The sequence below is a fragment of the Pagrus major genome, chromosome 20, assembly GCF_040436345.1.
Source record: "Pagrus major chromosome 20, Pma_NU_1.0".
Classification (NCBI taxonomy): Eukaryota; Metazoa; Chordata; class Actinopteri; order Spariformes; family Sparidae; genus Pagrus; species Pagrus major.
Window position 1 is genome coordinate 14,686,281 of NC_133234.1, and position 72,089 is coordinate 14,758,369.

General features: G+C 40.3%; 2 protein-coding genes and 1 long non-coding RNA gene across 4 annotated transcripts in view; 2 read left to right on the plus strand and 1 right to left on the minus strand.

Annotated features, from left to right (window-relative positions):
- Positions 1-9,315: 9,315 nt before the first annotated feature.
- Positions 9,316-16,993, minus strand: znf281b (zinc finger protein 281b). The gene is made up of 7 exons (XM_073488933.1): positions 16,801-16,993; positions 14,042-14,566; positions 13,721-13,834; positions 13,428-13,551; positions 12,450-12,533; positions 12,234-12,352; positions 9,316-11,768 (listed from the first exon to the last, which is right to left on the minus strand). Exons 2-7 carry the CDS (start codon positions 14,492-14,494, stop codon positions 10,155-10,157), a joined length of 2,508 nt encoding a protein of 835 aa, XP_073345034.1. The 5' UTR covers positions 14,495-14,566; positions 16,801-16,993; the 3' UTR covers positions 9,316-10,154.
- A 5,098-nt stretch (positions 16,994-22,091) lies between these two features.
- Positions 22,092-35,433, plus strand: LOC141015075 (G protein-activated inward rectifier potassium channel 1-like). Its single transcript, XM_073488984.1, has 3 exons — positions 22,092-23,246; positions 34,049-34,265; positions 34,667-35,433. The coding sequence occupies exons 1-3, from the start codon at positions 22,578-22,580 to the stop codon at positions 35,338-35,340; spliced, it is 1,560 nt and encodes a 519-aa protein (XP_073345085.1). The 5' UTR covers positions 22,092-22,577; the 3' UTR covers positions 35,341-35,433.
- Positions 35,434-45,402: 9,969 nt separating this feature from the next.
- LOC141015271 (uncharacterized) overlaps positions 45,403-72,089 on the plus strand; it is a 131,822-nt gene continuing 105,135 nt past the window's right edge. The window contains exons 1-2 of one of the 2 annotated variants that reach the window (XR_012180550.1): positions 45,403-45,483; positions 50,283-50,452. This is a non-coding gene — a long non-coding RNA (uncharacterized lncRNA). The remainder of the gene's footprint in view (positions 45,484-50,282; positions 50,453-72,089) is intronic. The other variant, XR_012180551.1, reaches the window with a different exon arrangement.

Here is a 72,089-nt window from a genome sequence, read left to right on the forward strand (position 1 = left end):
GAGGTGAGAGGTCATCAAATATCAACCAAACCAAAGCACTGGTATTGGATGAGACTTAACAAACAGCTTTCTTACAAATTGCTCCTTTAAAACTAAACAAGAGCATGAAACACTGATAAAATAACACATCATTGCTGTCAAAGGAACCTAACAAAGTGCACCTGTGATGTTCTTTTGGAGGCAACCTGAAAGTTAAACCTGACATGGTTCATTAACTGGGTCAACCACTCAAGAGAGGTTTTGGGTTGATGACGAAAGTACGCTTTGTGTTAAGACACAAGACATGTTTTCAATATGTTGTGCTACATGAGCTAATGCCAACAAATCAATAGTGTTACATTAAATGTAATAATTAAAATGTGTTAAAGGTAATACTAAACACTAATACTGGGCTAATTGTGAAAAAAACGAACTAAAGTAGAGGTCAGGTCACATTTATCCAACGTCACTACCACTCAAAGCTTCCCATGCGGTACATTAGATCATTTAAAAACTTGCAAACAAAAATCTGCAATTGAAATATAATTTAGTCACCTCTATAGTTGTTTACTACACAGATCAATACATACAGTACATTTCTATTTTTTTTTCTTTGATTGTGTTTTTTGTGTATGTAAATGCCAACAAAATGCCTGGTTTCAAATTCTGATTCTGAATTCTACCTGAGCTGGGCAAACATTAGATCTTTTCCTCGAGTACGGATCAAATTTCACATTGTTTTCAGTTCTCTTCAGTTCCCACCTTACTTACTTAAAATGAATGCTCAAAAACCATATGTTCTCAAGATCTAAACTAATTGCTCCTTCCCAAGTGTAGGACCAACAGACTTAAGAACTCCTTTGTCCCTCATGCCATCAGGCTGTACAACTCCTCACTTGGGGGGAGGAGGAAATAGATAGCCGGCAATACTGCAATACTGTGTCACTGTGCAATAACTTATTTATCTATTTACCTATTTATTCACATACATACCTGGACACTCTTACTTTCGTGCAATAATTTCTGTACAATAACACATATACAGTCCTCTACATTTATATTTATTTTATTTTATTTTATTTTATTTTTATTGTATTCTATTGTATTTTGTTCTATTCCTATCTTTATTTTCTATTTTTAGCTAAGAGTTTATTGTGAACTGTATGCTGCTGGAAATTCAATTTCCCTGAGGGAGTCATCCCAACGGGATCAATAAAGTGAAGTCTAAGTCTAAGTCTAATTATTTATATGAACACATTTACTGTCAAATTTAATAACCCCAAACTTCTTATGGACACTGATGGAGACCTAAGATGGTTGATTCTTGTTTAGGGGTGGGACAAAATATTGTAACAGGAATATATTGTATTGCCACTGTCGCCAAATATTGATATCTTAATTAAAACATGCATGACTCCTAGTGGTGTAAACTCAATTTACATAGATTAAATTTATACAGCTTCCTTAAAACATTTTACCTCCAGAAATGTTCTACTTTCTGGCAGTTTTGTCAGTTTATTGTTATTTTCCTTTGGAATAATGTCAATCATGGATGTGGACAAGTTGCAGTCAGTGTGTGTGTGTGTGTGTACGTGTTAAACAGGCGCTAAACCCAGTAAACAAGTGTTGCTGATGTATTGTAGATGATTGTCCTGCATTGTTTCAAGTGTCATAGTTAGAATGGAAAATGTATTGTGATAGTATCGCATTGCGCCTTACTCTGTGATTACAACCCCTATTTCTGTTTAGACTTCCTGCTCTTTACACCAACTGAGTAGCAGCTTTGTAGAAAAAAAGACTAAAACTATATTTTAGGAGGAATGCAAAAACAAGGCAATAATCTCTGACAGTAAGGAGGTCATGACAAGCCTGAGTCAAATCACACCAAGAGCAAATGTCATCTCAAGTCAAGACTAAAATATGAAATATACCACTTCTTTAAATAATGCGGAAGCTCTAAATCTGGGGAGTTTACTGGCAAAGGTTATTATCATAGTGTACTATCACACACAGTACTCTGGCACCAAGTGATGTCACGTACATGTTTCCTGTCTGAACTTTTCTCCATAGCTGTAAACGTATGAAACAGAACAGTGGGATTTTTATGACAGGAACGAAAAACAGAAATACAGCCACAGTACAATGACTATGTATGACTTTCTTTAACATGCATGCAACACTACTGGTTGTCAATAATGACAATGTTCAGCTTCTTTCTAAAGTAAAAAGAACAATTTCTTCTGTCCATCTCAGCCTCAGACTTCATAAGTTACTTATAAAGGTTGCAATGAAAATAAAGTGCAAAGATTACATTCTTTGCATGTCATTTTATGATTTTATGGCAGTTCACCCAGTCTTCAGTAAACCACGAGGCAAATTCTATAAACCTGATTTCTTCACAGGTCCCATTAAAACATGAGAGTCTCCACAACAGCACCACAGAAGAAGCTGTCTCCGTGAAGCCAAATTCAGTTACTAATAAAAGTTTAAAAACATTGTTCCAGATAGCAATTCAACTGACCCAGAATGTTGTTATCAGAAACTAGGTGGCCAATAAGAGGGGGTGGGACGAAGTATAATATGACCTTTGCTTCAAAGACGTCACAAGATGTAAGATAATAGGATCTTTTTTGTTAACATCCAGCTCAGAAAAGAGACAGACATGACCCGTAAAATCAAAGTTGGAACATTTGGAATATCAACATGTGTTTTAAACCCTTGCTTAGGTGTTAAAATCCTTTAGTTTAATGAGAACTGAGCTATCATGTAATCATCACCCATTAAATTATATTATCAAAGTGACTTTGATCCCAGTTTCATATCTGAATAAACACAACTAAACTTTTACACCACTTCAGCGTCATCATGGACGTCAGTGGAAAAATTTCTGAAATGGCCTACAGATAAAAACAGCACTGGTTTCCATGGATGTTGGTTAAAACCAAAATAACAAATGGGTTAAATAGATCAGTAGAAACAGTCTGTTTATTCAGATTAGGGCTTCAACAAAATAACAATCCATGGAGGGGGGCCTCCATGGATTTGACTTGTTCCGGCATATCCCACAGATGCTCAGTCAGATTGGGATCTGGGGAATTTGGAGGCCAGGTCAACAGCTCAGTGTTTTTGTTGTGTTCCTCAAGTCATTTCTGAGCAGTTTTTGTGGTGTGGCAGGGCTCACTGTCCTGCTAGGGGGTCCACTGCTGTTGCCATGAGGGGGTGAACTTGGTCCACAATGGTGTCTGGGTGTGTGGTGTGTGTCAAGTGGACAGGAGTTTCCCAGCAGTACATTGCATCGCAACGAGATAATCTTTAATGGTTTTAATGTTGTGGTTGCTCAGTGTGCTTATATATTGAACTCGTCAAAAGTACTTCATAAAACTGCTAGAGGAGCCCTCAGTAATGATATTGTGACAATACTATATGGATGACTATTTGCACTTTCACAAAATAATAAACACAATAAGATAATTTTTTTTTATAAATAATCACCAGTAATATGATTTACTGTAATGCAGCCTTTTAAACCCGGAAACGACAACACATACTATACTCTGATATTAAGACATCCAAAATCAAAAACAATATATACTCTCACATAATGATAGCAATATAATATTGATATTTCTTTAGAAATATTTAAATTGTACTTAACATTTATGGAACATTAGACTATGCCCAATAATCTCTCAAAATTCACCAAAATTGATAAAATCCTTTGTTTGCATAACTAATGAATACCATTTATGAATATATATTTAATGTACTGTAATGTTTAATGTATTTGAAACAAGTTTAACTCGTGGTAAGCCAGCCCAAATCCTGTCCACCTGCCCAAGCTAATTTTACCTTGCACAATACAACCCCAAACTGCCCAATCTGGCAACACTGACAGTCTGCTATGCAAAAGGCCTGTTGCTCAAGAAGACTCAACAGAAATGTTACTAACAATATATGTGAATAAAAATGAAAATTACACATACTGCACACTAACAAGCCGCTGACTGCTCACTCAGCACCTCAGCAACCAATCAACAAAAAATGTCTTTTTCTCTCTAAAAGTGAATTTTTATAAGTGAAGTTTATTATGACATTTTTTTCCATTATGTTGTCACCTCTACGTTTACCTTGAAGCAGCTAAACGCTTCCTTTTCTGCAAATGAGAAAACCTTCAGTGTTCCCCAGCTACACTTTCTCACTAACAGGTTTTATGAACATGCTGCCGTGAGGAGTGGGAGTGTCAACATAGATCACAGTGCAATAACTGCCTATTTGTCCTCTTGCTGACTGTAAGTCCAAAGTCGCTTACTGTTATGGCCATCCTTAACCCCACCCAACCTGCTGTTCCTGGCAATGACGATTGTGATTAAAGTTTGTGAGGGTCAGGCAGGAAGATTGATACCAGCTCAGCATAAGGTGGCAGGGCCAATCATTCCCTTGTAGACCCTTGACTCTCAAGACACCAAGCAAGCAGGCAAGGAGAGAAGGAATGGAAGTACAACACTCATTAGGCAGAAAAGTCTAATTTAGAATAATGTATATTATATTATTGGATTATACCTATTTATGCTTTAATGTGTATGGATGCCACTTTAAAGGCATTATTGATAACATTCAGCCATTAAATGTGGTTTTCCATCTCCCCCTTCCACTGCATTCACATCACAACACCGCTGTTGTTCGAACCATCTGCCCCTTCAAGTTGTTGCCAGTTTGAGCAAATTAGGAAACCTTTCATGATTACTTGGTTAGGGAAATATCATGGTTATGGCAAATAAACTACAGTTAAGGTCAGGAAACTAAGACAGGTAAGTTTATGGAAGGTTTGTAGTCATGGGTTGTTACTGGCTCATCTGTATGGTGATGTTCACTAGTATACACTAGGGATATTAATGATTAATGATTAATGGATTTATTGCCGTTAAGAATTTAACTGATTAAAAATGCCTTAATCGACAATAAGAGATGGGCACAAAGAGCATCTTACACTAACAGATTACAGATACTTGTTTTTTCAAATATATCCAAATAAAACACAAAATACTGGTCTGAGAAAATGTACTTAAGTAAAATACAGAAATACATTTTACACAAACTTATATCACATTTGAGCCATTTAGTCGCTTCAGTATTGGTTGGATTTTGTTGCCAGTCGTTGAACAGTGACAGACGGGAGCCATTATTTTTTGTTATTTTGTTTCAAATTCAATTACTTCATGTTTACTTTATCTGTTCTTTTAGCTCCTAATGTAGCCAACTCTGATTTTACATCAAACATAGATCATGTCAGCGGTTAAAACAGTTTTCTAAAGGAAAAATGTTCAACATATTTCACATGTTATTAATGATTAATCGATGATGGATGGTTACACTGAGACATAAAGTGTGAAGTGAAGAGAGAGAACAGTCTGCTCCCTGTGATTTAAGGCTCGTGAAACTTGTTTTCAAACACTGCAAAATGGTTGAAGCCGCTGGTGTATTCCATACAAAGGATAAAGAGCTAACAACCGTAATAACAGTACAACACTGTAGTATCTCTTCAGCATCTAGGAAACAGGTTTTTCACAACCATCAAGGGTCAACAGTGTGAAAACAACAAAATCTTGTTCACACTACTTTCAACTTTGACAGAACAGCACCTGTTGTGGAGGCCACTTCTACAACATGCAAAACATTTCAAGGAACTGGTCTCATAATGTCACTGTAACAGCTCCATCTTCTGGCAGCCGGGCATCATGTCTAAATGTTAAGATAATTCACTGTCATATTAAAAAACATATTTCAGGTTGTTTAAAAGTGTACTAATACAGTACAACAGGATGACACAGTTGATATTATACTGTCAAAGTATCGTTACATTTACTCAACCGCCGACTTTTGAGGTGAACACACAGTGTGTAGTTTCTGCTGCTTGTCTCTCAATTAAAACAACCCCCCAAAAAAGACGTAAGCAGCTTGAGATCATGGGATTTGTTGTCTTCATTGTTAGACTCCCACCACTGGTGATGAAAATCTATCTATGTGACTCTGGCAGAAACTTTCACAGGCGAGGTAATGTGTTATTTAAAGTGTTATTCAAGTTATGTTTACTCACACTCGCTGACCTCCTTCCTCACTCTCTGACTCTCTTCCAGAAGTTATAGCGACAGCCGCCTAATGAAACCCCTTGAAATACCTACAATTAAAATCACAGATTTTTCTGGGTTTGAACATTGTTGGAAACATTTGGGCTAACGTACAAAACGCAATAAAATACAGAAGAAAAGGTCAAGTTGTTTTCATGCAGAAATGTTCCTTTTAACCTGAATATCACCATTTCTACTTTATAATTCTACTCATTTCAGAGGGAAATGTAGTTTCCCTACACTACATTCACTGAATAACTAGTTGGTAGATGGACAATTCAGATTTGATGTGATGATATTGGTTAATGGCTACCACCCAGCAGTATATGAAGTAATATGGATCAATGTTGCGAAAAATAAATATATCATGTTAAAATTGTATCATCTTCTCATCCTCTTATTGTCCTTTACTGATTTTATTCTTTTATTTCTTTTTGTCCCCTCTCTCTTTCTTTTTCTGTCATTTTGCCTTTTTTGTCGTTTTTATTCCTTTTACTTGCAGTTAATCATATTGACTTTTCGTGTACTTGCATTTTCTGCTCTGCTTTCTTGTTTTCACTCACCCTAGACTAGGTTTCCTTGTGTTTGGCTCGACTGTTGAGCGTAATATTGTCTTCCTGAGTTTCCTGCTTTTGCTTGATTGTCAAAGCACTTTGAAAACTCTGTTTATGAAGGTGCTATATGAATAAAGTTTATTATTATAAAAACATTTTTTTATCAGACTTCTGCTCAAGTACTATCCGTATGGGTGACTTTCGCTTTTACCAAAGTAAATATCTGATATTAAATTTACTTATGTATCACAAGTAATTTTCTGGTAATAAATGTACATACGTATCAAAACTACAAGTAATAATAAATTGTACATATATGTACATGCATGTGCAGTATATACTGTATAGTACTATGATTCGATTGATTATCCGATCTGATATTCAGCATTTTTCTGATCAACACATAACCAGAGGAATTATATTTTTGTTACCTTAGAGGCCTGCATCCTGTGGTCTAGTCCCTGCACATGACCTTGCATGTTGACCCTGTGTTTTCTCCTGCATAATAAAACTTAAAATGTCAGTCAAATTTAACTGTTCGGTCATTTGGCGGTAACGCAAAATCAAAGCAGCAGATGCAAAAAAAAAAAAAGCATTTATTCTTACTTATTAGAATATACAGCATGTTTTGTTTTTTTTGTCATTTTATCAATCTCACATGATATTTATGTGTTTGTCTCTCTTCATATGTGCTGTTGTTATCTTAGCATGAAAACTCTAATATGATTAAGTACATTTCCAGTGTACATTACGCCATACCCAGTATCATATTTAAGTATTGAGGAATGGGAAGTGATTTTTGGTGCTGCTTTTTCCACAGAGAAATCCCACACCAAGTACTTTTTTTTTTTTTTTTGTAACAAAAAGATTTTATTGGCTTCTCTAATCCGTTCATCATCTCAATAACAGGTACAGCCTGGGAAATCATATCACATGGGGGCTAGAACAAATAAGACAAAAGGAATGGGGAGGCTTCTGCTACAAAATTTGGTATTGAGGTGACAGTCAGAAAAAAAAAAAAGCCATACAAAAATGTCTTTATCATGCATACTGGAGAAAAACTCAAAAAAAATTGAGAACACACATTTTTAGTGTTTTTGTACATTTTTGTAAACAATATCCTTCTAGAGATCATATCAAAACACATTATGGCAAGTAACAAAAATAAGGGATATAACATGAGAAAAATGAATGTTCTATGAGGCATCTAGAATGCAACACTGCTTGGCGTGGATGTTTTTTACAGAAAAAAAAAAATGAAATAATACATTTGCATTCTGACGAGTCACTTGCTCTATAATTGTAAACACAGGCAGTGTTAAATGATTATACAATATGTCGAACCTATACTACAAATATTTCCACTACATACATGAAACGCGTGTCCCTGCTATCTTACGCTTTAGTGATATGAGGTATATTTAGGTCAATCTTATTGTCTTTTTTTTTTCTCCGTCTCTCACGCACTCTTTTTCTCTCCTTTAAAAGCATAGTGTGTGTTTGGAGTGAGGTGGCTGGTCAGTCAGTCTTTGTTCCCTGTGATCTGAGCAGCTTCAAAGTCTCTTGGCTGTGGAGCTCACAGACATAGGAAAAGGAAAAGGGGGTGGGGGGGTTTCGGCTCACAGGAAATCAACTGAATTAAATATCAACCCTGGCTGCCGGGATAGAATGGCTTTAGCCACGGAAGACAAAGAAGGCCATTGTTTATTCTTGTGAGTGCAGGGCTGCATTTTGGGGAGGGGATGTGGGTATAACTTAACTTTTTCGGTTTTTTAACTGTATTATTGAAGCAGTTTCTTGCAATTACTAACAACAGTGGAGTTAAAAAAAAGAATTTAAAAAAGTAGAGGGAAGGGGGGTAGAGGTGTAGGTCCGGTGATTACTTGCCGAAAAATATCTGCTACTGAGTTATGTTGTGGCTAGTGGAGAATAAATAAAAGGGTTTGGGTATGCAGTCAACATACCCGAGGGTTTAAAGTTATAAGGGTTCCAGCATGTCAGCCCGTCTCTCAAAACACTTAAATACAAAGAGGTACTCTCAAAATATTGTATAACAAAATTATGGCAAATCATCTTTTTACAACATCACCCGACAAACCGTAAGAAAAAAAACAAAAAACAATCCCCCCTCCCCTTCTCTTCTACCCATGAGAAAAAAGCAACAAAATACATTTAGATGCCCATGGTCATGCCTAGTCAATCCCTATCAAACCTCATTTAACAATAATCCAGCCCTCCCCTTCCTCCCTCCCAATCAACCAACCGCCCACCCACCCACCCACCCATCAACCAACCAACCCTCCCTACCGCCCACCCATCCCCGTTCACAGTTTTCTCCTCTTAAAATAATATTAATAATCATTAGCATAATAATCACTTATCACATATGCAAATTGAATGGGTTGTTGTTGTTTCCAATGATGATTTGTTTAAAAAAGTGCTTGTTTGATTCCACTGACACAAAAAGAAAAACAGCAAGGAGTGGAGTAGAAAAGTGGTGACTTGTTTAAAAACAGAGATCACTTCAGCAACAGCATGATGAAAAGATCACTGATTGATGTTCATTGCATTTTGAGACAGCCGTTACAGCGATGGGTCGGTTTTAATCTAAGCTGCGTCTTTTCTACTGGGGGCACAACCAGACGAGTTACACAGGCTTCATATCACTGATAACTTTATGCCTACCAGTCAACACAGTTACGTTCAAACATCCTCTTCACTTCAGAACATGACGTGTGCGCACCGTGGGCTGAACTCCACAACAATTTATACTACCTCGTGTACACATGTGGCTCTCAAAAGAAATGTGGATGTCTTCACATTGACACAACAGTACCATAATCTCAACAAAGCTACATGCAGTAGAAACCAAACATGATCATGTATTGTAATTTGTTGTTCTGACGAGTTAAAAAAATACAACACAAAAACAAAATCAAAGCTTTGTAGTCTCAAAGTACACCTGTAAAAACTGTGCTAATTGCATCTCATAATACAAAGTCTTATTACACAATTTTGCCTATTTTCCTGAGTTAATACGTTTCTTGTAACAGACAATATATACTTTTTTGCCATTTGAATTCTGGGCCTTTCCCTGCCACAAATGTTATTATTATTGAAATTATCAACATTATTCATTATTACTTTACAATGGTATGATGATTGGTAAAACACAAGAGTTCAGAAAAAAAGAAATCAAGCAAGTTTATAGCTACCCTCTAAATGTTTTAAATTACATTTAAATCTACGGTACGTTCATATCAAAATCACTACGCTTAAACAAAAAAATTGAGCGACTAAATACATAATAAAAATGAGAATATTTAAAAAATTGCATTTGAGGCCATGTAAGACCCTCCCTGGTCATTTCTGTATTAACATTTAATGGCAGTGTTTAAAAAACAAAACTTTGCTACAAGAACAAAATTAGGATGGGTATAGGGACTGTATGGACAGCAACAGAACAGCACCCTACTGGATTCACCTCGTTTGACCCTTATCTGAAACTTTGGCTTGTCGGGGTTTTTGATCCTGTACTCACTGGCTCACTGACGTCAGCTAACAAACTGGTATACCCTGAGAATTCTGACACTGGAGTCCGTATTCGGTGGTCGACCTCTGACCCAGGATCGCTGCCATAGCCAAGAGGGGTCCGCCGCCCTGACTTGAACTGGGAGCCAAAGGCCTGGGCGAAGTTTTCGATCTGATACGTGGTTTCTTTAGGGGGGTTCAGTGGGGACAGGTCTGGGTAGGTGGAACCGTTGGTGGGTGCAGCGTTCCCTCCACCCTTGGGCTGCTGCCCCTTGGATCCCTCTGCCGAGGCAGTCAGGTCCTGGGGAGGTAGGTTGAAGGTGCCAGGGGAGTGTTGCTTCTCCAACTGCTCCGTCAGCTCCTGAGATGGAGTCAGCTGCTGGTGGCTAGAAGGTTCTAAGCTTAGGTGGTAGCCTGCCTGGGAGGGGGAGCTGACAAGCATGCCATAGTGGGACTTGGAGGATGACGAAGAGGAGGTTGATGAAGGGGCGATGATGGGCAGTGGGGAGGAGACAGCAGGAGGGTAGCCACAATCCAGTGGGGACGTGGTGTACACATGTTTGTCAGAGAACAGGGGCCCTGTAGGACTGGAGCTGCTGGACAGGAGTGGGAAAGGCCCTGTTGGGCCAAGGCTGGGGAAGGGTCCACTATGGCTGGTGCGCTCCAGGGCCTGCAAGAGGAACTTTGAGTACTCGCTCATCACTGCTGTTTTGTCACCACCATTGGGCGAGTCATCCTCCAGCTCAGGGGTAACGGGGGCTGCTGGCTGGAGGTCTACGTGGTGTGGGTGGTCTGACAGGTCGAAAGTCACATCATGGTGGTGTGTCCCCTCTGGCTTATGGCTATAATGGTCTAGCAGGCTTTGCAGTACCTCATCTGGAATGCCCGACTTGTCGTGCTTGAGTTCCAAAGGCGAGGTGTCCAGCATGGCCAGCGTGGGCTCGGGCCCCAGGGAGCCCTGGATTACACTACTGCCCTGGGATGCCATGTGCAGTGAGCCAGCTCCATAGTCATTGTTAACTGCATGGAGGTAGCGCCGCTTTTTCACAAACTGCATTGCATCATCGTAGTTGCTGCTGGTGGTAGGCCCCTGCTTGTTGCCCCCGGCACCCTGGAGTAGACCCATGTTATCAAGGCCAGAACCGTCAATGTGATCCATGGAGCCAGGCTTCTGCCCCAACCGTTTTTGACCGTCATCAACGTCGTCCAGAGAAAGGAGGCCCTTGTCCAAGCCTTTGCGGCCAGCTTTTTTAAAGACCAATTTGGGAGTGCGTCCCTGCATGCCGGGGCCAGAGCCTGAGGGGTGCTCCATGCTGTAGTCCTGCAGGCCCAGGTCACGAGCCATCCCCCCAGAGGATGAGGCTGCTGCTGCTGAGGCGTTCTTCTTCCTCTTGCCCTCACCATTTTTGCCCTTGGCCCTCTTGCGTCCGGAGGTGGTAGAGTTTCCCTGAGTGAGTGAATAGCTGCCATGGCCTAGCTCTGCTTCGCTGAGCTCCAGCATGCTTGGGTCCAGGCCCTTCTTTATGGCTTCTCCACAAGTCCGTTTGTGCTTCAGTAACCGGTCTGTTCTTGAGAAAAACTACAGGTGGAAAAGGGGACGACAGAAAGAGAAAGAAATATTAGCGTAGTTACAATGGTTGGACGGAAGTAGTTTTAAAATCCTACACATTATTTTTATTTTAACATCAGAAAATATACTGCAGAGGTACACAACTTATCCCATTAAGACAGGGCTTTATAAAAGGGATTTAAAGGTGGGAAGTTTAGAATTGACCATGTGCTAATGATGACAACACATGTTCCTAATACACAGTGACACACTGGTGCCTCGGTGTTCACCTGCATTAGGCATCATCAGTATGTGTTGTAAAAGCTACTGGATGTCTAAATTTTCCTCTGGGTCAATAAGGTATCAATCAATCTATGCAAAGGATCATTGTAAAAGCAAATTAAAGTATATACAAAGCCAACTAGCAAAATACATACACTTAAAAGCAAAAAAAAAGTGACATGCTACTGAGAAAACAGTCGACATGTAGCGTACTTGTTGGCAGGTATCGCAGCGATATGGCTTCTCGCCACTGTGCGTCCTTTTGTGTCGCTCCATATGGTACTTCTGGATAAAACGCATGTTACACTGGTCACAGCTAAAAGGCTTCTCTCCTGCAAAAGACAGAGGTGGCCATGTTAGGGCTTGTTTCAGTGAAGGCATGCATTCAAAACACTGGAGGGTACTATATATCCAAGTGCAGATACTCACCACTGTGGATCTTCTCGTGCCGCTGGAGCAGGTACTTCTGAATGAAGCTCATGTTACACTGGTTGCACCGGAAAGGCCTCTCACCTGTGCGATCAAGAGTACAACCATCCGCCCATCACATTAATTAATGCCCTGTCTGTCACATAACTGTGTTTACTATGTGGTCACAATGATGATGAATGAAATGTGGCAATTGACAAGAAGACACTGTGTACTGCATTGTTTTGTTTGAACAGCACAGAAGGCTCCTTTACAGGAAAATATTTTATACAAGAAAATCTAATTTTCCGTGTCTAAATTGTGTACTAATAACCTAGACTGCAAAAACCCCGGGTCATAAAAAAAGCTGAATTTCCCTTTAAATGATTTATGAGCTCAAGTTCAGAGAACCAAGTGAAGATTTCCCAGCAAAGAGAATGACTAAGACGTCCAGAAATTCATGAGTAATGATTGAGTCATTTCTGGCGCTCTAGCGATCGTCTGGTTTAAAAAAAAAAAGGCCCCAGGTACTTGCACTGAAGGGGAGATTAGTAAGAGTGGAAGGAAGTGAAGAATGCAGTTCATTTAATGTCTGATGAAACTTATTGTGTTTTGAGAGTGCTGTTCATTAATGCTAAATTTTGTTTTATACTACTGTCAAAACTAGGTAACAGAATTAAACCAGACTGCATGCAAGTGGATCTTGGGCTGTATATTTAATCACATTTTCTTACAGGGATCTTCAACAAAAGCATACTTTAATCACAATTTGAACTGATCCACAATTGACTTGTCAGCTACATTACAGTCCAACACAAACTTCTCTTATGTAGCAGAGAGAACAGACACTTCACTTCTGACTAAACGTGTCCTGTGCACATCTTATATTCATTAACACACCCATTCTAAGTCAGACATACTGTAAATGTATAGTTTATATGGAAAATACTGAGAGTGTAAGGAATAGATAAAGCACAACAAGCAGCGAAAGTCTCTCACCTGTGTGTATGAGCACATGTCTGCGCAAGTGGTAGGAGCTGCGGAAGGCAGCGTTACAGTGCTCACAGATATGTGGTTTCGAGCTGGGGGACATGCAGGACCCATCTGCATCCAACATCATGGCCTACGAGAAGAAAACCATGAGTACAAGCAAAATACTTTTGACTCAAACTAAATTAAAGGCTAAAAACATTGAAGGCGTTAGACCATTCTTTTCAAGTGCAGATATCTATCAGTCAAACAACACATATTTTTCTACCGTAGTCAAGGAGATGAGGAGAACAGTGATCTACCTTTGCAGCATCGCTGCGTTTCCTTCTTGCTTTGCCTCCCTGCCCGTCCCCATTGCTCCTCCGCCCTCTTCTACCTGAGGGCTCTTTTGGCTCTTTACACGGTCTTCCAGGCATCTAAGGACAAACAACAAAGTAAGTATGACATGATCTATAAACAGCAAATAGACACATAATTAGCTACTGCAGGGTGAACTAATGTCTATGAATAAAAGCCTGTACATTACAATTCCTACTTAAGCAGTTAAGAGAGAAACTGGCAAATGTTCAACCAAAAAATTAACACAATGGGGTGTATTTATAGAATATTTAGATAATTCTCACCGGTTCTCCGAGGGGACGAACGTTGCTGAGGCTGAGGTCATGCAGAAGCATGTTCTGGTGATTTTGGTGGTGGTTGCCGAAAGACATGTCCGGCATGTCAGCACCACTCTTCCCCGCGCCCCCTCCAACACAGTTCACCCCTACTCCTCCACCCCCACCATAGAGGGGCATACGGTAATCCAGCTCGCTTAGCCGCTCCTGCTTTATGCCCATGCTGTGGAGGAAGCCCCCTGTGTTCGCAGCATTGTTGCCCTGGTGTTCTGGGGGCGAGTCGCGCTCTTTCTTCAGGATCATCTCCTGGGGAAGTTCGCCCATAACGGACTGGGAGGCCAGCCGTGTAAAGCTGGTGACAGGTGGCAGGTGGCTGAACATAAGCATACCTGGTGCAAAGTTGGGGTCCATGCCACCATTGCGCAAAAACTCATTGCCTAATTTGTCCTGGATAATACTCATGGTGTTGGTTTTGCTTTGTGCAGGGAAGAAGGAGGGCAATCAATCTAAAGAGGAATGCAGGAGAGGAATATCCTGAAAGAGAGGGAAGATACACCACGATAAGTACTGATGATTTCAGGCATTCATAGGTATATAAAACAAAGCAACTGTCACATTTTGTTGCAAGTTTTTATTATAACATCTCATCTCTTGTAAGAGTTGCCCATTAAGTAAGTTTAGTCACTGCCACAGAGTCTTCACAGTATGCACTGTGTGTACTGCAATGCTCTGTGAATTTCCTCTCAGTCACCCATTAATTACTTAATTGGATTTATTGGGCTTTACCTGACGGAAACAACTGGTACAGTTACTGGAAACCTTAATGAATACTTGGCGCAAATACATTTAATTGACACTGAGAAAAAAATAGTCACTATACACTCTTAATGGAAATAAATCTTGCTTTGTCACCTTTCTAATAGTGACATAAATGAATACTGTTAACATAGTACTGTGATTTACTTATCAGAACTTGTGCAGAAGAAATAATACAGAAACACTCAGTATACTGTATACATTCAATGTATTTATGTTTCTTTACCACAGCACCAGACTTACTAAGCCACCAAAGCTTAAATGCTATTACAATCAGTATATCACAAAAACTTGAAAGGGGCAGTAATGGTTTGGGCATTACCAGTGACTAAATTCCTTATCAAACACCAAATTTAAAAACAAAGTTGGCCATCTGAGCTCTACAGTAAAAAGTCCTAGATTTGTTTTTATTAAACGTTTGATTAGAAGATAAACTGATAAAGTTGATGCCTGCTTTGGTAAAATAAAAAAAAATCTGGTTTAAAAAAGCTCAAGATGGACTCACATTAAGAATAAGCAACATTAATGATCTATGTTGTGAGAGGATTTGATGAATTGATTTCAAAGTTCTTCACTGTAAATGCTTTTCAATTCATGGAGGGAACAAAAAAATCTGGAGTTGCTTCTGAAATACTCCACATCTTGTATTGTTCTACGTGCGACATTAAACACCACATGTGACTTGGACTGTAGCCAAAATAAAATCTGTGGCTTGATAGCTTTTGGCCAGGCATCCCCATTGTTTTCGCACTTTGATGCACATTGAACACCATTTGCCATCTTTGGCTAATGACCCAACAGGAACGCAAAAGCTGGGCGCATTCGCTGCAATATTGGCGAATTAATCGGTTCACTACACTTCCCTAAAACAAACGATATTTAGGTCACATCCAGACAGACATTTCAGTCATTTAAGGCAGGCGCAGTCCGGTGACTAAGCGGTACGTGGCTCGAAACGAGCACAGAAGGGCGACTGGAGTGAGAATTTATTGTTTAGTCTAGCCCAGTCGACCATTTGGCTACGCGACACTGAATCCAACAGAAAGCGGATGAGCTTTTGTGATGCATAATAGTTAGCCAGCTAGTTAGCATAGTTAGCTAGCCGCTTAGCCGCAATGAGACACAATCAACGCATCTTTACGTCCTCAATCAAAACAATCGGCTCAGACGCCATACGAACCACAAAACCATTCAAAAGAAGTCACACCAACCCTAACAGCCACGTGAACTTAAATAACCCACGTTTGTAGTGAATAAATGCCCGATCTCATTCGTTATGATCGATGAAACGTTTAGCATGTTACCTAACGTTAGTCTCGCTATCATGCTAGCTTACGCTAAAACAGGATCCGTGATCTGATACTATTAGCGCTTATATTGACTATTTAAACGGCAAGTCTATGGGACGGGGCGCATACTCCAATACCTCGAATTAATCTGAGAAAAAATATAACACTGGAGAAGGTGAAAAGAAACAGCAAGGTTGCTTAAAAGTCAGGTTAGCAGCACAAATTGCTCATTCTCCAATTCCCAAGCTTTGATGACGCTCGTGAAATCAAATCTGTCTGGCTGCGAGCAACGCTGGCGCTCTATTTATTGTTAGCTAACTTTAGCTGTAATTACAACCGGATAACGCTTACCAGCACATTTAGCTAGCAAAACATTCCTCGCCGATGGCGGCACATGCGGTCTTCAGATCAAATGGCCGAGCTAAATAAAACTGTGCGCTTTGAGGCAGCTGTGTTTATAACAATAAAGCTGCCATGAGCTAGCTAGTTAGCTGCTAGCTGCCCCGACTGAAAACCCGCATTACGGCCCATGCAACAGAAACAATGATGCTGGGTCTCAGTGCATCTCCCGTTAGCGCCGAGCCAGACAATCCCGTCGCTTGAATCTCGACAAAGCCAAAGCACTCGCCACGAATAAAAAACCCCGTTTAGTTTCCCACTCACCTACACATGACCGCAGTTGGTTTCAAACGTGCCTATATTCTCTCCGTATTCGCCGCTTTGGGGTTTTATTGCCAAAACATTGTTCTCCGGCGGTCGCTGCTTTCTTCCATCTTGTCTTGGCGCGGGGAATTATGGGTGCAGCGGACGGGTCGTGAGAGGAGACAGGCGAAGGCTGCCGAGGTTTGAGGGAGACTCAGCGGACAGCAGCACGGTCCCAGGGCTCTATAGTAATGTAAACACGGCGGACACATTAACATGAAGAGACACTGTAATGAAGACAGACATGGCGTCATGCTACTCTTTGTCTCTGCGTGTATTTCAGGACAGAAGGAAAGACACATTTTTAATTTCTCTCTCCTTATTTACTTACAGAATACTTAGATATATTTCTTTTACTCACATGTGAAGTGTTGTATTTGTATTTGGAGCTATTTTGTTTTGTTTGTGTATTTGTTAATTTATTATTTTTGTTTTGTTTTCTGGTTTTGCACATTGTGAGTTGGTTTAAGGGTGTGTGGGAAGACTAGTTTGTGTTTTGCTTAAAGGGGCACTATGTAGTTTTGGAGAAGAAATTCAAAATCTGAATTTTGATATTTACAATACTGCTGAAGAAGTAATACAAACTCAGATATATAGATTTTTTTCCCCCCATAACTGAATAAACAAGTTGTTCTCAAAGGAAAATAAGGTCCCCAGAACACTGTTTGAAGCTAGGGAGGTGGCAGGGTCCGCCAAATATAAACAAAGTAAAACAGTGTGAAATTGTGTTGTCCTCTGAGTTGGTTTGTTTATTCAGTCATGTAAATAAAGCCAGTTTGTTTATTTAGTCTGTTCAGACAATAAAAATCAGTCAATGAAGATCTTCCCCAAAACTACATAGTGTGCCTTTAACCTCATCAGGAACCTAACGTATAAAATGAAACAATTCCCCTGCCACAAATTTTACCTTTGTCTTCAAATGTTAAGACTATGCCCAAACTTTTCCCTTCAAGGGCCAAAGCTGAAAACTTAATGAAGGGCCACCAGCCAAAATACCACGGAGCCACAACATATCCAAAAGACGTCGATTCAACGTCTTTGACAGCGTTGAAACGACTTCCACTGGAGAGTCAGAATGAAAGTTTTATTATGACGTCTTTTCAACACTCACCATTGACGTCCACGTGACATCCTCACGGGGTTCAAAGTTAAAATTTTACCATGTAATTTTAGACACCTTATTAACTTGAGTTACAGATGTCTAAAGAACTTCATGTGGTTCAAAATTAAAGTTTTAATGACGGCCAGATTTTAACTAATGCAGCAAAAACTGCTGGGGGGGTTTGAACCCTGGGCATCAACCTCACTAAGCCTGCATGAGGCCCTTTACCAGGTGACTGATTCATTAGCTTTATTAAACAGCATGTTTTCATCATCCAACTGTCTAAAAAAGATTTAAAAATAACGTTCATTCTGGCTTTCTAGTGGGAGTCTTTTAAATGTCGTCAAAGATGTTGAATTGACATCTTTTGGAGATGTTTTTGTTCAGTGGTGATCCAAAAAATGGTAGGATCCGCAGTTCCCCTCACGGACTGACTTCCTATGCGAACTGTGTAGCTTCACAGATAAACAGGGTTTCAGCTTTCACCTAAACAATTGAAGTAGACGGGGACTTGTTATATAATGTTAAACAACTTTAAAAAAGCCCGATAAAATGGCTCCATAGAGCTCACACAGCGTAATTTCAAGTCTCCAGAAGCCCAAATCCCAAATAAATTTGAAAATACATTATATACACCCTTTTTGAAGCTGAAATATTCACTGAAGCTGCTAAACTAAGCACCCCGTCTGAAGTGAGTACACAAGTTCGACCGGGCGTAGAGAGTGTAGATAACGTCTACATTTTTTGTATTTATTAATTTTATTTTGGCTGTTTTCTTACGTTTTAAAACAAGTCCCCATCTACTTCAGTTGTTTAGGAGAATGCTGCTACCGAACTTCACCTGACTTTCCATCGGGTTGAGGGTGAGCAGATAATGACTGAATTTTCATTTTTGGGTGAACTTATCCTTTAAAGTGGATCCTGCTAAATGCCCATATGCTGTGGCCCTACACTGTAGAAGGTCCCTGTATCAAAATCTAGTTTTAAGACCTTAATTATCCTTGCACTGTCCACACCCCTAAAGAAAAGGTGGTGTTGGGGCCCAGTTTTTACCCTGAAGCCTCCTAAAAGGAATGTTTTATTACCTGCTCAGACTTTATTGCAGTGAATTTGTGTTGTTCCTTAGATTGAATAGAAAGGATTGTTGGTGTGTGATGGATTCATTATGATGAGATGTGTCCTTTCCTTCGAAATGTTGAGGCACCACATTTGTGGTTTGATAGATCAGGTTATTTTGATTGTCTACATAATAAAGCTTGAAAGCTTTTCTTTTTCCTTGGTTGCATTTTCATTTGATATTTAATATCAGCAAGTATTAGGAAAAGCTGATACACTGTTTGCGATTTTCTGAAGTTCATGCAGCACACTTTGCAGGATTTCTTCTGTCGGGAGACGAGAGAAAAGACACCTCAATGTGGTTCTCATTATCAACTTGTAATTGTCAACTATAAGCTTAATGACTTACAGTCATGACTAAAAATACACACTTGAAATGTTGCTTCTGAGGAGCTCAAAGCCACAAAGAGACCATTTGATGAACAATAAATTTAGGAAATAAAAACATGACATTTGAGTTGACTCATCGGATCACTCCCCTGTTGTACATCTGTTTGGTGACTCATAGCGTATTTCTGATAAATATGAAAAGCACTTCAGTCTAATGCACCCATTACTGTATGAAGGTTAAAAACTGAGAACAGCTGAATAGCCATTCTGTCTGTCGCGGTTCAATTCCCGCCTCCAGTGTCCTCTGTTCATAGAAAAATCACCATCGTCATTATGTCCAAAATCAAAAAACTTCAGCCCGTAAAAGTGTTTTTCCATTTTTTTTTCATGGCCATTTATTTTGTATAGACACCATCTCGTTCTGTGGAACACAAGTCCAAATCACCTTTACTTTTTGTTGATTAAAAGTAAAATAGCAACGTAAAGCGGGCTGTTCTCTGAGTGTGAAATGATAAATTGACAATGATGAAGCAACTGCAGAGGAAATCACAACGTTGCAAAAATTCTTGTTGCATTCCAACTTGATATTCCTCTCGGGACTAGTTCCATTTCCTGCTTTCTGCAGAGGTACATGATACATAGTCTAGTGGAAAAATACACACAGCAGATATGGTGCTGGCTCAAGAGCACCAACAAACAGCTATATTAATTTGATTTTAAGGGCCATATTTAGGCTTTTTCTGTTGTTCTTAACTCTTATGTTCAGCGCTTGGAGCTGCATTTTATGTATGATTGTTTGATTGATCGATTGATTGACTGGTGTGAAGTAAGCCATAGACCTTTTCTGAGCAACCCCTATTATATTCCTTTTTTTATAACTTGTATTTTTTTCAGCTTTTTAACGCAGCACTAAACTCAGAAATAAAATCAAATGTCAAAGCCTCCATGTTGGTAGTGATGCCTGTTATGATCCTGTGTATACATACAGTGGAGTCGGAGGCAACATTGTGAATCTCCAATATTGTCACATAAATCTGTGAATAATCAGAAAGTTTGAGGATTCAGACGGTCAGTGAACCTGTCAAATTGTTATTCTGACCTTTTTTCAGTGTCAAATCATGGCGAGACTTCAGGTTTCTAAGACGCCATTGCATGGACTTCTAAAACGCTTTACACTAACTGGATCAGCTGCATCCAAAGCACGATCAGGCAGACCCAAAGGGGACCATCAGAAGAGCGATACATCAAGCTTAGTACCCCGAGAGTTAGAAAAGCATCTTCATCGCAGATACAGATTTTGCTGATTAAACAATCAGCAAATGTCCTGTCAAAAGATGGCCGTCTTGTTCTCAGAGGACGAGTAGCAGTTTCTAAAACATTGCTCAGGAGGTGAAACAAGGCCAAACTCTTGAGGTGGGCTAAAAAAAAGAACTAGCACAGTCTTGTTTTCTCCACTGGAAGGGCACCCTCGAGGGCACCTAATCATGTTTTATATACCAAAGGGGCATCTTAAGAGGGCGCCTTGCTGCATTTTTTTCGAATATGGCCTTGAGTCCACCAGAGTCTTGTGTGAGTTGAATCTATGATTATGGAAATATGTGTCATTTGTAAAGTTTAAGTACGTCACGTCCTACTTCGCTGTGAGGTCCATTCTCAGTGTCTGCTGAATACTGGACCAGGATAAGAGATATCCAAGTGATTTGTGATGTCACTTCAAATCAAATTTTCACTGAGCGCAGACAAAATTTCCACTTTGAACAATGAATGTGAAAACAGCCTTTGAGCGTCACACCCTGCAAATACATCATTCTACATAGTGGAGCTCAAACATTCAACTGTAGGAACAAGAAGAAGACAGTTTTGACTGGAGGTGGACTTTAAAGGAGTTTTGGGGGAGACCTTTTAATCAGAAGAGAAAGATCTTCATTTACTGATTTGTTTAATGCCTAAACAAACTCTCTTTGTTTTCAAGAATGAATAAACTGAATAAACAAACTGATTGTTTATATTTGGCGGACGCTGCCACCTTTCTAGCTTCAAACAGTGTTCTGGGGACCTTATTTTCCTCTGAGAACAGCTTGTTTATTCAGTTATGGAGAAAAAATATTATATAACCTCATTAATATGGTAAATATTGACAGTCTGAGATTGAATTTCTTCTCCAAAACTACCCTTTAATTTAAGAAGTAGACATGTCCATTACAAAACATACTGTCAAAGTAACAACAATTAACCGATCGGTTGCCAACTCTGAAATGAATCCTCATTATATTCTATTGTTGGACATTTCTTCATCATCTATCTGAAACATTAACTTTAAACAGAGATTTCTATTGTGTTAATGCGGTTCATATCTACAGTTCCTGGCATTAACTCAGGTTCACTTCCACTGTAGTAACACTAGGGGGAACCAAATATCCGCCACTCACCCCAAGCACTCAGAATAACCTATTTCATAGTGCATTGTTCTCCAGAAAAGAGGAAATTAGGCATGAGGAAACACATTTCAAAGTTAATGTGTGGAGAAATAAAAAAAGAAAGACTTAAAAAGGTTGACCACGGTCGATTTCACAGTGATATTGTTTGCGCGCTCTGATGCTTTTACCTGATTGGGTACAAGCCCCCCAAAAGAAAACACTTCCCTCTCCCTCACCCCTCCGCCCCTGTTGGAGGAGATATTTGCCACCCGTGCTGCAGCTCGTCCACACTCTTTAATCTGAAGTCACTCCTACCAGAGCGGGTTCCCTCGGGCAGGAGTGCGCACTGTAGCCTGCTACTCACAACACATCCACGGCTTTACTGAATCAAAGCACCTCAGTGGATCTACCAAGGACAAAGCCTTGGAGCTGCTTCAATACAGCAATTGTTCGAAATCTAATTTAGATTTATGATTTATGATTTTTTATTTTTATTTTTTCCCTTCATGGATGAGACCTGAGAGAAAAGTTGGCACTCGCAGGAGACTCCTTTGCGTAAAGGACCGAGTGTGAATCATGTTTTGCGCAGAATCTCTGCTCACTTACGACTAATTTACAGGAGAGAGGCACATCTCCATCTCACAGGATGCGAGTGGCGCGCTGAGTGTGAGCGTTATCGCCCCGGTTTTGGACAGGGAGGAGGAGGGGGGGAAACCAAAGTTGCGTAAAGAGCCTGATTCTGCACAAGTATCGATCGCTTGGTGATTAATACAATGTCAGCCATACGGAGGAAATTTGGCGAGGACTACCAGGTGGTCAACACCAACCGGAGCATTACTTTTTCCGCACCGGTGAAGAGGAAGAGGCAGCGCTTTGTGGAGAAGAACGGCCGCTGCAACGTCCAACACGGTAACCTTGGCGGGGAGACGAGCCGCTACATCTCCGACCTCTTCACCACGCTGGTGGATCTCAAGTGGCGCTGGAACCTGCTCATCTTCATCCTCACTTACACAGTTGCCTGGCTGGTCATGGCTTCCATGTGGTGGGTGATCGCCTACATCCGCGGCGACTTGGGCCACAGCGGCCACGACTCGTCCTACACCCCGTGCGTCGTCAACGTGTACAACTTTCCCTCCGCGTTCCTGTTTTTCATCGAGACGGAGGCGACCATCGGCTACGGCCACCGCTACATCACCGAGAAGTGTCCGGAGGGCATCATCCTCTTCCTCTTCCAGTCGCTGCTGGGCTCCATCGTGGACGCCTTCCTCATCGGCTGCATGTTTATCAAGATGTCGCAGCCGAAGAAGCGCGCCGAGACGCTCATGTTCAGCCAGGACGCGGTGATCTCGCAGCGGGACGGGAAGTTGTGCCTCATGTTCCGAGTGGGGAACCTGCGGAACAGCCACATGGTGTCGGCGCAGATCAGGTGCAAACTCATCAAGGTAGGCTACAGGTTGAGGTGCGCCATGTATCCAAAATCAGCCCCACTTTTGCGCAGTGGGCATGCGCCTTTTGCTCCATCTCCAGTGTTTTAAAATGCCATTATCAAAGCTGAGGCTAATTGACAGCCCCTTCATTTGTTTTGAAATTGCCCATTATGTTTTATGAGTGCTTTCCAAGTCATGCATTGAATTCCCATTCATCGCCAGAATTGATTGCATCCCCCTGAGGGTCTCTGTGATTTGCAGAGTCTCTGGTTTTCACACGAGGCTCCAACATAAGATGTATTTTATTGAGTGACCACTTAAATTTACCCCCCTGCAGCAAACTACCACTTCCAGTGCTGGATTTGTCCTGAGCAGAGCTGCAGAGTGTGTTTCCTGGTACAATGAGAACCCACACAGTACTGACTGTCCCCCCCCAGTCAGCAGAATGGCTGTCAGTGGGCTGTATATCTTTTGAGTTCAGCCTTTGCTTTAACTGTCCGCAGATGAGATGAATGGGCCTCCGGAGGGACAGTATTGGGAGACCAAGCTGATTGACTACAAGATCAATTGAGCCAATTCCTATACTCTTGCCTAAAGACAGAATGCCACTAATCTGCAGCACCGTGAGCTGATAGTGATATACATTCGTGTGAAGAGTGTGCAGAGGAAAGAGGCTAAAACTGCATCTTCTAAATCACACCTGGTTGTTTTGTTCACCAGGGGAACTCCAAAATATCTTTTACTCTCTGCAGAATTAACCAGGATCTCCATGTCTAAATATGTGCTCTGAGGAAGTCACATTCGTGCACCACGATCCATCACACATGATTTGATTTTTGGACAGTTGTGTGCTTGATGTACGATCTCCCGCTTTTTCCTCACTGCAACCAGGCATGTCTTATAAATGAAATCTCTCCAGTCTGAACAGATATCTAAAGGAGAACGTTGCTTGGTTGTGACAGGGAGAGTTAGTTGTGCTTTTGTCATCCCTGCGGAGTAGTGTGATGATCCCAAGTGACAGTTTACTTTAGGAACCTCGAGGGAGTCAACAGAAAGCCCCCAAGTATGTTCATCATTAGGGCGTTAATATAGTTGTGCTTGAAGGGGCACTGTGTGGCTTTTTGGAGAAGAAATTTTAGTATTTACAATATTAATGAGGTTATAATACAATCTAGAAAGGTGGCAGGGTCCGCCAAGTATGAACAAAGTAAAGCAGTATGAAACTGTGTTGTCCTTTAAGGTCAGTTTGTTTGTTCAGTCACAAAAACGAAGAGAGTTTGTTTATGTAGGCAAAAATAAGGTCCCCAGAACACTGTTTGAAGCTAGAAAGGTGGCAGGGTCTGCCAAATATAAACAAAGTTCAATCAGTCATGAAAACAAAGAGTGATTGTTTATTTAGTTTGTTTAGGCATAACAAAATCAGTCAGTGAAGATCTTTCTCCTCTGATTAAAACTACATAGTGCACCTTTAACGATTTGTGTTTTAATATCATTTAAATTAATGCTTTCTGTTCGGTCTCCGTCATTTTTTATTTGAGTATGAGATAGTAGAAAAAGATGGAAATGATATCCATTAGAGAAATGGAATTCAGTCAGTTTAACACAATAAAAAAACGCAATTTATTAAGTTATTATCGCTCGTGTTTCAGCTCTCTCTGGAATGAGTTGTATTCCATTTTATCGCCATTTACTCTTTAATTAATAGCAGAGAAAGGCAAAGAAAAATAATTGTGATTAATCAACACAGAATCACTGAGGCTTATGTGCTATATCATCAACTTTTCTCCCTCTATAAAGTCCAATCGTTCCACTGAGATGGTTTAATATTCTGTAATAGTTGTCGAAGACGCCTTCCGTCTCTTATTTCAAACAGAATGAAAGCAGGAGCACGTTCACCCACGGGCCACGCTGTCATGTTTGACCTTGGACAGATTTGTCTGCACAATGAGTGTGCCAATGTTACAGATATCTCCTTGGTAGAAGTACATCTTTTTATGGATCCACAAGAAGAATAGTTGTGATAAATTCAGACTATGGCTTTTATTTGATACCTTGAGGCGCAGTGGAAGAGTGTAACACGAGTAGTTGGAGCAGTCCTGATTCACAAAAGCGGAACAAGCAGCGACAACTGCTGCAGTACTGAAGAATCAGTACTTTGGCTACGCTCTGGTTGTTTTTTTTAAGTAAATAAACCTGCTTAGTGTGATACAATATAAACATAAACTACAGAAGGAATATTTGTTGTTTAAAGTGTCCTCCCCATCTGTTTTTTTATGATTTTGTTTAGTTAAACAGTCCTTGGCTTTCTTTCATAGATCACTTAATTGGATTTATGCGATGATCCTAATCTGGGATTTCTGCCAGTAAACGCTGATCTTATTAAATCATTAAATAGTTTTTTTAAAGCCAGAGCTATAGTTGTGTTGGTGGAAAGGTCTGACATCCAGGACTTTTCTAATTATCTGCTAAACAGCACCACTTTCATGTGGCATCAATCATGCCCAGAGGACAAACAGTATATAATTGAAGTGTGCTTTCTGAGTTCAGTTTTCATTACGTGTTATGGATTTTCTTTAACAGTGGAACATCTTGGGAATACACTTGGTGATTTATTGTTGGGTGAAGCCTCTCTCTTCTTTGAATTCTAGATAACATGTGTTGGTAATATGATACAGTGTGCAGGATACCATGGTGAGACACGGTGATGTTTTATAGCCCATAAAGCTCTGCCATTGTGGTGCCAGACTGTGAAGTGGGGAGTAAATGGACCTTAATTCACCCCGTACTACTATACCTGCACTGTGAGAGCACTGCCTAGGCTTGTGTTCAGGTAACATGCAGCAGCTCAAGGTCACTGTGAGATGGCCTGCCAACAAAGCTGACGGGAGCAATGAGACATGCTGCAGTAAATCCTAATGATGGAGGTGTGTAAACGCGCTGTGACATGGCAACTGCAGCAGACATGGGTTGTAAATTCTTATGGGACCTGGATACTCTGGTCACATTCTTGATTATTATGCAGGATAGCATCTATAACCTCTGCATTTTTTTCTTAAAATAGATGGGATAAGCATGAATACACATATTATGGTGAGGCATAGGTGCAGTATTTTAAATCTTTTCAACTTTATTAAGTTCACAATTTGACATAATGCTCCAGGAAGCAGTGATAGTAGACTCTTGTCCAAGGACTCACAGTGGCAGTATGTCTCCATGCGTCACCACTCATCACTGATTGCAGCTGTTTATGAAATATTTTGTAGGAATCAAAAGTATCGTGCACACTGTCAGCCACTTGTATCACCTTCCTGCATCAATACCTATGTGCTGCTGGTGCCCTTGGATTAGTGGAAAGGAAAATGACCATATTTCAACTCTGAAAGCATCTAGCTACCCACCTTTATGTTTGTTGTCAGGCGGTGACCTCTAGTGGCCATTGTGATTATTGCAGCTGCAAAGGAGGAAGTGAGGGGGAGGAATATGAAGGGTGAAAAGTCTGTTTACAACCACAAATGACACACTGTATATATTACACAACCTGTGATAAGAACACCATGAAGCTATTGCACAACTCCGGGAGCCTCAGGCAACATTATTTACAATGACTTTTTAAAGGGGTTGAGTTTACATTGGGGTGTTCTCTATCATCTGCCAGAGGGTAAGAGCTCACATTCAGCGTGGACAAAGTGAGAACGGTCAGACAATATTCTCTGTGCCTGCCTGAGAACGCACTGCTCTTATATTGACTGAAGGGACGAATGTTCATTCCTCTCCACAGTCTTTATAACAGTCTGTACCAGCAACCTTAGATTCTGTCTGTACAGTGAGATTGCCAGACCGTGCTGACGTCCCATTCCTGACTGGTAGAATCGAAGCATAATCCTATGAGCCACCACGTACACCCTGAGTCTGTGTAAAAAGTATAGAGAATACAAACTTTCAACATTGGCCTGTTGCTTAAGTGTTGTCCAAGTTTCATCATGTATGACCACTGGACTGGGATCTCCCGGTAAGGTAACCGCCTCCTCAGTTTTTCATCACCAGTTGTCATCACAACACTGTACCAAATGCTCTATTTCAGTGAAAGAGGCTGAAGGATGTGTGTCCTTGTGCGGTAGGCTGAGGATAACAGTGTCATGTGAGGATTTAAAAGAAGAACCGGTGAGCTGACACAACCCTGTGGAGCACCTGTGCTGAAAGATCTGGATGCTGAAAGAGTATTGCTGATCCTGACATGCTGGATAAGATTGCATTCCCATTTCAAATGTTCCTGTTTGGGTGATGAACAACCATTTAGTTTATCTTACAGCCGAAAGATTATAAATTATTTCACCTTCAGTTCTCAGTTTGTCATGGTGGACAGGTCTAAATACTACAATACCCACGAGACTAGGCCACTTAGTGATGGGAATTACAGCTGTTTGAAGGAAGCCTGATCTAATGGCTCTGCTCCTTTCCGAGAGCGGCTCATCTTTTTCTTTCTTTTTTTCTGAATTTTAGGGGGCGGGGGTTACAGGGTTTATCTGTGTAATAATCACAAGGTTAATGATTGGATCAGATTCAAACTTAGACATCCAACCATTTTGCATGTGTGGTCGAGGTTAAGCAGCACTTAATTGCCAGACCTAAAGTCAAAGTTCTGCATTGTAAACATTACATAAGGTGATGCCATATCCCTCTGCTTTGTCAGTGGATTACTACTTTATTACCCTCTGAATGAAGCGTCTCGTGTAAATAAAGTTGCCTTGAACGCAATGAATGCAACACCTATACCGCACCTCGGGTTGCATGAGGCTGCTTTTCATGGCCGATATTGATAAGATAACCAATAATTTCACATTTTTTTGTATATTCAAAAGAAGTTCATAACCCGAAGTTGATGCACCAAAATTACATAATGCACCTATAAACTCGTAGACTTTTTCCTTCCTCTCCGAACCCTTGCGGGACATGTGTTCCTCTTCTTCTTCTTCTTTGTTTATTGGCGAGCTGCAAACCAACTTTAACGGTGCATACAACCACCCTCTGTATCCGAGTGTGTACATGCTGCGCTTGTTACATCCATGAAATTACATACAATTTGGCTTCGTATTATCGTCTGTATTTATCGGAAAAAGATTCTACCAATACCTATATAGAAGTGATAATACAAATTTCCAAAGCAGGAAGCTAATTTTTCAAACCACACATGCAGTATCTCTTGTGAGGGACTGGTTCTCTCTGTTCTCATAAAAGGGAGTGGAATTAACAATTTAAAGAAGGCTCATGAACATGAACAGCTCATCGAGTTCATGTATACCAAAGAGCTGTTGAGAAAAACCAGATTGTTCGCAAACGTAACATCACTATGGCTACCACTACGGAGCAGAAGCCAGTCAGAGCTTTTCACAGCTGCTTAATCTTTAGCTTTCCCCCTGTGACGCACCAATCAGAATCTTAAGCTATGTTATTAATACTATTCATTATTCAACGTTTCTTGGAGAAATGCACTTTGGGAGTCGTAGTTAAATCCTGTTCCAGACTTTTTGTATACACAAGCTTGTGCCTTCAACTTTTTTCTTTTTTTTGTTGAAAGAACCAGATATTTTCTAATATAGTTGTAAATATTTTATGAGATCGTCATTGGGAAAAATGAAAAAGGGTTTTACCTCCAGAGCCAGGGGAGCTGTAAAAAGCTCCCCCAACTTCGCATTTCTATAAAGAGATCGACTGGATGCGGGAGTTTGTGGTTCTTCACAGCACAAATTTATAGCCCAAGAACTTTGTATTAATTTATACCTGATGGTGAACAGTTTAATTATCTATTTTCTTCTTTTAATTATTTATACTATTTTTATTGCAGTGTCAAGGGTTACTGAGTTGCAAGTGCCTACACTCCAATTTGAAGCCAAGAATTGGAAAACATTTCCTTTTGCAGGACTGCTGCATTTCTTCATCATCCATAATGCATATTAACTTAATAAAGATAACTGTCCTTGAATTCCCATTAATATTAATGCAGCTTTCATTAATAAACCAAAAGAATGCAGTGGTGCACTGACCCGTGCAGCGCAGGCAGAATATGATTTTAAAATAAAGGAACATGCTTGCATCTGGTTTGCAAGCAGCGCATGGAGGACGCATCCTGGCAAGAAAAAAAAAAGGTGCTCAGACGAGAGAGAGAAAGAAGCAGAAAACAGCAGCGACGTGGCAAACAAAAAGCTGGAAAGACAGAAAGAGAGAGGGAGTGACAGCTGGGTGGTGCTCGTCAATGTCGGCAGAAGCTCGTCTCAGTAGGTTGGTCCACAGCAGGAGATAAGTGATAAGGGCTAGTAGTAGCAGATAGACAGGCATGGATGCAAGTGTTTAGCTAGACAGACAGGCAGACATGTCAGCATGACTTCCCCACATCTGCCGCTGTCTAACTCTGAAGGACAAGCAGAAAGAGGAGGAGAAGGAGAAAAGAAGAAGAGACAATAAGAATGACAGTTGAATCAGCTTTAATGGTGCTGTCGAGAGATTGGGAACAACAGTCTGTGTGGGCGTTGCGCTTGAGTCCGGCCCAAACCTCAAAGGATCCAGCTGGACTTAAATGCAAAGACGTAGTTGCATTAAAGACACACACACAAAAGGACAAATGTGCACATACACACTCCTCTCTTGAACTTTCACTGTTCGTGTTTCGTTGCGTCTTTAGCATACACACCTGCGCACACACGCCGTCACTTTAGAGGAAGCGTGTCACCAGGGATCGGGCCTGCTTTCACTCAACCTGAATCTCAGGTGGCTAAGTAAATTAAGCACTCCCTCTATATCAGGTCCTCTTCCAAAGGCCATTAATTTCCCCCTTGTGGCTCTGACTGTTTAGCAGCTGTAAGAGAAACACACACACACACACACAAGCGATCACCTTGGTAAAACCATTCAGTGTCAAGCAGGTCGCTCCTTCCTTGGCAGAGGTGTAATTTTGTTGCTAGTCGTCGGAGCTGTGAACAGTATGTGAAAAATGGCAGCTTCACTTTCATAACTAGAATGGTTTAAATATGACTTCCCAGGAAATTGGTTCGCAGTCTCATTGACTTGCATGAACATGGCTGACAAATAGGACACCTGCCTGCAGTATCTCAATGACACTTTACATTTTTAAATGACTGGGAGAAATAAATAAATTCAACATCTGACACGGGGCTTTTTAAAAATGATTTCAAGCGCTCCTCCCATTTATGGGAGACGGAGGAAGCTTTTTTCCACAAGTGGAGATCAATATGGATGAAAAATCAATTGCAAAAGTATTACACTTGTTTAAATCTAAGAGACAGATGCAGAAAGGAAGGGGTCAGGAAGCTGGTTAATGAGATTTACAGTAAGTAGAGGCAGTAACTACCACACTGCTCGCATAGTTCAATTAAATGAAAATATAAAAGGGGAATTCAAACTACCTAAAGGAGTTTCAATTAGTAAATCTATTCATAACAGATGTTTCATAAACACAAGACAGAACAATATATGATATTCTGCTGAAAATAGTGGTTTTAAGTAGTGCTGGGTGACATGGCCTTCAGATAATATTGCAATATTTTTTGAGTTGTATCACGACACAGGATATTTATCATGATGATTAAAGATCACAATATTTTTTAACCATGACTGTCGATACTTTCACAACATTTTAACACAATGAGATTTTTAATTAATAAATTGTAGCAGTCCAAGTGTTTGAGACTTGCTATTTTTCTTTGTTTGGGCTGTTTTTCCCTCATGACTAATTGCAGGGGATTCAGATCATCTGTGCGAAGGTGGGGAGACTGACTCCTGATTGAGGAGTGGAAGCAGCCTGGGGCATTTCCCTCCCAGCCAATCAGGGTGTGATGACACCCTTTCTGTAAAGGCTTAAGAGAGGTGGGAAATAGCACGCCCGTGGCTCTCACCCTCAGTCTGAATCTGTCCCTGACCCATTGAGAACCTCATTCACCCTTAGATTGCCAGCCAGAAACTCTGGTCTGTTTAGGCCCTATTGGGTTTTCTTGGCTGCCCACATCTTTCTAGGGAGGAAACTATAGCATTTGTTGGCTATACCCGGAAGAGGCATTTGTTTATTGATTTATTGGTGTTTTTTTGTTAAACTCTAGAATCGTTATTTTTGCTGAATGTTATTTGAACTTGCCCAACCCTAACCTGTAAAAAGCCACAAGGATAAAGTGAAGCTGCTGTTGTAAAATCCTCCTCTCTGTTTTAGATAAGATTTTGTGTAAATCAGGGCATAAAACCAATGATCTGTTGATCTTTGCAAGTCCAGATGGGATAGTCTAACAATGACATAGCTGTCTGTGCTGAAAATTTGTTTATATCAAGTGGAATGATGGCCAAAAAAAATGAGAGGACAAATTGTGACACCCTTATTATTTACTTCCAGTCAGTTGAGCTGCTTGATACCACACTCATTATTTGCCTGTCAAATATAAGACTATATCCTGCAGCATGAAGACAGGAAGCAGCTAGCCTGGCTCCACCTGAAGATAGCAAATGAGTTTTTTTTTATGTGTATTAAACAATAAACAACATGTTAATCAGTGAGATTTGAAGGTGTTGGTAGGTGGATTACATTTATTGGGTTATTGTGGCTACATTGTTATCTTTGGTACAGAGCCATGCCAGATGTTTCCTCTTCTTTCCAGTTTTTATGCTAAGCTAAGCGTCTGCTGGCTGTAGCTTCATATTTATCACACAGACATGAGACGTCTTACTTTTAGCAAGAAAGAAAATATGTTTATTTCCTCAAGATCACAACTTGTTTTGTTACGCTGGGATTCCAAACCAACAAACAACACAGGATGACTACAACTGCATCTTTCACATCTATATATTTCTGTGGGAAATGCCAAAGTGAAGTGAGTAATAGCAGCCTCCTTTTACAATGCAGACTGGTGGATTAAATGACAGGCAGGTGGTGTGGCGTTTTATCTCTTCCTCCACACTTTTCAACATTGTTCTGTCACATAACACGTCAGCCTCTCTTCCTTTCAGAGCGTTTACTCTGATTTAACTTCAGGCGACATGCGACGTAGACTCCCTGTCTGCATATTCAGGGAGAGCCCATCACTGATACAGCATGATGGCCGACACTTTCCCTCACCGAGGCGAGCCAGGGATCTGTGGGCACAGACGTCTTCCTGTGAAATGTCACACCCTTCTGTCCTCAACATCACTGTGAATATAAATGACAGCCTGTTTGCCATCTGTGGACCAAGTGGCTCCTCACTCAAAGGGCCAGGGAGACTACTCTGCATACAATTTAACATGAGATGACAGAAACTACTATCTGAATTAAGCCGTGGCAGAATGTAAGTCAGTTGAGGTAATGACTGTGTGCGTAATATTTTTTGCTTTTTATTCACTCGTGTTGGGATTCATGTGGGTTGGTGCATGTTTTTTTGTTTCTTTTTTATCTTCGGCCTTTAAACAAACACCTTCTCCTTTTGTAAATCATTCACTCTTGACAAATCAACTCGAGTAAGAGGCTTGAAATTGACAGCCAAAGAGGTTTTATAAGCTCATAGAGAGCATTCTCCCTAATCCCATGTTTTAATTTAACAGCTAGAAGAGTACTTTATTTGATGGAGCGTGGTTTCCCAAGAGCAAGCACTAGTTCTTCTCCATAAACTAATGATACTTGTCCTGAGGCCAGGCTACTACAGAGAGTTTTTAAGTACTCTAATATGCTGCCAATGAGAGTAAAAGATTACCGCAAGGTGGCTCTAAGTGTTACCAGTGCTCACGTTGTCTGACTGAGATGTGGTGGGCTACTGTTATTTTACACCCTTATTCTCACCTTTACCCGTCATGTCTGCCAGTAAGTGCATAGAGAACAACAGCACACATTTGTAGGGTTGTTGTCTCTCTGGTTTGTTGTTCGGATATCACTATATGCCAAAAATGTGTCAAAATATTCTGTTTTCCCCCTTCTTTCCATTATTTTTAGATCAAAATCCATCCATGTATCTGCCAAAAGTGACAAGCACTTTCTTTTGACTCACCCAGCCCTGAGAAGCAAATAAATATTCCATTTAATAAAATGCCATCATAGACTTTTGGGGGATTTTTCCGCCACTCCCTCCCCATTTTACAAAACATGCAAATCTGTCAAGCAAAACAGGCGCTTCAGGGTCAACTCCCTCCTCACTTTACATCCCATGTCATGTGGAACCATGTCTAATCACAGAGGAAAATTGCCTTTTCAAGCTATTTCATGGGACCCTTAACACTGCTTCAAATCTCATCAGGCTTATACCTGCAAAAAGTACATGCAGGCATACGTAAACGGTAGCTGGGGGGGGGGGGCGTTTACTGTCCAACAGTGATTGCATAAAAACTGTCCTGGCTAGTGAAGTGGACACCGGTCATCCTCAGTCATAAAACCCCTGAAGCTATGTAGATAAAAACTTTTATTCTTTTTTTCTTTTTGCACTTCAACCAGGCAGTGCCATGAATTTTGGAGCTAAGCTAATCAGTTGCACACAGGAACTTTGTATTTACTGGTAAAGAAAATTGCAGATAATTGCATCATTCGCTGATGACTGACAAACACCACTTGAGAATAACTTCTCCTCAAAAGGGGGTAATTTAAACCTAAAGACTTTTAGACGGATGTTTTTAGAAGAAGTTAAAAATGTCAACATTAAACATTCATTAATTCCCCAGTTAGGTGTTAATAAGTGTCAATTAACTAATGTTGTTTATATCCATAACCCCATGGTAATGGATGAAGTTGAACGAGTATCCTGAATCCTCTTAACGTAAGAACATAAATATAATATGTCTGAAACCTTTTGTGTTTCCAGTCTCGACAGACCCCAGAAGGCGAGTTCCTGCCCCTGGACCAGTGTGAGCTGGACGTGGGATTTGGGACGGGCGCAGACCAGCTCTTCCTGGTGTCTCCTCTAACCATCTGCCATGAGATCAACACCAAGAGCCCGTTCTTCGATCTGTCGCAGCGCTCACTCATGAACGAGCAGTTTGAGATTGTTGTCATCCTAGAGGGCATCGTGGAGACCACTGGTTAGAGGAAATTAATATTTAAAACATGTTATTATTAAATAATAACTTTGAGTAAGCTTCATCATTTGTTTCATCATCAATTAACCCTGAAGCATGGAGCATTTCTCAGTGTTATAAAATAAAATATTTAACTGAATGTTTAATTTCATGGGCTTTAATTATTAATAGCACAAGCTCTTCTCCGTCTCTGTGGTTTTTTTTTTTTTTTTTCTTTCAGCCATATCTCTCTCTCTCTTTTCCCTAAAGCAATTCTCCACTTTTCATTACTGTTCCCTGTCTGGCTGTCTGCCCATTTTTATTTAACAGCCCACTCTACGCTATTTCCTTGTAATGTTTAAGTGATGTCATTTTTGTTCTTTACTTCTATTTTTCAACACTTATATCTCTTCTCTCCATCGCAGGTATGACATGCCAGGCGAGGACATCCTACACCGAAGATGAGGTCTTGTGGGGCCATCGTTTCCTCCCCGTCATGTCACTGGAGGAGGGCTTCTTCAGAGTCGACTACTCTCAGTTTCACAACACCTTTGAGGTCAATACGCCTCCCTATAGCGTAAAAGAGCAGGAGGAGAAGTCCTCGTTGACGTCGCCTAACCCTCTGCCTGTCGCGCCCACACCCTCCTCCCCTCTGCCGGGTAACGGCGGCCGTGGAGGCCGCAGGGAAAGGCTCCTGTCAGCCGACTATGCAGACCATGTAGAGGAGCCTACCTTCCGGCTGCCCAGCAAACTCCAGCGCATGAGCTCCACCAAGGAGGAGCTCCTCTGGAAGGGGCTGAAGACAGGGCCAGCCTTGCCTGGGGGGAAGGCCTCCAGCACAGGGGACCTTCCGCTTAGTATTCAGAGGCTGAGGTCCAGCTCCATCCCGGTCGTGAGGCAAGGACAGCTGGAGGAGCAGGTCCAGCTGTTGTCCTTGGATGGAGATGCGGAGGAGATTGAGCTGGAGAAACACAGACTGCCATCAGCCATTAGCACCACCGCTGCACCAACCCCGACACCAGTCCAGATCCCCTTGGTAGGGAGTCGGCCAGAGGACAACCTGCCCGCTAAACTGCGCAGAATGAATGCTGACCGCTGATTTCTGCACACTACCTTTTAAGACTGAAAACATTTTTAAAATTTAAATCATGCTTGATGGGCATTGCATATAAATAAAGACTACTGTGATATACGTTTTATTTTTTTCTGCAGATTTTCTCCAGTATTTTACATTTACTTATGGGCTCTCTACTAAGTTGTCCATTGCCACAAATAGAAGGACAACGCCAATAAGCCATCCATCCGCTCATACTGTGAGTCATTTTTGATAGATCACCATCTGTGCCCCCCACTGACTTCTAACACTTCTGCCCTCGTGCTTGTTTCTTTCACTTCTGTTTGTAGAGTTGCATCAAAGACTTTATATCTCAAACAAGTACACTTTTTTTCAATTAATCAAGATTGACATGAATTGACCGTTTGCTGAACCCCACCCGAGAACAGCAACTGTCCAATCGGAGCCCAGCAACTGTAATTAGGCACAGCAAGTCTGTCAAGGTTTGGATTTCTCCACATGCCTAGATTAGTGTGCACGGGGCTGTAATAAGGGTAAAGGCAGACTGAAAGCGATGCGACGCTATGCAAAGTTCACCCCCATTTATATATGATGGCACACGAGCTAATCGCTTCACAAGTTGTTGTGAGATTCCCAACAATGCAACAAAAGGGATAGTGAAAATGCAAATGAGGGCCAAATTTGCAGGTTGCTTAGTTTTTCCACAATGTTTGCTAATTAGCAAGCAACTCTTATGCCAATCCTGGAGGCTACTGAAGTGTGAGCTAACATTAGCAGCTCTGTCCTGGTCTTTCATTTGGAAAGGTTAACAAGTCAGCACTCCAAGCCAACATTATCCAAGGTAGTGTTTAGCGATTACTCCTCATCCCTAGGGCTGTAAATCTTTGTTAATGCCAAATGAAAACAGTATGTAAGCTAAGCAGCTAAACAGGGTTTATGCAACCAAACAGTTTTTACTTACCACTCTTCAGGTAGGCCACTAGGACTAACTTTACTTGCTACTTCTACATTGATCATAAAGGGGATGAGGATGATGGATTTTTATGTGAGAACTGTTGAAGCGTCTAGCACAATATCATGTATGTACCAATCAAGTGCAAATGTGTGTATTTTTTTAAGAAAGACATTAACAAAGTCAGCCGGAGACCAACTCTTTAGCTAACTCACTGAACTGATGTTAGCTTAATTGGCTAGCTAATGGCACAAATGTTGGCAAAATTGATTGTTACAGGCTAGAAATGAGAAACTGCTTTCGTCTACCTCTGTCTGAGATCAAGCACCGATTTGTTTCGAGAGGTAAATCTGCCAAAGTTTTTATTCACGAGACAAAAGCTTAACAAGCGCCATGACACTAGCTGTGGAGGATGGGGCTCAGCAAACGGTCAATCGACCAGAACTGGTTAAAAAATGGATTAAAATCCTGCTACACAGGTCAGGTTGATACACTATATTTATCACTTGTAGGCCTAGTAAATATTTGTTTGTTTGAATGCTCATTTGAAGTATGTTTACTACTGTAATTTTAACTATTTTTACCTCTTGGTGCAGTGTTTGCACCGGCCCGTTATACGCATGGGTGACAAAATGTATTAACAGATCAATTTTGGACTAAAGACTTTCTTTTATCATGAACTGATTTATTAAAATGTAAAAACACTGGATGCTGACATCAGGGGACACATGTATTATTGCTAATAATATAAAGGTAAGATAAAACTTCATATTGCAACTGCTAAATAATAAATAATTTGAAATCACAAGTGCGTCTGTGAGTACATTATTCATTTTTTCCATCTAAAAAATGCTGCATCCACTCTTCTGTGGGACTCCAGTTGTGTATTTGCTGACTGCGTTCAACATTTCAACACCCTGAGGTGTTCAGCCGGCAAAATGCATCAGCAGCTCGTGTGTCACCTGCTGCGGTGGTTAAACCAACATTCATCAAATATTGAAACCTTAAATTTGAATCTGAGTTGTCTATTTTAAAGCAAATTTCAGGAGGTCAGAAGTTCAGAGCAGAGGAAACTCTAAATACGGCTTTTCATCTAAACCCTGTGAGGTTAACATCCTTCACTCCTTCTGTTCACTTGAAATCAAAGCCCTGACCCTTCTCTTCTGGCTGCCGCGTCTGCTAATTATTTTAGTCACCCTGAAATGGACAGAAGTCATGCTTTTTAGCAGCCTTGCCAGTGGCACTCAGTTCTTTTCGTCTTGATAGCTATCAAGATGGAAGTGCTCGAGACGAGGGCAATTTTCCAGACATTACACGTCCAGAGATAATTAGTCATATTGCAAATAATAGCACAAAACAGAAATTTGATTATGTAAGTCGTTGACAGTACAAAATGACCTCCGTCCAGCTTAAGATAAAATTAACTCAGATAAATGATGGAGGGGGGACTAAATCAGACCATTCTTCTCACAGAATACTGTATCGTGATGGCTTCAGCTGTAAAGGAAAATCTGTTTTGCTCATTCCTCTGTCATTAAGTTGTGCTTGGGAAATGGATCGGTCTAATTTTCACTTCATTTGCACTTCCGCGGCAGAATGAAGGTCATTATTTCTACGAAAAAAAGGATAAAACATGCAACATTTGTGAGCTTGGAGTAATTCCACGTCTGAATCAGGCGATAACATTTTCCTGAAATGGATGAGATCCTACCAAGCCATAAAGAGTGTCTTTATGTATTAATTTCTTGAGCACCATAAGGAAGCTGTATGCCTGTAAACTACTTTTTAACAGAAAAACAGACAGTTGGAACAGAAAGTAGAGGATAGTTGATCATCACAACACTGTCAACAAACTTGAAAGGGGCAATGTGAAAGAGTTTTAGTTGAAAACGTTCAAAAACTTTTTACGAAATGGCCTTTTTGATGTCTTTGTATTTTTTTTTTTTTTTTTAATTTAAGTTGGCATGCTAACCAGGTAGCCCCAGCCCAATCCTGGTCCAAAGCTCCTGTGCTAGCAGGGTAAACACCAACACTACCCCAGTCCCCGAGCTTCCAGTCCAAACCACTAACTGCACAGCTAACTGAGCTAACTAGCTAACGACCACTCCAAATACAGCATAACTGACGCAATGGCGGCACTTTCAAAGCTTTAAAAATGTTAGCTAAGTGGGTTAAGCAATGATTATAGTGTTAGTAGTAATCACTTGATAAATTTGCCAGTCTAGTTCATGGATGAATGACACGCTGAAGCCTAGTAAAGTGAAGCTAGCTAGCAAACGTCAATGTTGCTAATGCTGACATTACTATTGCTGATGTCGCTAATGCTAGCCAGAAAATGGTAGGGCAGAACTCAGGGTAGAAGTCAGCCATTTTTGTTTTTTCCCCCCTCACAAACTAGCAACTACCAAGACTGATGTTGCTGAGGAAACACAGATATCCAGCAAACATTATAAAGATTCACAATGTGATTCACAATCATGTTTTTGAGGGAGAAAAGATACTTTTATTCTGCAAGCTCTGTAGATGTGTTTATTTTTAAAAAAGTGAACTGTCTACATAAAAATGTTATGACCTTTTTTAGAGAAACTGTTTGTGTTCATCAATACATCATTATCAATAGTCATCGTTAAATAATATATTATGACCCTGACGGGGCTGAGTCTGCCTAATGATTTGTTTTACTTGATACTTAAAGTACTTAGAAGTAATACTTCTGTGCTTTCAGTAAAATTTTAAATTGTAAGACTTACTTTGCAGTGTGTCATTGCTACTTTTACTTAAAAACCCATCTGAGTCTGTCTTCCACCACTATTCTTTTTAAAAATGTATTAAATATCAAAAGTATTCATTATAGAGCAGAACGGCTACACTCATATTCCTATATACTTTATAATATTGGAATACTAAAAATGATTTAACAGGTATGCAGGATTTTTATGTCATGCATTGTTAATGTGGAGCTCTTTAAGACCATTATATATTGTTGGGTAGTTTAATCTGTCACAGTGCATCATATTTTATAGGTTTGGTATGAAAATCACAATCTGAAAAGTAACTAGTAGGTGTAGCTGTCAAATGTATTAGAATAAAATGTTTACTCTTGAACTGTGGTGTATTAGAAGTATAAAAATTCATGTACAGTACTAGAGTGAACGTACTTTATTTTCTTTGCACCTGTTTAACAATGCCTAAGGGCATACTATGTATCCAAGGCCAGGTTTTTCTATTTTATAGACTGTGCAGATCCAAATGAGCTTTATGTAACACTGAAGATTTAGTACAACAAGCAGCTGTATCCCAGTAGGTCATCCAGGTGTAATAATATTGACTGTACTGTATGAAGTCCATCAGATACACGAACATGAAAAATGATTTGATGTTGACAGCGTTGAATTATTGATTATTAAAATACTTTATCACCCATTTTAACAGCCCAAAACCATAAATAATCAGTGTGATCTGTTTGCGATTAAAGTCCCACTTCCAGTTGCAAGGCTTCTTCACCGTCGCAAGAGTTCGAGTTATCGTCGTGTACAGTTTAAAGTTGGATTAATGCCACCGTAGAGTTAGATGTGGGGTGCAGAGCGTGACTGTCGGCTCTGTGTGTCTCCCTATTTCTGTTTGTGCATAGGGACACACAGCGAGATGCTCTGAGGACGAGCACACCAATCAGATCACACATCCACATTGACCAGATGCTCATCCATAGTCAATGAGCACAAAAAGTGTCGCTTCTCTACAGCACAGCACCATTAGCTTTGTGAATTGAGAGATCATCTGTGTAGTGAGGATTCAGCACTGCTGTATTTTGACCTCTTGACACGGATACAGTCATTTACAGGTGCCAGCCAGCTATGAATAAACTTGATTCTGTGAGATACGATCACTTTGTTGTGAAGTGGCCATCAAACTTACTGAACAAAGTGGGTTGAGAGTTTCCCTCCCTCACTGGACAATGGACACTCTCTCGTACTGTAAGTGCACACCTCTTCTTTTGCTCACACATCAGCAAAATGATATTTAAAACCAAACACAAATCTGTTATTTGGATGAATTTTAAAAACTTTCAAGGATAGAAATTGTCCAAATGATCAAGAGAGAACCACACAGATCTTTCAAGTTTCCTTTTTGATCACCATGAGAGATGGGAGTGGGCATCATTTACTGGTGGTGTCAGCTGTGTTGTGCCCACAGGCTCGCTCCGGGCAGTCTAGGTAAATAGTGCTTTGCTCTCTGCAGCAGAATCTCAATTGCTTTTCTTTCTTTGTGTCTCCACAAGTCACCATACATCAATTCAAGTGCTCTTTATATCTGTGGTGTCCTTTCAGCTGAGGACTTTAAGAATTTGTCTAAGGTAGAAGGTATTCCTCACCGGAAACATTTGTATTCCAGGAGCATGTTTCCCCTCAGCTTTTTTCCACATTTAATTAAAAGCACCATAAACTAAAATAAATGTCATCTCACATTTTCAGCAGTTTTATGACCATAAGTTATATTCAAAATAAATCTTTTTCATCGAGGTTTAAGATAAACCTGCAAAATAACGGTGTTTATCTGAGAGAGGGACTCATTAGATACAGTTTAATTAATTTTAGCTGCAGTCTCACTTTACACCTAAATCTAGTTCAGAATCATACCGCATGGAGGTAGATGATTGCTTTTTGCATATAAACAAAACAGTGTGATAGAAAATATTCTGCTAAACACATTTCTCTTCAAGGAAACTGATTATAATGATTTAATGTTTAAATAATGACCTGGAAAAGACTTTAAGCCTCTTAAAGCCCTGGAAAAATTTATTACATATCACATAATTACACCGTCTATTGATCCTGGTCACATTTACAGTGTTTACTGCAACAGATTAAGTGGTGGTGGTGGTGTTTGAATGCATTTTTTGATTGCGTGATAAAGCAGCTAATAAATCTTTATATATTAATGTGACGATGTGTGGTGTGAAAGAGGTCGTAAGAGGTTGTAACAAACAGTTCTCTACACAGTGGAGCATTTAGCAGCTAAAGAGTCAGACATTTCTCTCAGGAGTTATCGGAGACCAAAAATAGAGCTCAAAGAAGAGCAAATATTGGACTGACATTCAGCAAGTCGCCAGAAACACGACTCCAAATGAATGCTAATGTTGCTCTGTGTCTGCTGGATGTGAACTGTTTGCCAACCAGTTTGCTATATCAGATTCATAAGAGGATGATATGTCAGTGTTGTGTTAACACGTTGTTTCCACTCCTCAGGTGTCCAAAAGGTCAGTAAATCTCACCCACTGGTTTGTGGACTATTGTTTTGAAGTTTGGAATCACTGCAGTCACCATCTTTTTTGGAGCCAGAAGTGACCTGCGATGCTACACTCTGGTTGGATCTGACTGAGAACCTGAGGACACCCCATGATAGCAACTTGTCAATCACAAGGCAGCCATGCTCTCAAGCATACCCTATCGTCTATTTTACTCTAAATGGAACCATAGTTTACCAAATTAACATCATGTTGTATTGAAGGAGACTTCTACATGTGAAATTAATGTTTAAAGGTGCAGTATGTAAGAATTGGCCACCTGTCAAATTCATATTCAAAACAAATACGGAGAAACCAACCATAGTAACCACTCAGTGCTGCTAACTGTAGCTGTTAGCTCAGTTAGCTGTGCAGCTAGCTTTGAGTAGCTTTGGACCAGGCGGGGCTGGGGCTAGCTGGTTAGCATGCGAATGTTAATAGACATCTCTGCAACATAATATGTTGACATCATAACATCAAAACTGCTATATAATCACATTCTGTTGATCATTTTAGTTTATTTATTATATAATTATTGCACATTGTTCCTTTTTTATATGCTGATGAAATCTTAGCTTCATACCAGGGCTGTACGACACGGATAAAAGTCATAGACATTATTTTGACAGATGTTGCAACATGATTAGTGAGAAGGAACATTTTTGCATCACAATTTTCATTTTCACAGAAAAATACTATTTCAATCATGATTGTGTGACATGTTTTGTTACAACTGGAGAATAAGATTGAAGGCAGGGGTGTCTCTGTGGCACTACAGTCACCTTCATCAGACAGCAGATTCTTGGGATTTGAAAGGCCGTATTGTGATTACCATTATATTTAGTTTCATTGTGCAAAACGATATATACTCAGTAACAGTTGACCGGCAGGGGAAGGTGTTGTACCCTCTTTTCGACGCAGGTCATGCTTCCAAAAGGGATCCTGATTGAAACCTGCTCAGAGTGAGAGCTCAACATGTGCCTGCCTTATTACCTGTCACTCCATTACAGATTGACAGAATCTTATTACCCCTTCTTGGCATCCTAATTGGGTTTTCTCTCCAAGACTTTTTCAAACCCTCTGAATTACAATCCCACCACTGTGAATACGAAATCACTCAGCGCACATTAGCAAATACGCACCTCTGGAGTGGCTGCTGCTGCTTGGAATGAGTAATTGTCTTCACGGGCGCTTCCTTTGCTTTAAATTGAAGGAATCCGTTCCTTAGCGAAGAGTAAGTGAAGCAGACAGAATCATTTATGGTCTGATTCGAACTGCAACATGACTGAGAATTTATGAGCTCCCGCTTGTCTCTTGTGAAAAGCGTGCTTGTCCAATAAATATTGGATTGATCTTTTAATAAGTGAAAAGCACTGCTTGGCGAAGACATTCCTGCTCTGTGTATTCGGCCGTGTACGAAGAACGCAGGACAGAAAAGATGACCTAAATATTTGAGGTTAAATACGACGCCTGAGAGCCGCATTATTATTATTACAGGCTTCCGTGGTGCAAGGATTAAAGAACGAAGGGCCATGTTTGATTTCCTTTTTCGTGACAAACGCAAGGATACAGTAAAGATGTGCTCTCTGTCTCCGTCTGATTCATTGCAAAGCGGTAAACACCAATTTATTTCAAGGTGCATGTTCTTCATCACTTATTCAAATAAAGTGGCACTCTCCTCTGTCTCCCTCCCGCCCACCAGCCTCTATTCAGGTGAGACCTTCAGTGGGACAAAGCCGTCATTTTCCCTGTGTTTGAAACGTCTGGCACACGACAACCTCGTCCATCTAAAACTAAAACTAGCTTTGATCTTCCAAAAGACCTGGCATTGCTCACACAGTTTGCAGTCTTCATCATATTAATTCATCTTCCCTCTCTGGATTACCTAAGTAACACATCCAGTAAATACCATGTGGGATAATTTAGTAATCTTCAAAGAGAGGCTGGAGAATGAAGACTTGTTAATGTCCCAGGAAATTTACATATATTCTCAATTTACATATTTTCTGGGACACGAAGATGTCTCAGCTCCTCTTCCTGATTCCCATCATCTTCAAAACTTTTGGATGGTAAGGTTTTGTCTAGACTGTGACACATGGGTTGTCAGCTCATCATTGTTTGTTGAAAACACAACAAGAAAACGCTTCAACACAGGCTTTTTTCCTTTCCAAACTTCTGACTCCAACTCCACCCACTCAGACCTTCATCAGATTTATCAACCCACAGCATGTTGCTACAAAATTCAATTCGCTGTCCGATCAGCATTTCCGGGCTTTGTTCAGGTGTATCCTATCAAATTAAATTGCTTCCAACGCAAATAAATCTGATTAGCTGTGCACACAGACTTATTCAGCGCAGTGCTGGGACAGCTGATTGAGTGGTGGATGTTTCATGCACAGTAAATTTGATAAATAATTCAAACTTTTATTACACACAGATGCAAGGAAGCAGGTCCCAGAAGAGCCGAGTGACTCTCCGAAGTGAGAGGGCTGTAACTAAGTGCTTCTTCAAGGATGTGAAGTGTAACAAATAACATGTTCTGTATGTTGTGAACCGCAGCAGAGGTAACATATTGTCACTCAAAGTTCACACGGTATAGAGAAATTATGTAGTTCTGTGGTTCCCAACCTTTTTCGTGTCATGTATCACAGCAGATAAACTCCTTCGCCACCAATCATGTTCAAAAGTTATTTGAATTGACAGGGTATTATTTAGCAATTAATGATACAACACAGGATATCATAGCGGATGTCGCGAAAATGTTTTTCATACAATTGAACCATCAGTGTCGATATTTGGGCTGCGTTCTTACTACTGCCCCTCCAAGTAGCAGAAAGCAACCATTGCTTTTAGCTTTCAACCATAAATCAAATAGATAATCTCAACTGTTTACTTCTAGATAATACAATATCCACTATGTTCACCTATTTTAAGTAATGTCTTGGCTACAAACATTTAGCCAAGTCTTAGTGAAGCTAACAAGCTTAGTTAACTATTTTAACTAGCCTACTTTATGCTAACAAATTAAACTGCCTATCCATTACAATCAGCTATTTCAACCATAAAGCTTTACTTTTAGCTGAACTCAAATGTTAACTTCTTAATCCACCTCTAGACAACAGGTGTTCAGATTCCTACTCAGTGGACATACTGTCAAAACTGGAGAAGTGGGCCTCCTGTGGTACAAGTACCCCTGTTTGAGAATCACTGATATATTCGAGGGCGTATGAAAATAAGCCGTCAGAAAATAAACTTAAGGGGTGCGCTGCTGTGGTTCAGGAGGCAGAACAGTCGCCCACCAATCAATATGTTGTTCAATCCCTGACCCCTGAAGTCTACGTGTCGAAGCGTCCGTGGGCAAGATACTGAACCCCAAATTGCTCCCAATTACTCTTTCAGCGGTGTGTATGCATGGTAGCCTCTGCCACCAGTGTGAGTGGGTTGTAAAGCACTTTGAGTGGTCACTCAGACTAGAAAAGTGTTATACAAATATAGTCTGTTTACCATTTTACCAAAGTAAAGAGAACAACCAACAAAGTGGTATTTGGGTCAGACTGTTATTCTGACGATTTTTGGACACAACAGGCCTACTTGTCATGACTATAAGCATTTGACTGCCAAACTCAAAACTCTGAACAGATTTGCTATCAGTGCAGCAGAATAACGACCAATAAAATGCCGTCTCGCGCATTTGCCAGTTTAAAAAAAAAAACGAAAAAAAAAAAACAGCAGCTGAGCAAACAAGCTCTCAAATCTGGCAAACACACAAATGTTGAGTGCACATGTCCCAGACTGGTCACAATGCCAGTCTGTCTTCTGGGAAAATGATGCAGAGCAAGTCTGGACGTACGTAAGTTTGTGCAGAAGCTGTGTCTGTGTCCTGGACCGTCTTTCTTATCCATCTCCTGCCAGGCTGATTTACAGCTGCTGGGTGAGGTTAATCACTGCATGGTTGGGGACAAATTGGTATGGCTTTTCCTCGTCTTACTTGACAAAGTAAATGATTCGATTATCTCACTAATAGTTGGTAGTACAGCCGTGACACTGCAAAGCCCAGCAGTTTTGTGGTGCAGGTGTATTAATCAGAATAATTTGCTTATTTATTTGGCCAGCACGTCTGTGTGAAGGTTAGCTGTGAAGTTTAAGGCAGGTGTGTTTATGCTCCTTTGTACTATATTAAAAAGAAATTAAATAACATGTGTTTGCACTCTGTTTGAGCCTTTACCTAATGGCTCTCTAACACAGCAGTAGCAGTGACTTTATTACACCAGCTTCAGTATCCCAATCGATTGGGAGTAGTACCAATCAATTAGCTCTGCATTATTTACCCAGCAGGTCCCTATGGACAACACTCAGAAAACCGCAATTACTGTATCTGTTGTCCACTCCCTGGCATCAGGATAACTGATTAGTGATTACTAATACAATGTTATGATTCCCGCCTGCCACTTATGATTTTTTAATCCATTACTCACTTTGTCTAGTTGAACAGTTTCATCTCAAAATTGAAGGCAGTGTCGTCTTGTCATTGAAGATAAAGATGAATAAATAAAATCAATTAGAGGATCAATCATAGAATCATCAGGCACAGCAACATTTCTAGTGGCTTTTTACCCAGTAGCGTAGCGTAGCTCTGTTTCTTCTTGCACACCTTTTTATATCGATAAGGGATATAAGGTGCAGCCGATAAGAGGAAAACGTCCGCTGTGTAAATACGATATTTAACATTATAGCAAAACTGTGGCAGCAGTGTCAAACCTTGAGTTGTGGCACCGGCAATGGATCTATGTCTGCATGTTCTTCTGCTGATAGAGCTGTAACGGTTATATCGGCATTGTGTCCAGGGGCTGTGGCTGGAACGGTCTGTTTTGGTTTAGAGGCGCTGGAGGCTGGAGAAGCATCCTCAACATCAGTGTCCAACTTTTCCCTGGATGGCCCTTTTTCTGGCTGCCGTTATCTGATCCTCCTTCTAGATGCACGGCCTCTTAAAAAACTTGCCCGAAGAGCTTTGTTTTGACATCTTTGTATTTTTAATTAACTCTCTAGGCATGAGCTGGCTAGCTAGCTTGCCATAATGATCTGTCACTGATCACCAATTATACAGGATAATGGCAGCGCATTTGCCACAGGGGCCCCACACTCATTTGAACTTTGAACTTTCATTAAAAGTGACGTGAAGTCTCTTTAGTCTTTAGTCTGTCTCTCCCCCCCCTTCTAACTCATATTTCTAATGATATTGTTGGGTGTGCCAGCTTTAGATTTAGATGGCACAGGCACATCCAGCCACCCGTGACTACACGGTTAATTTATCCTCCAGATTCATTTTGTAGAAGCTACCGTGACTCTATTTGAGTTTTAATTTTTAATTCTTGGCCTTGTGTTGCTCACATAATCCTCCTGTACACTTTTTCCTGACCATCTGTGACTAGATGGTTTTTAATGCAGCTAATGCAGTGACAAGACTTGTACACTTGAGGGAATACCATTAGTCCCCAGTTAGTGAGGGAGATGGCCATCTGTGGTTACAAGGCAAATTTGAATGTGTCCTGTCCTCTGGCGTTAAGAAACATATGTGACAAAATGACTTGTGCCAACAAACTTTATTTTCCAGTCATGATTTGATTTATTTTCCTGAAAACCAAACTGGAACAAAGTGACCTGTTTTTAACAGAGGAAGCTAATGGACTTATTGGTAAATTTATAAAAAACAATCAGCACTTTAATCTCAAAGCCCCACAGCAAATAAAAGCTATAGTTTACAGAGTGCGTGTGGTGTGGTGCAGCTACAACGTGTGCCCTTGTGCTCACCGCATATCTGCTGCTGAGGTCAAGCTACGTTTATTACAGGGGACTTAATAAAACTTAAAAGAGCATTAAAAGTATGTCCTCTGAGAGCTTCCCTGACCCTTTGTGACAATGTCTAATATCTTTCGGCCGTAAAGTGGGTCAAGTGATCTGCTCACACCAGGATTGAATGAAAATCTTCTCCATTCCTGACGCTGCAGCACTGCATGACATGGTAATTACCAGCTGAGGAGGAGGGGGGCTTACATGTTAAAATGCCCTTGAGGAAAAAAAAAGAAGCTGCAAGCACACTGTGTTCATGTGAGCTCATAACAAGACAATATGGCAGCTGAGATGTTAGGATAAAAAATATCTTTTTCATGCTAAATGCTCTCACAGAGAGCAGTTCCTCGCCATCTGGCTCTGTTGGACTGTGAGGTAATTGTTTCTAAGGGGCAGATTTTGCGTAATTAGGATGAGCAGAGAATGGTTTGCAAGATTGGAATTGTGCAACCGTGATTCAAGGTACACAATATAAAACAGTGTTACCCTGTAAATCAAATGGGCTGTCTTTCATAATCACTTCCATCATCCTGGAGGCGTGACCGTAAACTTGAATTCACTGTTGTGCTGCTTGTTTTACCTGAAAGAAAAGGTTGAAATTCCACTTCAACGGCCAAAACATTTTTGTATATTGTATAGAGTGGCTTCTAATGGGCTAGAACGAGCCTTGTCACTGTCTGCAGACTGATTTGCAGATGTTTGCAGCTCATAGATTTGCAGTTTTACAGCCAAGTGCGAGGGCACATATGCATGGTGTGCAAATGTTCATCTCTTGCTATTATAAAGAACATATTTACGGATGAAAATAGCAAGATCATTAATTAAAAATGCATTGTCATCTAATTATATAATTTGGTTGAGTCAGCACATGCACAGAAATGGATTCACGAATATTAGAATAATTTACTGGCACATAACACACATACATTTCTGCTGTATCTGGGGCATTAACACAGTCCAGACTGAGCAAGCACTGACTAGTTTGGAATGATTTCCTACATTGAGTGGATTTACCCTTTACTAATTTACCGAGCTCCAGTTTTGGGGCGGAGATGTCGCACCTCCCTCTCTCTCATCAGTATTCACAATGTGTTCTGTGTCCTGAAATGCTCTTGATAAGACTCGCCACGCTCCAATTTACCACAGAGGGGAAACAGGCGGATGAAATTGCTCCTCAGAAGATCATTCCCATGACGAATCAATATTCTAGTAAAAAGTTGGTTGTTTGATTTTTTTCTTTTTTTTTTTCTTTCCAAGGGTGACCTTTTGAACTATTGCCAACAAAAGGCTGTGATGTTAAAACCTATTTGGTTAAAGCTGTTGCAGCTATGAGGAGAAGACTGCATATAAAAATATACACTTAATCACTTTTGCCACGGGGACATTTGTTCAGTTTACAGGAAAATGCTACTAATGCAACACTACCCAGAGAAGAAGAGTGGACGTTATGAGGTGTGAAACATGAACAAACATTCAAGATGAACAGTGGTTATTGACCGCTCTGCCCTGAAAACAGATTTTCCGATCATAGCTTAGCAACCATAACAAGTCCCAGCAGGCCTGTCAAGCTTTGGGCTTTTCCAATATGCTGAAGTAGGCCAGTGTACTGGGGGCTGAAGAAAGAGCAACACTTTTAAAAGTTTTTTTTTTTAGCCTCTCAGAAAAGAAAATCACAAGTGAAAAAGTTTAAGGAAGCAGAAAGACTTTATTAATGTTTGCTCTAATGTGGGGGTCTTCAACATTTTTCAGGCCAAGGATCCATTAGTGGATAGTTGGACAGAGCAGGGACCTCGTACTACAAACAGTAAATTGTACATAATTGTGTTGCATGTTAAACGGGGCCTACAATAACGTGCAGTGTGGCCTATAGCATCAGGTATAAACAAGGTGGCAGCAGTTGTAGCATTTAATGTCAGGCTTGTTGGCTACGACTTCTGCAATTTTGGTTGTTTCTGAGATGGAAGGGTATGTCAGCCCGGTTCACATCCCCTGTGTAGTATTTCCTCACTGTGTGGAAGCCTTCCCGAATGCTATCAGAATATTTATGTCAATGTTAGCAGCTCTGTCTCTGTCAGTGGATTCGGGTATGTTTACAACTCCAGCAGCCAAACTTGTCACCTGAAATGGCGTTGTGTGTGTGTGCCAAAAATGCTTCCTAAAAGCCTTTTTTTGAATGAACGACATCAGTCTGATCTTACATGTTTTCTTATGCTTATAAACACTGAGCTGTACACTGCAATGCAAGAACACTACTCTCAATCTTTCGGCATTAATCATGTATTCAGAACATCTGTAAGATCCCCTATTTTTTAAGATTGTCATTAAAAGGAGTCAGGAAAACATTGTAAAGTCAGCCAGAGACATTTTGAAAGCGACCCCACGGAGGTAACTCTAGCTTAATTAGCTAGCAGGTGATCAAATCTCGCGGTGATAATTGTCTTTTCCAACTGTTTCCTGCTTTTGCCTCCAGCTGAACTCAAGGATTCTGTGTTTCAAAAAAAAAAATTCATTGCAAGTGGTAAACCTGCCACTGTTGTCAGTGTAAAATGCATATGTGCCGTGAAAGAGAGAATTTATGCCGTGAAAGTAAAGTAATGGAAAGCATAACAAGCACACTGGTAACTGAGGCCCCAATAAAATATAATTAAAAACCGCCAGCAACATACAGCACTCAACGCACAGTCAATGACAATCTATAGCACGCTTATCTGTGTGTATGCACAAATACATGAAATAAGCCTGCAGCTTAGCAACGTTTGCACAGAAAAGAACATGAAAATGTGGTTTCACGTGAGTGCAAAACTGTATAAAAAGCTGTACAATGTAAGAACATTGTGCTCTTGTCTGACTGTGTCAGGCCTGTGTCCTCACCTTATGTCTCAGGTCATGGTTCACAACTCAGAGAGGTAATCCTTCACGTCCAGGGGTCCTTGAGAGCTCAGCAGAGTGTCAGTAATACCAGTCTGACAGACAGGACCCGGGATGTTCGCTCACTGACTCCTTCCTGCGGTCATTACCTGTGATTGGCAAGTGTGCCATCAACATTATGACAAGTACGTCAGATACAAGTCAGTGACTCGCACGCACACGCACACGCACACGCACACACGCACACGCGCACACGCACACGCACACGCACGCACACACACACACACATACACACACACGTCTTGTCTGACTTCAGCAAATATGTGACCACATTTCACCTCTCTCAGATGAATCTCATTACAGCTGTTGTCACGTTGATGCCAGCTCAGCTGTCAGAGGCTTGACACACTGGGTGGCTAAAGGTATTACCCCGCAGCTAAAACCTAACTCTATACGTCTGTACATCCACCAGAGATTCCCTTTTTTTCAGGATCAGTAGTCACATAATCTGTAGCCTGACCTCCTCCCTGTGTCTGTGTCTGTCTCTGCTTGCTGCTCCAGACAAGAGGAGCCGAGTCTCAAATAGAAAAATGGAATAAGGTGAAATTGACACTTTGGGCTAAACGCTACTCTAATGGGGGAAGGGTTTGTGTGTTTACGTTGAGTTAAATGTGATTGGACTAACTATGCTGCTCTGCCTCCTTTACCACCATGCTGTCGAACGGTGTGTGGAGTCAGGTTACATTCATTTTCATTAACAGCGGACAAATTGTGTTTGGGAGGGACTTAATCAGATTGTGTGTTCTGTGGAGGTCTGTGGTTTCTTACAACCTTGTGCTCCATCAATTGTGGGAATTTTTAGATCTGATTACTTGATTGATTTGATTACTCGATGATTTAATCACCAGAGTAACTGCTAAGAAACTGGCTCAGATGCTCGAGACTGCGTTTGATTAATAGACACAAATGTATATACATCTGTGTGAACATGAAAAACTCAGGAGTACTCTGCAGTCTGCATACAAACTACAAAGCCTTTGTTTTCATATATTTATGAATGTAACGTCTTTATAATTCATATTGATTCTTGAATGCACATAGCCTTGAACTGCAGTTAAATAATTGATTTGACTAAGAACCATCAAATATATATCAGAAGAACTCCAATAAAACGCTTTGACAATAAAATGGCCATGAACACTTAAAACCTGCAGCAGAGCTGCGAGGACGTCTTTATGAGCAGGGTTATTGGATTGCCGTAGATTCGTCTGTCCTCAGGGGAACTTACCTTGAATCTCTTTTTCCTGTAAAAGTGTGTATGAACATAACGCTCACATGTTCCTATACCTGAGAGGTTTTCAGCCCGATCTGATCCAGAAGCAAGATATCTAAGGTCAGAGATTTTACAGGCCAGTGAGAGTCTGCATCACATAGGAAGCTTCCATCCAGAATTGAATTTAGCTATGTGACGTACAAAGAACAGGAAAAGATAAGGATGATATTTCTATTTTCGTAGTTGTATAGTTGGCATCATTCCAGTCTTATTCCCCAGCAGCTTGTGCACAGTGTGCTTAATGTTGGAGGACAGGAAAACAAAGTATGTCTATAACCTTTACTTAATCAGGTAGTCTCATCAAGATTAAGTTGTCTTTTGAAAGAGAGACCTGAGGGGGAAAGTGTTAAGAGGGATGACGCACAGTGCATACAAAAGCCCAGAGGAGGTGTATGTTATGTACAAATTATGTACACGGTTGTACAAATAAAATGCCAACACCAAATTCTGAACTAACTAAACTGAAATAATGAGCAAATACTTGGTTGAGCAATCTGAGCCACTGACCTTATAAACAGCACTTTTGTTGGCACAATTTTGCACCAAATTGATCATAACATGATCATGAACAGCGTGTTACAAACGCTAACTGATTTGCATTTAAATCAGGGGTGGACAATTTTTCCCTTGGGGGGCCAAAACTGAGACTTAAGGGTGGGCCATGGGCTAAAAACAAGCACGTATTGTATTGTATTGTATTGTGCTTTATTGTTAAAATTAAAAATGATACTGGGATCCCAAGACTTTCTCCTCGTTGGTAATTTATCCCACTAATCTCACGGTTTTATAGTTATACAAATCAAATGGGTAGTTCTCAGTTTCTGTGTGTTGTAATAACTGGCAACCCAACCCAGGGGCAGTGTTGAATGTGTGCAAACGACCCTTCCTGACACGTGTCACTCGTCTCTGCACTTGCATAAGCTCCTCTGCTTTGCTCAGTTTGCTGCTGAAAGTGGATGAAACAGGCCCCAGAAGAAGAAACACGCTTCCAAATATAACTTGGTGCGAGACCTTCCCTTTTATTAACATTTGACTCCTGTCTCACTTGTACGTCCTCTTGCCACCATACAGCATTCATTTGCTGATACCCCAGAAAACCTCTGTCTTTTTCACAGCCTAATATTATGTACCAATTATTATGGTTACCATGTTCACCAGCTCAGTTTAGTGTGTTAAAATGCTAGATGTTACTACTTAGCATGACAAATACAGATGAGTCTGATGGGAGTGACATTAGTTATGCTGGGAATTAACCATGAGCAATTTTGAAATTCAAGCTGATGATGGCGATAGTCATTACGAGTGATCCTGAGGGGAAAACAAATTTCTGAACCCAGCCAGTAGTTGTGAAGACATTTCACAGCAAACCACTAATCAAGGTTGTGGTGGCGCAAGAGGACAGGTTTTGGGATCACCACAGTCGGTACACTTCATCCTCTGGGAACTACCAATGTCTCTTTAAAATTTCATCCCAATCCATCCAATAGCCAGCCCTAGAGCCCGCCTGCAGCACGCTAATTGATGTTAAAAAGTTGATTAAAAGACCACGAAAGCCACAGAAACAATCATGATGTGGTAACTCTGTTGCATGTTGATAGCTGCTGAGCTATTAGCCTGAGAAACATTGCTTGTGTATGCTTAATTATGTACTGAAGTGAACCAACAACAGACTAAATGAACCATAGCACTGAAGACACTCTAAGTGCGCAAAGTGCATTAATAATACAGCCATTGTAGAAAACAGCATTCATGTAGTTTAAAATATACAATCAATGGCCATGAATCCTTGAGGCCAAGTGAATGAAACAATCAGCAAAGTGATTAGTATTTCCACCTTTTACTTGAACATCCTTCTTGAATATGAACTTTCTCTCACCCACACGTTGGTACGACAGAGCCATGTAAAGTAGAACGGGTCACACCCAGGCAAAATGAGAGTTGAACTGCGATTGCCCCCACTGAATAAATGAGATGAGGTCAGACTCCGAGGTCAGTCTGAAACAACTTTTAACAAGATAGGAAATGAAATCCGCCCAAAACTCAAGACACTCTGCTTTAGATCTTCACGGTCAAACAGTCACACACACGTTTTTAATCACGAGCTTGTGATACTAAAGGCTTTTGTACTTTTTGTTCTTGGGGTGACTGATTCCTTTTGTCGTCTGCAAGTTATGCAGCATCATATATTTAGTAGCGCAACGTTCATTAACCTGTGTAATGTCCTTTTTGTGTTTCTATTATGTACGAACACTGACTCACCTCATCAGCATCTTCATTTGGCGTCTCCTGATTTCCCCGGGTGTCCTCGCTGTCTCATTTCAAAAACAGCCTTTTCCTAAATAAAACCACCGTGTACTCATTGTCTGGGGACATTTTCACAATTTTGCCTGCAGCCAATTTGTGCCTCAGCTGACCTTCTGGAGGTGCTCACATAGCATATATCTGTTATTGTTTTAAGACAAAATTCCCTCGTTCAGCTAAACGAGTGAAAGGTCATGATTCTTCCCCCAAGGCCCGAAGACAGTTGGTGATTTTTTGTCCACTATTCATTTCCCGAGACTTATCCCAATATGCTGCAGCATGCTAATATCTTAATCGCTATACCGGTGAGCGCGCAGACCTTGTGACATCCTTGAGGAAAGCTGCTTGGAAAGACAGGGCGAGATAAGATACGAAAGAGGCTAAAAGAGAAAGACAGAGTAATTTGAAAAGGCTATATTTAATTTCAAGGAGCCAGTGATCACCACGCCTGGTGTATGAACAGAGGATTGGTACCGAAATCAACTCTGTGATCCTGGTTTGGTGCTCTGTGCCGTGAGGTGCAATAAATCCTGTCCTTGTGAAGATTAAAATATTCTGGTTTTGTTGACAGCGTCAGAGAGGTGCCCATTCCACTCCACGGTCATTTTGGAGCCAGCAGTTTGAGAGGGTGTTGCATTTAAATGATGAGCTTCAAGAGATTCTGAAGGTTAGAAATACCTTTTAACAATGGTTTAAAAAGGGCATGCCACTGCTGCCTGAGATCAAACTGATGGCCTCTCTGCATGGATGCAGAATCCAATACATATTTTAGTTGAAAATGTTCAAAAATTAACTAAAATTATGCAATCTACTGAAGTGAGCATGCTAACCAGCTAGCCCCGGCTGTGCTACGGGTGTATCACTAACACTCCCCAGGTCCCCATGCTTCTAGTTTGAACAGCTAGCTGCACAGCTAACTGCACTAACAAGCTAAGGCAGCTACAGTAAGCAGAAGGTAGCGGTAACTCTGGTGATATGCGGCATTTGTTTTGAGTATGACTTTGACAGTTTCGCATATTACATCTTAAACCATGAATGAAGGCAAAAAGTTCATGGAAAGCCACCCAGTAGGTTTTCAGATATTTCAGTGTGGAACAAAGTGGTGGACAAACACAGACCACTAACAGTATGGCTAAAGAAGGGGTACTTTCTGGTTTGTACTGGCTTTGGTCGAATATCTTGATGTTAACAATCGATTGCACTAATTGATTTTTTGTAGTAACGTGCAGTGCGGTGACGTGCAGTGATTTACTGATGATCCTCATCCTTAAAGCAGAGGGGCCGATGAACACTAAGAGGCTGAAGAAGACAGACGTGACTGAGAGGACTGAAGAACACAACACTAGCACAGCACATTTACATGTAGGGCGTGTATATATTAATGATCAAACACACACGCACAAGGCTTGGTGCATGATGTAACACTGGACAGAAGGTTTCTCAGCTCCCCACCCCCCCTCCCTATGGGGTCTGAAATCACTGAACTGGACTGCAGGACACAGATGAGACTAGAGATATGAAAAGAACAAATACATTCGGAGACTCTTGCACTTAGTACAAGAGTTCGAGAGGTTTTGTTTAAAAATGCATAAGCCATTAAAGTGAAACATGTTCTTTTGTACCTCCGGCCTTGAGAAAGCAAATGAGTTTTGCTGCGAGGTTACAGCCAGCAGCCCTGCAGGAGATAAGGGGCGATTGCTCAAGCGAATCAACGGCTGCAGCAGAATTTCAGCTGACATCGGTTTTGTCTCATTCTATCAAGAAAATCTATTTGCGAGCCCATAGTTGGGTTTCTGCAGTGGCGAAGTCGAAACACAGGGCAGATACGTCAGTGAAGTCATGGCTACTGCCAATGAGAGGGGACAGAGCTTCTGACTGATAATGTGAGCAACTGGAAGTGAAACAGGCCCTGTGGGTCGATCTGCCGAACGTTGGAACAGTAACAGTAACTGTAAAGACTGTTGTTATCAGATATAAGAATGAAATAAGCATCAATTATTCCTTCCCAGAAAACATTTGAGGTTTGATGTAATTTAAAAAGAGAAAAAAAAAAAGCTCCAGTGAAGCAGATCAGCTGAAGCGGTGGAGAGACTGCTTTCCTTCATATCAAGTTCCTTCAGGTGAAGGTGACCGAGCAGGGCTATTACACAACAACCACTCTGTCTGCTGTGTTATGTCACATCGGGCTTTTACACTTGACTCAACCAGAACACAATACTTCTCTCTTGTGGTATCTAAGCATTGGAGGTGTGAACCTTCACTGGCCTCATGATCCGATTGGATTGTGATTCCCCCTGTCGAGGATTCCTGATGCTTCTCGATGTATGGAATCCGCAACTTCTTACTTTTCTCTATTACTGCACGCGGCTACTTTTTCATCAAACAAGCGATGAAACGTGAGATGAATCTAAATTCCCTTTTTATTTGGAAAAAGTCCTTCAAAAGTCAGCCTACTGAAGTCGACAGTATAAAAAGCTGCATCTTTTCAATACCACTACCTGTGTGACTCATCTCGGCACAAAACCAAAAGCATGAATCCGTCCACAGTGCATTACACGTGTGTCTTTGTCACCCAAAAATCATTTTCACATAGCAGCTCTAACACAGCGCTCTTATTGAACGTGGCAAACATCACCAAGTTAACAGCACTACATCAATTCATGGCGTTAGCTTCATGTGAAAACGGCTGACGTTATCCGTAATTGTTTTGGCATGTGACTCCTTCAGTTCGTGCTTCCCAGCAAGTTCATACAATTTAAAATGAGCCCAGATGTCCACTTTCAAAATACTGGGTGCATTTCTACCTCCCTCTGCGACAGCTCATAACATAAGCAACATTAGCCTAATGTGAGCCGACAATTCAAGGCATGAGAGCAACGTTGCAACGTAGCTTTACAACTTTAATGTGCATTTCAGGTTGGAAATCAACAATCAACCCAGACTGCAAACTCGTGCTGATCCTCTGTCACCGCATGGATGCAGAGTGCTGATAATATTGCTTTCATTTGCTCTTTATTTATAACAAGGGACAGTATCAATAAGCAGCCAGGTCGTCGGAATAAAATGTTGGCATTTTATGATTCTCCTAACCCTGGATATGTTCAATTTGTATGTATCATACATATATCAACATTTCTACAATACGTGTCATATCACATTTCAGATTACATGTGTATGAGCTGACCGTCATGTCAGGTGGAGGAGGGGATGGTGGTGCCGTGACAGAGACTCAGGACAATTTGCTCAGAGACTCATTCCACATGACAGACTAAACTTAATCCTAGTCCTCTGGTATTCATGTAGTGTCCACATATGGTCAAGATAGTCTGGCTGCTGTCTGATCTGTACAATTTGAAGCCCTTTTTTAGATGTCTTTCAGCAGCACTTGACCAGATGACTGGGCAGTACTCCAAGTGTGACAGCAAGTGACCTAACAACATTAATCATTGCAGAGGTTTTTCTCTCTTGAGATTTCTGCAGCCCAGTCGCCAGGATAAAAAAAATGACATTTTACATTTCTGCCATCCACGGATATGTTCAAATGTATACATATCATATCATATCAACATTTCCACAATAGGCGTCAAATCACTATCACATTACATGTATGTGCTGACCTTCATGTCGGATGGTGGCAGAATGACAGCCGGGCGAGACAGCTGCCAAAACAGAGATCACTGCTCGAGATGGCCTTTCAGCATCTGTAAACGTGACACCACTGGATATTTTTGACAAGACGTTGGGACAATTTCCAGCTGTGTTTGTGGTGATGGAACCAGGGAAGCCAACACACCTTTTTTTTCTAACCCTAACCAGGCCTAAACTAACTAGACCATAAGCACAACACTGTCACAACCATGAAATTGAAAACTCACTGTAAAGAAAGTTGGTGTAAAGTTTCAACGTATTCAACAAATTCTGGCGATTGGGTTTGATCTCTGCATCCATCCAAACACAATGGCTTTATGTGAAATGTCTCTGCCTTTCTCACAGTATTAAAATTCAACGGCCGCTTCTTTTTCCAGAAACAATGTCCCTGTTACTCTGGATAATCCACAAAACACCCTGTCAACAGTTTTCACAGGAACCGTATGATAATTGCAGTGGAAATCTTTCACACTGAGTTCTGTGGATTATCCAGAGTAACTGGGACAGTGTTTGTAAGAAGACACAGTGTTGTTGAAGAGTTTTACTTTCCAGGGTGCCCCTGTGGAACAGTGGTGTAGAGAGTATATACCATAGAATTTCAATATCCTGTTGGATTCTGTCTGGGGGACCGTGGACCTTCTTTCCCAGCTGGTAGCTCTATGAAACTCTGCCAGAGCAATATGAAATTTTGGGTTTAAAGGAGACATATTATGCTCATTTTCAGGGTCATAATGTTATTTTGGGTTACTACTCGAATAGACTTACCTGCTTTAATGATCATTCTGCAGCTCTGTATTCCCCCTCTGTCTGAAATGCTCTATTGTGCTCGTCTCTTTAAGGCCCCAAGTCTGCTCTGATTGGTCAGCTCACAGACGCCTGACCCAGCACCACTAACAACAACAGAGCAGCTGTGCTAAATCAATTCTTATGTGCCAAACTAGCCACTAGGCATAAATTATGAGAATGTGTGACATAGTGTGATGTCACAATGTCACAGAACCTTTTTTGGCTTGTGATTCCTTAAAATTCAGCCATGTCTTGATCATGTCACTTTCCACAGCTTGTGACCAATTCAACCAAAGACTAAAATTCCCTCTAAGATTTTTTATACCTTTTTTTTTATTATTATAAAAAAGTAGAATCATCCAGTCATTAATTCAAAAAGCAAAGATTAGAACAAAGTCAGAAAAAACATTTTATTAAACTATTCCTTTAACCATCTTGTGACCCCTCCGATTTATCACGCCACCCCCTTAACCCCAAATTGTGGCTTCAAAGACTCTTCCACACTACCGGGAATTAAATTCAGGTGGAGAATTAATGTTTTAAAATGTTAATTAAACTTTTTAATTAAATATTTTGCCCTCAGTCACATTTAACGATAAAAAGATCAGAATAATCCTTAAAAGCCCACTCCCAACTGCTGTCTGATGTACCAACATGCAATATCTTCTTCCTACTTTTCCTTTCTAGCATGCTAACTTCTTATTTTGTTATTTATATGTGTGTTTGTATGTGGGCTCTTCTCCATGTGCGTTTAAGTTGCCCTGCTGCTGATAAATAAAGTTCTCTGCTGAAATCCCCAAATTCCCTAAAGCAATACTGAGAATGTGACCTCATGGATGCTTACTGGCATCGACGGCTGTGCTCTCTCCTCATGCTGCCTATCTGTCTCTATCATCTCAAAGAATCAAATAAAACAACAAAAACGGCAAATCAAATTCAATCCACCAACGTTGTACTAAGAGACATCACAGACTCACACCTGAGCTAATTCAGCCGACTTTATCTGCATCCGTCAAGCTCAATTACTTGCTTTATTGGACATAATGGTTAAGAATGATCAAAGAAGGGATCTGTTTGAACACACACATCATGACTGAACTGTTGCAGCAGTACAGTCTTGGCCTGGAGGCACATTCATACCGTGTAAGTTTGAGTCAGTCTGCTTGAATTTGGGAGCTCAGTTAGTCCACCACAGCAGATGACCCCAAATCGTACGGTTTTGGGGGTTTTTAAGAGATTAATTTTGACATTCGATACCCAGCAGATGCTCATGAAACGCAAATGAAAATGAAGCGCAAGAAGTGCAGCCATTCCTTCATTTGCTTTTAACGAGTATGAAAACTAAGGCGGTAAATTATTAAAGAGTTCTGTTTAATGTTGAGCTGAAGTGGAAGAGGATTTGTCTTGACACCACCCGCTTCCTTCACGACGGAGAAACTCCACGTGTCCAAGCCAACAGATTTTGAGCATTTTAGGTTCAAAAGCCAGATAACGGGTGGAGTTTTGCATTACATTTGACGCTGTAGTTTGGCTGAGAGGATGTTATGAAGAACTTGGTCGGAGGTTTGTCCCAGATGCATCCTTCAGTGGTTAATTAAACCTGCGTCTTCTTCCATGAGATGAATTATCTGAGGGCTTAGCGGCCCGACTCGCACACCACGAGCCTTAAGACAACAAGCATGCCTGTGTGTGTTATGTATATCCAAGGTAAACAAACCAAGATGTCTCGATGCATATGTATGCACCAGCATACATTCACACACACAGAAATGCGCGCTCATGCAAAACACATACATGCACACAAAGTGTAGCTCTCAAGGGGTTTCCTCCTGCCAAGCGCTGCTCATTCATGCGCACATCAAACACAGTTTTCTCCGAGGCGCAGCGCACACACATCAACTTTCACAACACATATAGACCCAGCACACCTGATCTCATGCGCTTCCTGTTTGCCCCTGGTGGTAGTAATGAATGAAACATGACCGCTGGATTGTTAATTTCTCTGACTGGAACATCCACAGCTCCTTCCCCTGTTTGTCCTCGCACAGGGGCGCCGAAACCCTCATGTCTCAATTTGCATCTCACTGTCTCGACACACGTGCTGCGTCCGGGAGGTAAATGGCTTAACAAAAGGGTGAGGAGGTAGGTCTCAAGCTGACCTTTGCACCTGAACGTCTCATTACTGGAATTTGGATAAAGGAGAGAAAGGGAGTGGGGGAGAGAAAAAACTGGAAGAAGCATGTGTCGGAATCTTTCTTTCATCTCTCTCATGCAAGTCTGCGCACACACATGCACACACTGCTCGTTAATAATGCAGCAGGCGCAGTGTGCCATACATACTGATCACAACACGCTTATAACATATACAGCATTGTGAAGCATCCTCACACACACACACACGTTTGGATTTTTGCACTGACATGCTGCTTTAGCCCACCTAGCCTAACCTAAACCTAACTAATTGGTCTTAACAAAGATGTAATACAAGAGCACGTGCACAAACATGCATGCCAATACTTAACTCGTCAATACATCTATGCTTGTCAAGCCCGTCACAACAGTTTAGCATTGATCTCCATGAAGCTCTCATCCATGAGTAAGTTGATTTATTGTCTTTACTGTTGTTGTATTCATGACACACAACGTATTAACCTCGTGCATTAGAACGATTACAGCATTTAATCTGATTCACAGAACAACCTGCTTACCTTGAACTTTTATTTTTCACCTTAGCCTTGTAGGTTACGAGATTAGATAAGATAAAACCTTTATTGATCCCCAGTGGGGAATTTGGTTGTTACAGCAGCCCAAAGACAGCAAAAAGTACACATGAATATAAGAAGCAGAGAGCAATGGTTTTCCATTATTGACAATGAATGGTAATCATCATCTTTTAGTTATTTTTGGTTATTTGTCAACCGCAACCAATCAAATGAACGGTTGAAGTTCACATAAAACATCAGGGGAGTGCTTTTTGCTTTGGGATGATTTCACGTCTTCTGTAAAAACAAGCAGCTAGGGAGGGACTTGTCATGGATACTGATTGGTGCTTACACTTGCCAATAGCAATAAAAGCGCGTTACACGCCCCCCGCCATGGAGCTGGCAGTTCGCTGACTGGCAGCTCCCAGTAAACACGGCCTGATCCTCTGAAAAGACAGAAGCCAGTCGGATGACACCCTGGGGCTGAGTCAGCAAATAGGACTGCTAACTAACTAATGGTAGCTATATTTAGCAGTAGTTAATGATCACAGCCAATAGAAAGCTCTATAAATCAGCTCAGCACTGTAACTGGCCTCTATTGTTCTCAGAGGCTGCGACGGTCTTGGTCCGGAGGTGTACATCAAAGTCAAAAAGTCACATCAATTGTAGTAGAACGTGCAGGTTGCTTACAATTTTTACACAATGTTTACTAATTAGCAACCTACTCTTAAGCCAATCCTGGAGGTTATTGAATTGTAAGCTAACGCTGCTGCTAGTTAGCATTACTTTCGCAACATACAAAGATTTCTGTCCAGAGTTAAGGCAGAGCGAGCAGCTGGAGGACAGCAGAAAATATTTTCTCCATTAAATACAATCCAGTAACTAATTGATTGAAGTTTTGTACAGTTATACATGAGGCCTGGCCCCAACACGCTCTGGTGGCATCCTTCATTTTATACATTCATGGCAGTGTCATAAAAACTAAATAAAAAATATACACAACCGAGTGCATGATGAGTCATCGACATTTATTGTATCGTTCCAGGGATTAAACTCCAAAATACCATTTAAAAACGCCTACAAAATGACTTTTTTTGCCACTGTTGGGCCTGATACTGGCTTATAGGTTTGATATTAAGCAAGACACATGATAATAGCACTTAAACGGTTTGACTTTGTGGGAACTTTTAAAAAGAGTTTCTTGATGAGTTGCAACCTTGGCAGGTAGCTGGTATGACCATTTGGTCTCAGTGGTAATTAAATCCCCTTGTTCTAAAACAAATCATTTTATCTGTACTACCTCTGCTGTCACCCCTAATAATAAAAAAATCCCAATAACAGTTACACAACTTTAATCCTCCATTCCTTGAGAGAGTGTCAGTGTAATATGCTGTGAGGCGAACAGGGGGAGGATCTGTTCTTGTTTGGCAATCAAAGAGCAAAGAGTTGTCTTCTCAGCTCCATGTTAAACTCGAGTCAGCGCTTCGATGATGCTGACCTGGGATCGTCCACCGGAGGGGCTGTTGTTTTGAATCCCCACAGCAATTATCCAGGCCTCCAATCGTCGTCACTCCATTTACACTTATGAGTGGAGGGAGAGGGAGCTCATCCGCATTCAAGTACAGTATGAGCTGAAGAAGAGAGCGGAAATTAAACAGAGTGCAAAAGTACTGTAACTACATTAATAAATAGCCTAATTACATCTTCACATCATGTGACAACAAAAAGCACGAGCTGCTGACGGAAACCACAAAACACACAGGCAATATTATGGTTATCATGTGATGGGATTACAATGGGCATGGGATGAATGAACACGCACACACATGCACACAGCTCATTTTCTCTTATCCCCCCTACTTGTCGACACGCAATTAGATAAGCGAGTGTTCGACGAGGCACTTGTCACCCACACGCTTCCATTTCAGAGCCACTTTCGTAACAGTAAAGCTCAATTCCACCGGCCCACTTTGACCAAACTCTATCAAACAGAGCCCCTCATCCCCCTCCAGCACAGGGAGTCACATCCCACTCAAAACCAACTCTCATTCCCCTGCTGTCTCACAGTGTCTAACCCTAATGGAAGCGGCCCTCCTCCTCCTCCTCCTCCTCCTCCTCCTCCTCCTCCGTCTCCCCACCACTCTGCCATTAAATATGATCCGCTCACACTCAGATAAACCACATTCTGTTATGGAGCGACTGGAAATTACTTTGAAAATCTAATACGTTCTTTTACTACAGTTTGCTGACTCTGATTAGATTCCTATTCCCAAATGTCATCAGTGAAAACATGTTCTTTAATAATGTTTTGCAAAACGAAGGCGATTCATTTAGCTGAGCAATCCAAGAGAAGAGCCGTCTAATCGTTCTGTAATTGAATATGAGAACTTGTCTCTCCAATGTGAGCTGTTTTGAGGGGAAAGGAAGGAAAGACTGAGACTGCAGAGTAAGTCCAAAACGTACTTCAACATTTGCCCGTTTAGACTATCAGCAGTAAAACAAGGCAAAAGATCATCCTGCTGACAAGTCTCTAAACTGGTCTAAATTCTAATCGAAATAGTTTCAGTTCAGTAAAAAAAAGTAATAATAACAAAAAACTTCACACGCTGCTTCAAACAAAGTACACATTAGAATAATGTTGTGAAACATCATTGTTAAACGACCACCACTGGGGATAAAAATCGATCAATGGGACTCAGGGATGTTTTAAAGTTTTATCCACACTACGTTCCGCTGACTTCCTTCCCCTCTCTCTGATTCTTTCCTGGAAATTATAGCAAAATTGACCAAATGAAATGTACTGTTACCTTGAGGAAAATTATGGATTTCTTGGTATGATCATTTTTGTAAACATTTAGGATAATGTAAGTACACAACCAAACAAAATGTATCACTAAAGTCTAGTTGTTTTTAGACTGGACTAAAAACTAGTTTTCTCTACAGTAAAAACTGTTGAAATGTTACATATCATATCTCTAACAGAACTTTTAAATCAAGAACGTGCAGAAAAGCTGTTTTTCTGCAGCAAAAGAACACAAAAAGATGACTTCATCTTTCAAGAAAACAAAGAAGCAAAACAGACTGTGGTTGCTGCCAGTTTAATTGGACTTCAGTAGTTAAGTGTCCCTGTTTGGAGGACCAGCATCTTGTGTCATGGTTTTTGTCAAGTTAAGTGCATTACTTAAGAAAATAAGTCTGATAACTGTCTGATAGTGTGCAGTGGGGGAATGTGCAAGGAAGCCGATTTTTATTTGTACTGCAATCTCTGAACTGTATGTTTTTCTTTCATCTTGGAACGTCTCTGCAGACGCGAGTTTGATCAACCAATGAGTTTTCGCGACACAAAGGTCTGCACAACACCTTTTCGCCATATTTGTAGGTGTGCGTGTTGGCTCCTCTATGACTGTCTGTGATCTCCATAACACTCTTCTTTGCGTAGGTCTGCAGGGATGTTTACGAACACATCCTCATACTGAAACAACTGAATCAGTCATTTGTCAGCATCTCCCAGAATTACATATGTCACTGTTTCCAAACAACATGGCCGTTACAGTGTAACATTGTAACACGTACCGGTTAGGTTTAGACAAGATAACTACTTTTTTGGATTAGGGTTAGGTTAAAGACAGAAAACTGAAGTCGGTCAGTGACCGATGTTTTCAGGAAAAATGGTGATTTTTCATTAAAATATTCCTGAAAAATAGAATTTCCACTAAAATCCAATAAAAACTGCTGTGTCACATTCTAACAGTATAACAAGACATGTCGGCATTGATTTGGAGTCGATGGCTCAAATGACCTGGGAGCTATTGAAAAAATCGGGCGGTGTATTCGCCAAAAATGGTGATTTTTCATTCAAATATTCCTGAAAAATAGAAATTCCAATAAAATCCAATAAAAACTGCTGTGTCTCATTCTACCAGTATAACAAAACATGGCGGCATTGATTTCAAGTCGATGGCTCAAATGACCTGGGAGCTATTGAAAAAATCGGGCGGTGTATTCGCCAAAAATGGCGATTTTTCATTAAAATATTCCTGAAAAATAGAAATTCCACTAAAATCCAATAAAAACTGCTGTGTCTCATTCTACCAGTATAACAAGACATGTCGGCATTGATTTGGAGTCGATGGCTCAAATGACCTGGGAGCTATTGAAAAAATCGGGCGGTGTATTCGCCAAAAATGGTGATTTTTAAAAAAAAAAATATTCATGAAAAATAGAAATTCCACTAAAATCCAATAAAAACTGCTGTGTCTCATTCTACCAGTATAACAAGACATGTCGGCATTGATTTGGAGTCGATGGCTCAAATGACCTGGGAGCTATTGAAAAAATCGGGCGGTGTATTCGCCAAAAATGGTGATTTTTTGAAAAACATATTCATGAAAAATAGAAATTCCACTAAAATCCAATAAAAACTGCTGTGTCTCATTCTACCAGTATAACAAGACATGTCGGCATTGATTTGGAGTCGATGGCTCAAATGACCTGGGAGCTATTGAAAAAATCGGGCGGTGTATTCGCCAAAAATGGTGATTTTTTTGAAAAAAATATTCATGAAAAATAGAAATTCCACTAAAATCCAATAAAAACTGCTGTGTCTCATTCTACCAGTATAACAAGACATGTCGGCATTGATTTCAAGTCGATGGCTCAAATGACCTGGGAGCTATTGAAAAAATCGGGCGGTGTATTCGCCAAAAATGGTGATTTTTTGAAAAACATATTCATGAAAAATAGAAATTCCACTAAAATCCAATAAAAACTGCTGTGTCTCATTCTACCAGTATAACAAGACATGTCGGCATTGATTTGGAGTCGATGGCTCAAATGACCTGGGAGCTATTGAAAAAATCGGGCGGTGTATTCGCCAAAAATGGTGATTTTTCATTAAAATATTCCTGAAAAATAGAAATTCCACTAAAATCCAATAAAAACTGCTGTGTCTCATTCTACCAGTATAACAAGACATGTCGGCATTGATTTCGAGTCGATGGCTCAAATGACCTGGGAGCTATTGAAAAAATTGGGCGGTGTATTCGCCAAAAATGGTGATTTTTCATTAAAATATTCCTGAAAAATAGAAATTCCACTAAAATCCAATAAAAACTGCTGTGTCTCATTCTACCAGTATAACAAGACATGTCGGCATTGATTTCGAGTCGATGGCTCAAATGACCTGGGAGCTATTGAAAAAATCGGGCGGTGTTTTCGCCAAAAATGGTGATTTTTCATTAAAATATTCCTGAAAAATAGAAATTCCACTAAAATCCAATAAAAACTGCTGTGTCTCATTCTACCAGTATAACAAGACATGTCGGCATTGATTTGGAGTCGATGGCTCAAATGACCTGGGAGCTATTGAAAAAATCGGGCGGTGTATTCGCCAAAAATGGTGATTTTTTGAAAAACATATTCATGAAAAATAGAAATTCCACTAAAATCCAATAAAAACTGCTGTGTCTCATTCTACAAGTATAACAAGACATGTCGGCATTGATTTCGAGTCGATGGCTCAAATGACCTGGGAGCTATTGAAAAAATCGGGCGGTGTATTCGCCAAAAATGGTGATTTTTTGAAAAAAATATTCATGAAAAATAGAAATTCCACTAAAATCCAATAAAAACTGCTGTGTCTCATTCTACCAGTATAACAAGACATGTCGGCATTGATTTGGAGTCGATGGCTCAAATGACCTGGGAGCTATTGAAAAAATCGGGCGGTGTATTCGCCAAAAATGGTGATTTTTTGAAAAACATATTCATGAAAAATAGAAATTCCACTAAAATCCAATAAAAACTGCTGTGTCTCATTCTACCAGTATAACAAGACATGTCGGCATTGATTTGGAGTCGATGGCTCAAATGACCTGGGAGCTATTGAAAAAATCGGGCGGTGTATTCGCCAAAAATCCTGATTTTTCATTAAAATATTCATGAAAAATAGAAATTCCACTAAAATCCAATAAAAACTACTGTGTCTCATTCTACCAGTATAACAAGACATGTCGGCATTGATTTCGAGTCGATGGCTCAAATGACCTGGGAGCTATTGAAAAAATCGGGCGGTGTTTTCGCCAAAAATGGTGATTTTTCATTAAAATATTCCTGAAAAATAGAAATTCCACTAAAATCCAATAAAAACTGCTGTGTCTCATTCTACCAGTATAACAAGACATGTCGGCATTGATTTCGAGTCGATGGCTCAAATGACCTGGGAGCTATTGAAAAAATCGGGCGGTGTTTTCGCCAAAAATGGTGATTTTTCATTAAAATATTCCTGAAAAATAGAAATTCCACTAAAATCCAATAAAAACTGCTGTGTCTCATTCTACCAGTGTAACAAGACATGTCGGCATTGATTTGGAGTCGATGGCTCAAATGACCTGGGAGCTATTGAAAAAATCGGGTGGTGTATTCGCCAAAAATGGTGATTTTTCATTAAAATATTCATGAAAAATAGAAATTCCACTAAAATCCAATAAAAACTGCTGTGTCTCATTCTACCAGTGTAACAAGACATGTCGGCATTGATTTGGAGTCGATGTCTCAAATGACCTGGGAGCTATTGAAAAAATCAGGCGGTGTATTCGCCAAAAATGGTGATTTTTCATTAAAATATTCGTGAAAAATAGAAATTCCACTAAAATCCAATAAAAACTGCTGTGTCTCATTCTACCAGTATAACAAGACATGTCGGCATTGATTTGGAGTCGATGGCTCAAATGACCTGGGAGCTATTGAAAAAATCGGGCGGTGTATTCGCCAAAAATGGTGATTTTTCATTAAAATATTCCTGAAAAATAGAAATTCCACTAAAATCCAATAAAAACTGCTGTGTCTCATTCTACCAGTATAACAAGACATGTCGGCATTGATTTCGAGTCGATGGCTCAAATGACCTGGGAGCTATTGAAAAAATTGGGCGGTGTATTCGCCAAAAATGGTGATTTTTCATTAAAATATTCCTGAAAAATAGAAATTCCACTAAAATCCAATAAAAACTGCTGTGTCTCATTCTACCAGTATAACAAGACATGTCGGCATTGATTTCGAGTCGATGGCTCAAATGACCTGGGAGCTATTGAAAAAATCGGGCGGTGTTTTCGCCAAAAATGGTGATTTTTCATTAAAATATTCCTGAAAAATAGAAATTCCACTAAAATCCAATAAAAACTGCTGTGTCTCATTCTACCAGTATAACAAGACATGTCGGCATTGATTTGGAGTCGATGGCTCAAATGACCTGGGAGCTATTGAAAAAATCGGGTGGTGTATTCGCCAAAAATGGTGATTTTTCATTAAAATATTCATGAAAAATAGAAATTCCACTAAAATCCAATAAAAACTGCTGTGTCTCATTCTACCAGTGTAACAAGACATGTCGGCATTGATTTGGAGTCGATGTCTCAAATGACCTGGGAGCTATTGAAAAAATCAGGCGGTGTATTCGCCAAAAATGGTGATTTTTCATTAAAATATTCGTGAAAAATAGAAATTCCACTAAAATCCAATAAAAACTGCTGTGTCTCATTCTACAAGTATAACAAGACATGTCGGCATTGATTTCGAGTCGATGGCTCAAATGACCTGGGAGCTATTGAAAAAATCGGGCGGTGTATTCGCCAAAAATGGTGATTTTTTGAAAAAAATATTCATGAAAAATAGAAATTCCACTAAAATCCAATAAAAACTGCTGTGTCTCATTCTACAAGTATAACAAGACATGTCGGCATTGATTTCGAGTCGATGGCTCAAATGACCTGGGAGCTATTGAAAAAATCGGGCGGTGTATTCGCCAAAAATGGTGATTTTTTGAAAAACATATTCATGAAAAATAGAAATTCCACTAAAATCCAATAAAAACTGCTGTGTCTCATTCTACCAGTATAACAAGACATGTCGGCATTGATTTGGAGTCGATGGCTCAAATGACCTGGGAGCTATTGAAAAAATCGGGCGGTGTATTCGCCAAAAATGGTGATTTTTTGAAAAACATATTCATGAAAAATAGAAATTCCACTAAAATCCAATAAAAACTGCTGTGTCTCATTCTACCAGTATAACAAGACATGTCGGCATTGATTTGGAGTCGATGGCTCAAATGACCTGGGAGCTATTGAAAAAATCGGGCGGTGTATTCGCCAAAAATGGTGATTTTTCATTAAAATATTCCTGAAAAATAGAAATTCCACTAAAATCCAATAAAAACTGCTGTGTCTCATTCTACCAGTATAACAAGACATGTCGGCATTGATTTGGAGTCGATGGCTCAAATGACCTGGGAGCTATTGAAAAAATCGGACGGTGTATTCGCCAAAAATCCTGATTTTTCATTAAAATATTCATGAAAAATAGAAATTCCACTAAAATCCAATAAAAACTGCTGTGTCTCATTCTACCAGTATAACAAGACATGTCGGCATTGATTTCGAGTCGATGGCTCAAATGACCTGGGAGCTATTGAAAAAATTGGGCGGTGTATTCGCCAAAAATGGTGATTTTTCATTAAAATATTCCTGAAAAATAGAAATTCCACTAAAATCCAATAAAAACTGCTGTGTCTCATTCTACCAGTATAACAAGACATGTCGGCATTGATTTCGAGTCGATGGCTCAAATGACCTGGGAGCTATTGAAAAAATCGGGCGGTGTTTTCGCCAAAAATGGTGATTTTTCATTAAAATATTCCTGAAAAATAGAAATTCCACTAAAATCCAATAAAAACTGCTGTGTCTCATTCTACCAGTGTAACAAGACATGTCGGCATTGATTTGGAGTCGATGGCTCAAATGACCTGGGAGCTATTGAAAAAATCGGGTGGTGTATTCGCCAAAAATGGTGATTTTTCATTAAAATATTCATGAAAAATAGAAATTCCACTAAAATCCAATAAAAACTGCTGTGTCTCATTCTACCAGTGTAACAAGACATGTCGGCATTGATTTGGAGTCGATGTCTCAAATGACCTGGGAGCTATTGAAAAAATCAGGCGGTGTATTCGCCAAAAATGGTGATTTTTCATTAAAATATTCGTGAAAAATAGAAATTCCACTAAAATCCAATAAAAACTGCTGTGTCTCATTCTACAAGTATAACAAGACATGTCGGCATTGATTTCGAGTCGATGGCTCAAATGACCTGGGAGCTATTGAAAAAATCGGGCGGTGTATTCGCCAAAAATGGTGATTTTTTGAAAAAAATATTCATGAAAAATAGAAATTCCACTAAAATCCAATAAAAACTGCTGTGTCTCATTCTACCAGTATAACAAGACATGTCGGCATTGATTTGGAGTCGATGGCTCAAATGACCTGGGAGCTATTGAAAAAATCGGGCGGTGTATTCGCCAAAAATGGTGATTTTTTTAAAAACATATTCATGAAAAATAGAAATTCCACTAAAATCCAATAAAAACTGCTGTGTCTCATTCTACCAGTATAACAAGACATGTCGGCATTGATTTCGAGTCGATGGCTCAAATGACCTGGGAGCTATTGAAAAAATCGGGCGGTGTATTCGCCAAAAATGGTGATTTTTCATTAAAATATTCCTGAAAAATAGAAATTCCACTAAAATCCAATAAAAACTGCTGTGTCTCATTCTACCAGTATAACAAGACATGTCGGCATTGATTTGGAGTCGATGGCTCAAATGACCTGGGAGCTATTGAAAAAATCGGGCGGTGTATTCGCCAAAAATGGTGATTTTTTGAAAAAAATATTCATGAAAAATAGAAATTCCACTAAAATCCAATAAAAACTGCTGTGTCTCATTCTACCAGTATAACAAGACATGTCGGCATTGATTTGGAGTCGATGGCTCAAATGACCTGGGAGTTATTGAAAAAAATTCGGCGGTGTATTCGCCAAAAATGGTGATTTTTCATTAAAATATTCATGAAAAATAGAAATTCCACTAAAATCCAATAAAAACTGCTGTGTCTCATTCTACCAGTATAACAAGACATGTCGGCATTGATTTCGAGTCGATGGCTCAAATGACCTGGGAGCTATTGAAAAAATCGGGCGGTGTATTCGCCAAAAATGGTGATTTTTCATTAAAATATTCATGAAAAATAGAAATTCCACTAAAATCCAATAAAAACTGCTGTGTCTCATTCTACCAGTATAACAAGACATGTCGGCATTGATTTCGAGTCGATGGCTCAAATGACCTGGGAGCTATTGAAAAAATCGGGCGGTGTATTCGCCAAAAATGGTGATTTTTCATTAAAATATTCCTGAAAAATAGAAATTCCACTAAAATCCAATAAAAACTGCTGTGTCTCATTCTACCAGTATAACAAGACATGTCGGCATTGATTTGGAGTCGATGGCTCAAATGACCTGGGAGCTATTGAAAAAATCGGGCGGTGTATTCGCCAAAAATGGTGATTTTTCATTAAAATATTCATGAAAAATAGAAATTCCACTAAAATCCAATAAAAACTGCTGTGTCTCATTCTACAAGTATAACAAGACATGTCGGCATTGATTTCGAGTCGATGGCTCAAATGACCTGGGAGCTATTGAAAAAATTGGGCGCTGTATTCGCCAAAAATGGTGATTTTTCATTAAAATATTCCTGAAAAATAGAAATTCCACTAAAATTCAATAAAAACTGATGTGTCTCATTCTACCAGTATAACAAGACATGTCGGCATTGATTTGGAGTCGATGGCTCAAATGACCTGGGAGCTATTGAAAAAATCGGGCGGTGTATTCGCCAAAAATGGTGATTTTTCATTAAAATATTCCTGAAAAATAGAAATTCCACTAAAATCCAATAAAAACTGCTGTGTCTCATTCTACCAGTATAACAAGACATGTCGGCATTGATTTCGAGTCGATGGCTCAAATGACCTGGGAGCTATTGAAAAAATCGGGCGGTGAATTCGCCAAAAATGGTGATTTTTCATTAAAATATTCATGAAAAATAGAAATTCCACTAAAATCCAATAAAAACTGCTGTGTCTCATTCTACCAGTATAACAAGACATGTCGGCATTGATTTCGAGTCGATGTCTCAAATGACCTGGGAGCTATT

Bases quoted from the DNA above. Each gene is read 5' to 3' on its own strand.
- znf281b (XM_073488933.1), bottom strand. From the start codon at position 14,494: ATGAGTATTATCCAGGACAAATTAGGCAATGAGTTTTTGCGCAATGGT. The intron at 12,534-13,427 runs GTGAGAGACTTT...TTGATCGCACAG, and splicing joins ACATGTGCTCATACACACAG to GTGAGAGGCCTTTCCGGTGC. The intron at 11,769-12,233 runs GTACGCTACATG...TTCCACCTGTAG, and splicing joins GCTGCGATACCTGCCAACAA to TTTTTCTCAAGAACAGACCG.
- LOC141015075 (XM_073488984.1), top strand. From the start codon at position 22,578: ATGTCAGCCATACGGAGGAAATTTGGCGAGGACTACCAGGTGGTCAAC. The intron at 23,247-34,048 runs GTAGGCTACAGG...TTGTGTTTCCAG, and splicing joins TCAGGTGCAAACTCATCAAG to TCTCGACAGACCCCAGAAGG. The intron at 34,266-34,666 runs GTTAGAGGAAAT...TCTCCATCGCAG, and splicing joins GGGCATCGTGGAGACCACTG to GTATGACATGCCAGGCGAGG.